At 43.1% G+C, this 72,089-nt stretch overlaps 2 protein-coding genes across 6 annotated transcripts; one reads left to right on the top strand and one right to left on the bottom strand.

Moving 5' to 3' along the window:
• Window positions 1–16,659: 16,659 nt before the first annotated feature.
• On the top strand, window positions 16,660–32,881 carry tshz3a (teashirt zinc finger homeobox 3a). Of its 5 annotated transcripts, none has more exons than XM_018664342.2 (3): window positions 16,660–17,070; window positions 24,416–24,467; window positions 29,440–32,881. In XM_018664342.2, the coding sequence occupies exons 2-3, from the start codon at window positions 24,416–24,418 to the stop codon at window positions 32,745–32,747; spliced, it is 3,360 nt and encodes a 1,119-aa protein (XP_018519858.1). In that variant the 5' UTR covers window positions 16,660–17,070; the 3' UTR covers window positions 32,748–32,881. The 5 variants fall into 5 exon arrangements, with proteins under 5 accessions (XP_018519858.1, XP_050929475.1, XP_018519859.1 ...); XM_051073518.1 differs by lacking the exon at window positions 24,416–24,467 and adding an exon at window positions 20,494–20,549 and having other exon boundaries at window positions 16,661–17,070; XM_018664343.2 differs by lacking the exon at window positions 24,416–24,467 and having other exon boundaries at window positions 16,661–17,070.
• A 23,629-nt stretch (window positions 32,882–56,510) lies between these two features.
• Window positions 56,511–71,291, bottom strand: LOC108875120 (uncharacterized). The gene is made up of 4 exons (XM_018663794.2): window positions 71,280–71,291; window positions 69,391–71,053; window positions 63,011–63,946; window positions 56,511–56,961 (listed from the first exon to the last, which is right to left on the bottom strand). The coding sequence occupies exons 1-4, from the start codon at window positions 71,289–71,291 to the stop codon at window positions 56,726–56,728; spliced, it is 2,847 nt and encodes a 948-aa protein (XP_018519310.1). The 3' UTR covers window positions 56,511–56,725.
• Between the last annotated feature and the right edge of the window lie 798 nt (window positions 71,292–72,089).

Here is a 72,089-nt window from a genome sequence, read left to right on the forward strand (position 1 = left end):
GGGGCCTCTCCTCCCTCCCTCCTCCCCCCTCAGCCCTGGTATTCACGTAGCACACAGCTCATCCAGGTACCCCAGAGAGGCAGAGCTAGCTGGCTATATATATATACAGTATGTAGCAAAAGCATCAACACAGCACTACTGTCTGACGTGTGGCCCATGGGAGCTGCAGAGAGGCTGATAGCTGCTGGGACAGAGGGAGAGCTGGTGGCAATGCTGCTGCTCCACACTGATCTGTAGTGTCTCAACTCCAACAGCCTACATGTTTATGTTTATGGACCAGAAGCCAGATGCACCAGCTCTTCATTACGTTCAACCTTAACCTGGTTATAATGAAACCGTTTAGTAAGGGGAGAATTTTACATCACTAAATTAAAGCTGGTTGCACCACACAAACTAATTCTGACATTAGTATTAGTAGATTAGTAACTAAATAAACAGCCAGGTGTAACTGGTAACTAAATAAAAATAAAATACTTATTATGTTAGCATGTGCATATACTTTTTACTCATCCTTAACTGCACATATTTCTCAATTTTTCCTACATTTAGAAAGGATTGGCTGCTTGGCTTCATTAAACTGTCATTTATGGCAGCTATGTTACAGCTTGTGATGCATAGTGACTTCCTGTTTGCATAGCTGATTGTTTTTGGGTGGACATTTCTACAAACGTTTCCTTGCAACCAAGTAATAAATCACTTAAGTTTTAACTAGCTATCCCATAAAACTTTACACTGAACCTTAGTTAGTTTCACAAAAGGCTGGTGTAACCCATTCCAACAGACGAGGATTCTCTTTTTTATGCTTTTTTATGTCATACCTGAGGTTAATTTTTCTTACATAACACCACAATTTAATGTTAAAGTCTGGGTTGGCCTCAAGAACAGGAAGGGAGTGGCAAACAGGATTTGATAGAATGATAGAAAGGGGGTGTGAGGAGGAGAAAGTAAACGAGAGTTTGGAAAAAGTGATGCAATTGTGAACGATAGAAGGATAGATGGATAGTTGGAGCGATGGAGGAGGGGTAGAAAGGTGGAGGGAGGAGAAATAGACAGTGAGAGAGGGAGGGAGGAGGCAGTAACATGTGATTAATGGATGGGTGGTAGTGGGGAGGTTGAGGCAGACTGGGAGAGAGCAGAGTGACAGTAATAAAGTGAACCTGCCTCCCATTCATCTCCCTCAACCCATCTCCCGTCTGACTGGTAGGGCTTTACACACTCTGACTAATGCCACGCTCCGCATGCGGGCACAGACAGGAGTGCCACACACCGCTTTTTGGCTGCTGTATGCCGCCACATAAATGAACACGCACCTTCTCATGGCCTCCCATCGTCAGCTTCAAGCCCATCCAGAGCTCAATCATTCATCAGCGGTGATAGCTATCTGAGAGATCAACACTACCTCATCGCTTTTTATGGCTTCTAAATCATATTGTGTATCAGACTCATCTGGCGTAAAACAATTGCTATCGTCACTTTAACAACAGGTCAAATATGGCGGTCACGTTCACGGTGGGAAATAACGCCCACGACCTCTCCCAAACACAATGTGAGCTTTTTGCATCCAAGTCATAACACAACAATGTGATGATCTGCTGGTGTTTTGGTACATTTTGCCCCTCTTTCCAAGGATGAGTCTGTTAAGCAGCGGGCTAAGGTAAACAGTGGTGTTTAGTGACCTTCCCTCTGGCTGCCATAATGAGATGCATATCCCAAATGTAGCCTCATTAACCTGTCCTGAGCTGTTTCAGGTCACGTGTTTTACATTGATTCCGCGCTGGGAAAACGTAACCCCTCTGTAATAGGGTTATGTTAGGGTTGTTACCTCTGCTCATAACACTCTGCCTTCACTCAGACTTTCTGTAATTATAATAAATTAAACATGGCTCACAGTGGAGAAGATGAACCTAAATATTCATCCTTCTGGGATTGCACCTTGCATTTAAAGTGAACCTTCCCTGACCTTGCTAGTGAGTCAAGAGCCTCACCCACATGCCCCTGGCCCCCTCCCCTCCCAAATGAATATATTATTATAGTCGCTCCTGCATATGTGCAGGTGAGTGTAATATTGAAATAACTTGTAGATGAGCAATCATTCATCTTTCAGTCAACTTCTACTACACACCAGTAAATCATAGTGTTTGAAACCCCTGAAGCCTCCAGCGAAAATAAAATGTATGACTAAATTGGCTTAAATTACTTTGGCACTGACTTGATAAAAGACCCTCCATGTTATTTCAATCATTAGTGGTTTTAATTGCTCCAAGGTATAATGAACACATTACTAATTGATAAGGAAACCAGTAACAGTAAAAATTTCTCTCCAATGGGCCCCACCTGCATGGGGTAAATCTGTCTTCATATCAGCCACATGACTTTTGCCCGGGCAGACAATAGATTAAACAATGAATGAATGATTTATTATCTGTCGTTGTCATGCTATTTAGATGGATGGGTGTACACGCGGCATGACCTCACTTCCTTGTTCTCTGCCTTGTATTCGAGGGTATGAAGAGAGGAGGGGGGTGGACGGGGAGATGTTGGCAGGGCGGGGCGGGTCAGGCACACCACTGGCCACTGACAGGACCCAGCCACTTGATCAATGATCCCTGGATTCGATATTGTGCCGGGGTGTGTGAGGCAGCTGCGACTGAACTTCAAATACATATGGAGGGACAAGGGTGTGTGCCTGTAAACTGTATCTGTCTTTTATATGTGTGTGCATGTGTGTATGTGTGCATGTGGGATGGAGTGCAAAGCCAGAAAAGTAACTACCTTTACTCTCTCCAACCTTACCTCCCCTCTCTTCCTCTTTCTTCCTCTCTCAAATGGGTTATTCTGGCGATGGCCCTGACAGGCCATGGTTTGGATTTTGATTTATGTTCCTGTGAAGCTCAAATCAAAGATTCCATCTACTGCTGCTTTATGGCAGCTGGGATGATGAATGGTGCAGTCTCTCGGTCAAACCAAGCCTCTGTGTCTTTGCCCCACATTTTAATTGCTAAAGTAGCCAGTCATCGCTCAGCCCTCCTACCCTCTCCCTGCCTCCTAACCTCATCCTTTCTCTGCTTTTCAGCCCATTGTCTCTCACCCTCTCTCTCATTCACGCTCAATAATGTACCTTTATCTCTTCAAAATGTCTGCACAGCCTAACTTTGCCTTGATAAAACTTCAAATTGGCACCTAAAGAGTAACCATGTGAAAAAAAAATATAATCACTCCCAGCTTATCCAGATATTTAACTGCTGAAGTCTAACAGATATACCTTAATATTTAGAAACAGTATCTGTCTTTTCATCTTGCCTACATTATTTTACACCTCCAGTGTTAGTACATGATATACAGCAAACAAGTTTGATGAGGGGGAAAATTCATTCCTGCATCAACATAAAAAGCCACTTTATTTGGAGGAAGAATGCGTAGATGTCAGGCTCTGATAGAGTTTATGTTTTCTCACTATTTTTCAAAAGTAAACACATTCTGCGGTACATGACATTACTAAGTAGGTTAAGTATAGCCCGGGGCCATCATCCATCAGTACAGAATGAAGCGAGCATATTCTGCTCGATGAGAGGTGAAAGTTTTCCACTGTGCCACGATGACATTTAATTTTTCACATCTCCTGCGTGTTCCTGGGATGAATTTTGGCAGACCTGGTGCAATTTAGCTGCTTGGCAGTTTGAAATTGGGCGATGAATCACAACGTGGATTCAATGGGAGCCAGTCAGTGTACAATATTTTCTCTGTGTCAGAATGGAAGGAGAGAGAGTGAGATACAGAGAAAAACAGGGAGAGAGAGGGAGGGAGAGAAAGAGAGGGAGAGAGAGAGAGAGAGAGCTGCTGAGGCTTTAGATTGTGTTCTCCAATCATCTTCCACTCACACAGCCTATCATCCCCCCCTCACCCACCCACCCACCTTCAAAAACAAAGTGCCGGAGTCGACCATTATAAGAGGAGCCGTGTGTGGCTGCAGATGTCGAGCAATGGTGGAGGTCTTTAAGGTCTGCAGTTGGATATTTTGACAAAGAGCAGTGAAGAAAGAAATCAATAAAGTCAGGACTTTGCCAGTCACTGAGCAGAGCGGTGGAGAATGCAAAGCTCCTCTCCAACCCCTAGACAAACTCAAAATGAGCAACCAATAGACTGACACTGCCTCTGACACAAGCCATTTATTAGCCTGGCAGCAGAATATGGTGGATTGCACAGCTGATGGTCTGTATCTGGGAGGACCACACCTGAGGAGGAGACGCGTTATAGAAGACAGCATGTGTGGTAGCACTGAACTGTGTGGTAATGACTAACAGTGTGCAGTACATGCTGTAGTAACTACACTGCACACAACGTCTGTCATGTGCAGGTTTTAGATCTACATCATCCATATTATCAGGCATTGAAATGCAGTATAGTCTGACATGCAAGACTGTGTTCAAGCCTCATGTTTGCATCATCTGCTCTGCTGAGCACTGAAAAATTATCACCTCCAGTGGTGCTGTTGTGTGTGTGACTCTGCACTTTGACCTCCCTGTGGAAAGAACAAGAAAAAAAAAGAAAAAGCAGGGACTTTTTTTTCCAGTGACCACACACATCTGAATGCTCCTCTGTCATCTGTGGAACATGTGGAGAGACAAATAAACTAAATACTGATGACTGATTTATAACAATGTTAGATCAGAATAAAAACTTTCATCATACACTGTAGAACATCCTGAGCACATGCCTGATCATTTTCTCTCTGAGTCAGGCTTCAATCAGCTCTTATAGGAAGAGAAAAACTGATAATGGTTATCAGAGTAGTGGTCCCTCCCTTTATATAATTTTTACTGAATGCAACAGAACATAAGACCATCTTTTTTATTTCATTTATTTACTCTCATAGTATAATAATAATCTTGGGCCTAAAATTATTGTGGTAAATGAAGAGATGGCACCTCAAATTTGTATTTAAAGTAACTAGACACTGTGTTTGAAATGGGTAGTATACTGTATTACCTCCTGTATCAAAATAAGTGTTATGATACAGGAAGTGCTGCTTTTTATGTGACAAACTAAACATTTTTTTAGAGAACATTAAATAATAGACAATGCTTTAGGGCCCTGAGATCCTATATCATCAATCTGCTTCTTCCTGAGTGTCGGTGTCCTGCATAAACACACTATTTTTTTCACGCAAATTCGAGCAGTTCTGGTTGTTTCACACAAAAGATTTCTGTTTCTGAGCTCTTTCCACTGGTCTAAAGTGGGCTACGTTTGAAACCGAACAAATTCCAATGTTGATGGGTGGTCATTTGGACATTGAGATTACTGTCAGTCAAATCTGATCAAACCATGCCTACACAGTCCTGATGAAGAAGATTAGCTGAGTTTGAGTGTTTAGCTATGATTATTAGTTCTGAATATTTGATTTAACAAAGAAATTGGAAATCAGGGGGTTTACAGCCCTCAATCAAAAAGCTGTAGCAGTGGCTGAAACCTTTGTAGAACTTAAAGCTAATTCTCATGTAAACCTTAAAGACTAGTCATCATCCTGAGTAAAACCGTTTCCTTTATAATGCAGTTGATATTTACTTCTTTTAGTCACTCAAATGGACTTGCAGTTTCTCAACAACTTCCTGGACTCCTCTCTAGACTAAATCAAACATTAGACTGGCTCAGTGAATTCTGTTCAAGGACCTCAGTGAGAACTGTAGCCTCCACTTTTTTTTACACCTCCCAAAGTGTTAGCCATAGCTATAGGCAGCAATGTAGCTAGAACTCTCTGTTGGAGCATGCTGACCCATGTGCTCAGCTCACTGATCCCCAGCTCCTGGATGTGCAAGAGCTTCCACTTCCACTGTGTAAAATCACATTACCCTAAAGGGGAAGACGAATGAAAGGATAGTGCTGTGGAATGGCCATAGACCAGTGAGTTGTCAAAGCCATTTAGGTTGGCGCGAGAAAGACAGAAAGGGTAAGCGAAGATGGAAAGAGGAGGGAGGAGAGCAGAGCTCTCTTCAAACAATGTAGTGTTTTTTCTGTGTTACAGATGTGACCATATTCCCAACACCTGTCTTTATTTCTCTCCTTTGAGTGTGCTTGTGTAGTGATTGACAAGCAAGGCATATCCCAGCCTTACAAAATGACCCTGTGTCTCCTCCCCACCTCTTGTGGTTGTGTACTTTATATGACATCAGTCTGGAAAATGTAAAGTGAAATCTCTTTGTGCGTGCATGTGTGTTTAGATGTGTTTGTGCGTGTCATTGTGCGTACGCGTCTGGGGCGTGAGGATGATTCAAAGTGCCATTTCGTTGTGTGAGGACAGCCTTCACAAACACACTCGTCATGCAGAAGATGTTGTCATCCTCCGCCTCATTGTTTGTGTAAGTGATGTCTCCAATCACCATCAAACACGTGGAGGTTTCACCCTCCCTCTGTCACTCTCCTTCTCTGCCTTCTCCTCTGATTGCACAAATTGTCCCATCGTCCTTCTGCCCCTGCAGTCTCCCATCTCCTCTATCTCTGCTCAAGAGGTTCAACTTAAAGGCGCACAGGCAGCAACAGATATGCAGAAACAGTGATGTATAGTATAATGAAGTGCTAAACTCAGATTTTTGCCTTTAGTCTTTTACTGATCAGTGTGCATCTAAAATGCCTGTAGAGGCCTGTAGGAAAGGGAAACTTGTGGATAGGTGATTAAATGAGTATTTGAGCCATGATGGCTGATAGGAATATGAACACTATGTACTATAACTGACAATCACATCCATATGTTGGAATCACTGCTATTCACTGAGCCACTGTGTCAGTATCACTGTCACACACCCTATGTATGTATGTACCCTATGTACTTACAAAACAATACAGAATATTATGATATTCTACAATATTAACTGTGTACATACAGTATGATACCACATATACAAAAAAAAAACACATAAACCAATTATGTGCATGAATTTATATATATTGGTATAAATGACAATATATGTTTTCCCAACATATCTGTGTTAATATAAACATATACATATACTTCTGTCTGGTTAATATATGCTGACATATATTCACTGACATTGCAGTAACTGCGTTGCAGTAACTGCATATGTGGGCAGGCACATATGTTAACATGAAGAGAAATTATACAGTATGTTTGTATACAAAGTATATTTTAGTTATACTAATCTAATCTATACTAATCTTTTTTTACTCCTTAAAATAAACAAAGCATGTCTAAGCCCAGTGGGTTGGCTGCAGTAGTGGAGTGTTACAAGGTACATTTCCTCAAGTACTCTAGTACAACAGAGGCACTAGTAGGTAATAGTGGCTTCACCTCTGATGAGGGGAAGCTTGGTAAAACAAGAGCAGATACAACATGAGAATGAAAAAAAAGGTGGGCTCAGAAAAGCATTGTCACATTGTCAGTGCTGTTTTTCTTAGCTCATGATGAGTTGACTTTAAGTCATGAGGCTACGCACTGTTTGCAATACACAATCACTATATGTACCCTCATGTTGACTTACACAGTTTGTATATTTTTATACATATGTGAGCAACTATAAGGTGTATAACAATGCAATGATAATAATAACATATATTATCCCACATATTATTTTGCTGTGTGTGTGGTTGTACTACTTTCTGTGCTACTGGAAAAAACATTTTCCTTTCAAAAACTGCCCCCTGTGGGTAACTTAAACTTATGCTATAGTGTGGATGGGGTAAACTGGTGTTTTCAAAAGACTTAGTTATCATGCGATCTCTGACATTCGATTGTCATATGAGCTGTTGTTGAAAATCTTGGTGGCACACCCTTCCTTGTGCTCATTATACAACAGTCTAGAAAAGGTGGAAAGCTGCTTGGTAGAACAAGCAGCCTGCATTTATCCAACAGAGGAGATTTGAATATGTGTCTGTAATATTGGCATTTTAACGTGAATAGCAAAATTGGAGTTCACAGTAAAACTTTTGACAAAAAATGTATCTGCATTAGTGGAGCCATGACCTTTGACACCTTTAAATAGCACTAAGCTTGATTGGCATCTCAAAAACATTTTCAGCAATAAAGGAGAAACATTCCAGTTGCATGCTGTTGATTTCACTGTAGCTGTTGTGTATCTCTGTATAGGTGAGTACTCCATTAGCGCTGTCTCTAGCCGTTATAATGGAGCCAGTGAAGGCTTTTGGCAGGCCCATTACAGCACCAGTACCCCACCCCCCACCCCCCACACACACACACCTACCCAAATATCTCTTCTCATTACCTGATCGACCTGTTAGCATTCGTTACCAAAAGCTGTAGCCGCTCCCCGCAGAGTACTTCAGATAGATTTCCCATTTTAGATCAGAGCAAAGTGGAGTCAGCTTCGATTGGAGCCGACATCGGAGGAGTTCTTCAAGGCAAACCAGCTGTGACTGGGCTGATGTGTAGCTGTCACTGTGTCGTGACATGATATAATATGAAATGATATTGAACAACGCCGGTTTGGCACTAAATTGTTAGCAGGGCTTCAGGTCTGACAGCAGCCAGTTTATGGCTTTAATCCCAAGGTCCTTTAAACCTTGTTTGACATAAATTGAGTTTGGCTTCTTGACGGAGGAAAAAAGAGCAATGACAGAGAAAACACTTTCCGTTATTCTGTCTTGTTTGGTTCAAATGGAAACTTTTTTCTGTCTGTGAAGTTTCATTTACTCTCGAGCCACAGTAAATGTAGATGTCAAAGTAGTGCAGCGGTGGATTGGGTATCCTTGCTATCCGTAAAACCCACAACATGTGATTTTGACATCCTTATTCTCTATGTACTTTACATTAAACTAGCACCGTCTCACAGATGACATACCTATATCCACATACTGCATCATCCAGACCTTAAATTACAATGCTGAAGCTAAACAGCTTTAGACGGTCATCTCATCTCATTGTTGAGACACTGACATCAGCGAGTGATCTGTGATAAATCTGCTATGTAAAGCTCAATGAAAACCCTGAACACAGGTCTGAGGGACCCGTTACCATGACTAATGCCCCGACTGACAGCGAAAGATAAGACTCATCCTTCACCTCAGCCGAGCCCATTTCTCAGCAATAATGTTCATAATGGAGTCCTCCGGTGTCGTTATTGTGTGAATAATTTAAATAGTGATTTAGGTTATTGGGCACTGAGGTCACAGCACCTACCTAGGCCAATCCAGCTGAGATACATCTTTACTGTACATTTCTGTGTGAGACTTTCTTATACAGAAGCAAAATGGCTGGAGATGGCCGAGAGGCAATGATTTGGTGTGTTGCTTAATTAGATGTTCCGGCGACATCTGTTTTTAAGAGGAAACTGCAACTCTGGCACATTAATTCACTTTGTAATGAATGACTGAATGTCAATGCAGGCCGTGAAATCACCAAGAGGGAAGTGCGTGTGTGTCTGTGTGTGTGCAACACAGTGATGCTTTTCCATCTGTTTGGCAAAAACATTCCCCCTCCAACACTGGCACCATCGCTGCGCAGTAGCCAGAACGAGGAGGGATTCAAGATGGCCTAATGCTGATTGGAATGCCTTTTGAATGGGAAAAAATGAAACAAAGATGGAGTGGACATTATGCTGCTGAATCTTAGTTAAGGACGCTTCACAAGTGTGTGACAGTGTCATTAATCTCATGAAATTACAGACAGAGAAACCAATACAACAGAATCACAGGCTGCTAACAGAAAATGTACATAGAAAGAACCATTTTTTGCTGCACCGAAATCCTGTGAAAATGTACAGTCACAAGGATGTTCATATACATCATATGAGTGGAGACATATTACCATAAAATAGTAATTTAACATTGCAGATTAAATGTTTTTTCTGCTCTAAAATCTCAACTAAAAATCCTTGTCTTTCTTCCAGATGGAACTAATGGAACTAACCATGTATTTTCTCTCCAGCAGGATAAAAATGGGATGCTGCTTCCTCCCTGCGAGTGACTGACTGCAGTCCAAAGAGACCACTTGGCACCTGGAGTGACAGGCTGCCATCAGCGTGTAAAGATGCTAATATGAATTCTGATCACTCACTCATATAGGCAAGGGAATTACTGCCCATCACCAGCGTCTAGTGATTCTCCCCACATGGCAAAGTCAAGGGGCATGCTGTAAAACCCAGGCAAATGGAGTTGGCACGACAGTCAAAGCCAGATTCTGCTTGACACTTCCCTCCTAAGTGATAGTGCTACAAGATGTGCTCTATAATATAATAAATTGGGAGCTCTGCCCTCAAGATTTCAGACTGATGAGAAATTTCTATGACAAATCCATCGCTTAAACTATCTCTGTCCTTCAATCTTCACGCCTGCGTGAGCCCAGGGGGGTCAAAGGCTAATTGCCAAACAGGATAAGAGGCAGAGGAGGAGAAAGACAGAACATTCACATTTTTAAAAGGTGTAAATTTATGCAGATTATTTCTAAGACTGGAATGTCTTTCAGCTGTAATTCAAGAGGAAGAGGCATCTCACAAGAATGTTCATAGACGCAAGCACGCAAAGTTTAACAATATTTCTGTTTTGGCACTTACCTTTGGTTTATCTCATGGAGGGAATGAATAAAACAGGGACAGACTGCATCTAAAGAGGTGCTGCTGTATCATACCACTTCATCTCTTGTTATTATTTTCTTGATGTCGTTGATTTTCAGGAAATAGGCTTATGCACTTTCTTGCCAAGAGTTAGAAGTCTCTAACTATACAGTGAGGAAAATCCAGGAGCTGGTTATCTTATCTTAGCATAAAGGGTAGACTTTCTTTTGTGTTGGACTATTTCTCAGCCAAGAGCTAGGGTAGCTGTTTCCACATGTTTCCAGTTTTTATGCTAAGCTATAAGCTAACAAGCTACTCACTGTAAAGTTATATTTAACATACAAACGCAGGAGTGGTATCAATCTTCTCATCTAACTCTCAGCAAGAAAGTGAATGAACATATTTCTCAAAATGTTTGATGTGGAGCTGCTATCACTAATGAACACTAATATTTACATGCACACACATAACTTTCCAGAACTATAAGTGTGCAAGTTGACAAAGAATAAGCAAGTGGTAAATAGATTAAAAAAAAAAAAAAAAAAAAAGCACAACCTGACACAAAAGTCAGGCCAATGTGGCTGAGACGACGCCCGCTCTGCACCACTGTCCCTCCACTTCTCTCCTCCCCTGCGAATTCCTGTTTCACTCGGGAGAGTGATGATACTGTCTACTCTGCTAAGTCTCCCCCTGCTTGACATCTCGACACGAGGAGAAGGATGTTCCTGTCTGTCTCGTCACATCACAGCCGTCCTGACTCGGATCCCTCCCATCCAACACCCTGTGATGCTTCTCTTTAAAAAGCTGCCCGTCCATCATAAACATCCTCCCTTTTATGTTCCCCGCCTGAGAAGGAAGGGGAAAGAGAGAAATCAGCCCTCTCTCAAACACAAGCTGACAGCACTAAGCAGACTGACGTGACATCAGAGGAGCGATGTGCCAGACGTAGCTTTGAATTTCCATAACAAGGTAACACCACAATTATTAGTCACTCAGTGAGACCATAGCTCCTAAAACTTATTGAAATATTCTTGAATCTGTTCAGAATTGCGTATGCCAGCAAAACCCAGCAAATCCATAACAGTTACAGCTGATCTTGTGTTAAACTTTTTTCTCTAAAAAGTGTTAATCATATAAATCATTGCGCCTTAATCAGTCTTTTTTTTTTTTTTAATATTCTGTACAGTTCTGCAAGAGTCTTAAATTAAATCCCTCACCTTGACTTCATATAAATGTAATACTGTCAATAAAGGAGATATAAATAGATAGGGGTGTAACCATTCATAATCTACCTGAATATTTTAAAAGGGTCTTTTGGGCAATGAGGCAGGGAAAGAGAAGAAGAGAGAGAGACTTGATCAATTGTCTGAGTTCTGCCTCTACAATCAGAAGTGCGCTAATTGAAACAGTGTAGAGTCATCTACCACCCCTAAAGGATGAGCCTTATCACATTTTTCATAATAATTTTCCACAAAATTACAAAATCTACTTTCGTCTCACATATGCCTCCCCTCTCCTGTCTGGACAATGATTGAGAAAGAGTTGCTTGTTGGCTGTCTGGGGAGAAGCACTGAGAAATGTTAAGGAGACCTTTTCAATGCTTGACCCATTCAGTTTGTGAATGTTAATGCTTTTTAATGAAGACATGAACTGAAAACTGAACTATATGGGTTGATAACAGAGGAAAGTGTGGAAAACCAAGTGGAGAGTGACAACATTATGGCTGGAAAGTCATTTCTTATTGTGAGTAGCTCACGCTTTAGGGTAGAAATGGTCCGGAAGACAAATACGTAACATGTCAAAGGTTTAAAGAAAGATCATGAGTGTTTAACGTGGATTGGTGGACATATTTTAAAGGTGCTTACTCTGAGCCTTCACTACATGTCCACCTTTCTCTGAGCTTTTCTATTTTCAGTGTGAGGCTAATGAATTGGGATCTGAGAAAGGTTTCTCTGCAGGCTTACAATGAGAAATGATAAGAGATTATTTTAGAATGAAGATCAATGACAAAGTCCAAACGGTATGAGGAGGAGCAGCAGGAGGAGGAGGAACAGGAGAAGCATGTGCTCTAATGTAAGATGAGTGTAATGTGCAACCCAAGGCCAAAGGCAAGAGCTTCATCTCACCAATTCGCTTTACAGGAGTGGAAATTACTCGGTGCCATACATAGCTGATTTATACAAATTAATGACCTGGGTTATTAATAGGCAGAGATGCATATATTAAACACTATGAGTAAAGGTAGCTTTAATTATGCATCCTTTATAAAACCTGTTTGACTTCAGCGCCTGGCGTGTATGTGCATTTTTAAAATTAATCAGATTCCTGAAAAATGGGAGTTAATATAGCAATTGTGCCTCTTTCTCCTTTTGAATCATCAGTTGCTTCTAATATATCTGTTCTACGCAATTTAAACAGTGACAATAAATTAAGAGAACGCGTATTCAAACAGATAATAGAAAAAGAGTCAGACATTATTTATTTTTATGGCTTGATTTAGCTGCATTGTCAGCCAAAGTACTTGTGATAGTCTTTTTCTTTCAAATTATTCATAGTGCATATATTCTTTTAGTTTTACCATGGATATTTACGCGAATGCTATTCACATTTCACCAGACACTTTGGGGCTACCATATGAGCTAGAGTTCCTGCCCTGCCCCTTCTGTTGTCCGAGGGGACTGCTGCACTGACAATGGTGTCACCTCTCCCCCAGGGGGACACCTCAGAGTGATTTGTGGTCGGGGAAGACTGATGAACTGCTATTGCCACCCTGTTTCTTTGCAAGATCAATTCTACATGTAGGAGTGTGCTTTATGAATGATGGAGACCTCCTCAAGCCATCCATACAGCTGCCCAAAGACACGGCCCCGGCCCCCATAGCACATACAAGGCAGGAATAAAGCAATCACTCTTCTCAACAGGGCCATGCATTACGCACCCACTCCCACACATGAGCATACCCACATGAATACCCAGATAAGCCAACAAAGCACACACACAGACAAACACGTTTCTGTTTGAAATAAATGGAGAACCCATTTGGCGTCATTACACTGCCGTTTAAGTTTCAGTCAGAAGCATTTTCAAGGAGATCAGTAAAACTTTGCCACGTAATGGAAGATTGGTCCTTAGTTTGAACAAAGCGCTGCTGAATGGGACTCCTCACCAGAACAGCACTGTCAGTTTGCACTCTGACACTGCGCTGCCTCTCTGGACAGGCCTGTAACTGGGCGCACACCAATAAGAGCGATCTGATGGTATTGAGGGATCACTTGCAGCACACATCTGAAGGCTGAATAGCATCGTGAATAGGAGCAGCATACATAGATGTCACGAGTCCTGCCTCCCGCAGAGAGGTTGAAAGCGAAAAGTAGAGTGCAATGAATACTTGAGTGTTCTGGAGGCTATGAAATTGAAAGGCCTCTCCCCTTTTTTTGCCAAAAGATTTCAATAGAAAAATAGAAGCAGCTCATGCTTTTTAATCACAACTTTGAGAATGATTGGGCGAACATGTGTGTAAATCAATGCAGGCTTGACAGACGTTCCTCTTTTATGATAATCCTGGTGTCAAGAGCAAGAAGATGGGAATAATGCAGCAGGGCTACCTGACATATGAGAGAATCACACACAGTCCTGTGTAAACAAAAACAAAACAAAAAGAATATATTTTTTTAATACATGCACACCTCCTTTATCAAATTGCATATCTTTAAACAATGGAATAATCCAGTCTAAGAACTGTGTGCTTTAATTTTTCCTTAATTAAAAACTTAACATTCTGTTTTGTACTTTCATCAGTACAATTATGTTAAAGCACTAAAAGCATCCAAGATACAATTTGCATTTCACTAATTATGTGCATAATGTCCTCACTTTCCTGACGTGCTAAACACCCGACCAGGTTCCAGTCTCTGGATATCAGGGTTTTAAAGCACACAGCAAAGCAAGACAGATGCAGAAGCTGAGATAACTTCCATTTACAGTGTAAGCCTGGGAGAGCCACAGTGTAGAGGCCATATACTATTTATGGGTTAATCGATACAGTAGCTGGATGACACCATGTCCCCGCTACTTTCTGTCATGATGATGGCTCACTAATTTTGGTACGGCTGCTTTCTCCTACTGCCTTCAGCAGGCTGCAAGATGGTTTAATTTGGCTGTAAAAACGCCAATCACCAGGTTACTTCTTGTTCCTGGGGGAGGTCATGATGGGGGCAAGTCCATAGGAGGAAATATATTCACATAGTTCTCTTAGAGACACTGCTAACCCCTGACATCCCATTTGGGTTGTAATTTCATGTTGTTAAAGTGACAGGGACCCAGCCTCTGTGTTCTTAGAGATGGGGAAGCAGGGGCGAGTCCTGATCAGAGAGGCCTTTAATTCTTGTTCCCTGAGTGAGGATGTTTGTGTGTGCACAAGTATGTGTGTGTGAAAGAGAGAGAATCAGAGAAAGAGTGTGTGTGTGGTGTTTATGTTGCCATTTGTTAGTATTTGAGATTTCTGAGAGTGAGCAGACCCTTGAGCCTGAGCACTCTCCACTACATTTTTTGTGTGTGCGAAATATGAAAATATGTGCGCGGCAGCATCAAGCTCCCACGCGCAGCATGTTTCGGTATTTGTATAAATCTTTTTCGCTGGCAGGGGTCAGCACACATCAGAGGCACAGGGGGAGACCCGGGACCATCCCACTCTGCAGAGATACTGCTGGCTCGAGAAAAAGGAGAGACAAGTGGTGAAAAAAAAAAAAAAAAAAACTCATTACCTTAGCACTAAGACTTAACGCTCCTTCCTTGAACTGGCTTTGATCTCTCCCTAATGTGTATATATGGGAGAACTGATGCTTTTACTGTGATGAAAGCTAACATTTAACTGCTCACATTAAATTAGCAAGGAAAAGGCATCAGGCGTGTTTGCATTTCAGGGCAGTGGAGTGAGGGGGTGTTGGGGTTGCTTAGCAAATTTTTGCACCAGTTATAAGATACATGCTGCAGACTACGTGAGGATATTTTCCTAATAAATACAATTATAAAAGTGACTTAAGCAACATGTAAGAAGAGCACCACTGGGATCATTGTCTTCTGTATTAGCACTTCCTGTTATTGACTATTTTTGACTGTTTGTATTTAAGTCAGCCATTTTTACACTGTATACTTAACAAACCCAATTGCTGTTGCTATTCTGCATATAAAACAATCAGATTAATTCTCCTACATATGCTATTAAATGGTTCCTGTCCATACTATTACATTACTTCGTACTATACATTTGAAATATTGTTTTGTTATTTGTTTACATGTTAAAATACATCTCTTTCTACTAACACCATCCCTGTGGTTTATTGTTCATTCTGTACATGTGTTTATCTTTAAATATGTAGAAATATGAATCTTTTTTCCTCCACTGTTGGTACTATATAGTTATTTGCTAAAATGCATTGTGTTGTACTGGAACTAGGTACAATGGCAATAAAGTTAAATTTAATGTAATCTAATAATATACAAATAGTCAATTATGTTATTTTATATATTCATATATATCATATATTTTAAACATTTGTAACACCATATTGTGTAAAAAAAACGAAACAAATGCTATAATGCAATACTAACAAATCCTGATTTACATTGCAATTTTAGTGACTTTCCTTGCACAAAACAAGTGAAATCTTATTATTATGAACCTGAACAAAAGCTTTGAAAATTTGTGAGATTTAATAAAGTGTTAATGTGTGTTTTTGCAAAGAAGACAAGAAGAAGACAAAGCCTGTATCAAAAATATTTTGTCACTAGTGTCAATTCTAATCACTTAAAACAACCATAATAGACCAGCAGTAATAATAAGATGTAAATGCAGCAAAGTCATACATTTCCATGGAAATGTGACCATGACAGATTAAAACTAAAATGTGATAAAGGTTAAATTCACTGACGATGAAGCCAAGTGACACATATCTGCTGACATAATTGGAATATTATTCAGATTGTCTGTGGTTTTGTGGCTGGGAATGATCATCCCACTCTGTGTAATAAGCAACTAATAGCTCATGAGCTGTGATTCATATGAAAAGGCAGAGGTAGGAGGACACTCGGTGTGTGGTGTCCGCCCCTCTCTGAGAAGTAAAGAGTTAACGGAGCGGTGGGTTTGCCCATTCTCCTGCTGTGAGTGACGCGATCGTCTCTCTTATCCCTCAACTTTGCCTGTTGCCAGACCAGGCAGCCGAGGTGGACGCTGGCTATCACCGCTGACATTCTCAACGCGACCACACCAGAGAAAAAAAAAAATCACCCCCACCTCGTTTATTTATTTTTCCGCTGACTTTTCACCGCAGGCTGCGATTCCGTAACGATGATTTTTAGTTTTTCTTTCCATCGGACTCCCCGATGTTGTGCAGTCTACTACACGAAGGCGTGAATCTTTTTTGAGTAGAGGTGGATCTTCCCGGATACAGCGAGGGGGTATATCAAATATATAAAAAGGAAGAAGAGTTTCACGGAAATCCCCACAAATAAAAAATGCCACGGAGGAAACAAGAAGCGCCGAAGCGCGCAGCAGGTACGTGTATCCAACTATAATGTGCGTAAAAAATAAGGCTTACTATCACAAAGCTGCGGATGTTACCTTTGTTTTGTAAAGCTCACTTTACAGTCACCGCATTTCCGTTTCCACTTTGTGTTTTCTAACGATGCGCTTTGTCACTCTTGGCTACTCTTGCGACACCTCGTAGAAACTGTTATCCTTTTTAAAGCGGATGTACAGTTTGTATACAACAATCTGCGTTTTCGCTCTGCACGTTGCGCAGCTACTGTAGTCCCATCGGATGAGTTGCCTGCTGTAAACTTTCGCTTCCTATTGTTCCCAACTTGAAATCCCTGATAGTTTACCGATCCTAACTGCCATGTACATTCGATCTGTAAGGACAATCCCTTTGGAAATAAGCAGTGTTTTCTTGATGGTGCGTGCCGTAAAAGGTGGTGGGGGGGGGGCATAAGGGCTTTGTGCGCATTTGATCCGAGCGCATAACTTCTTTGCACAAGCGAAAAAAAAGCTCTACCTCTGAGCTTTTTTTCTTTTCTTGGAATAAGATAAACAATTTGAGGGCAGACAATGGGGTTTCGTGGGCTGGAAGGAGCCGTAATCGACAGTTGCCATGTCTGATTTGACGGTTGATTGATTGGCTGTCATGCGGCTTTGATCTGATCCTTCCCGATTTGCATCAGAAAATCACTTCCCACCATGTGCTGCAGGCCCCTGACGTCACGTTTAAACCACTTTGAAAGGCCCTGTGTACTTTTTACTCTCTCTCCCTCTCTCTCTCGTTCTATCATACACACACACACACACACACACACTTCCTTTCTCTCACTCTAATGGTCAAGTGACTCACGAAAAAGTGAAAGAAGGGGGGACAAAGTGGTTTCACAGTGAGACATCACACACACAAACAGACACACACACTTCCAGCAGGGGAACATCACACTCCCATGTGCACATGCTCACTTGTTCACTTTGGACACACACACACACACACACACACACACACACTCAGTGGGTAGAGGAGGCGGGAGGAGTGGGTTAGGGGTTGTAAAAGGAGCCGTGTGCTATGTAATGGAGGGGAGGAATGGGTTTGCTCTGTCAGACCGGGCCGTCACAACGGCTTTGTTTCATGTTTGATTTAATTGTCTCTCCCCTGACAGGCCCATTCATCAATGGCTTTAATGGTCAATCAGAGACAGGCTGAGTGAGTGCTCCCATTCTGTTTAGCCATAAGCTGGCCTGGGCTTTTATTTCATCAAAATGCCCCAGCCTAATGTACATGCTCACTGGCTCAGAGTGGCCGCGGGGAGCACATAAAGAATGACTGAAAGCTTTCTGATTTCAGATCAGTGAGAAGGATGTTTTTTTTTTTTTTTCATCTCCTCCTCTCCTCTATACTCTCTCCTCCCTGCTACACTGCTGTTTCTCTGTTGACGAAAGGGAATAAAAGGCTGTAATATAGATCGTTTTGTGTTTTTAGAAAACAACTTTTTCTCCCTGAAACCATGCTTCTTTGTTCATTCATTCATCTATTCATTTCTTCATTTTTTCATGCTCCCCTTCCACCCCTGTCAGTCAGCCCGTGCAGCTGCAAGTTATAAAGTTGTCAACTGTTCAGTGGCACACAAAGGGTGATGATGAATTGATTGCAGCACAGAGCATGGTGATAGAGAGAGCAAAGAAAAGGATGACAGATGATGGGCCTTGATTAGGGACTTAGGGGGAGAGTCAGCCCACTGCAACCTTGAGACTTGCATGAAAAATCTACTCCCCCCCCCCACCCCACCTCCACATACACACACGCACCCACCCTGCTTTGCTCTCTCATTGTCTCTCAAACACACACTCCCTCAGTTTCTCCCTCTCTTTCTTTCCTTCCTCCGTCTGAGAGGGTTTCTCTCTCCACAGTAGAAAACTTGTTTTGCCTGCTTCATTAGCGTTGGTCCAATTAGCCGTGAGGCTGATGGAGTCCTGACAGGCCCTGTGATTGGAGATGACAAGCTCGGGGTGCCCAGCCCAATGAGGTTTGCCACCACTTTGATGTAATCAACTTGATATTACACAGAGCCGCTCGCCTTTGGTTGTGCTGTAACTCAATTTTCCGCTGCAGGTGACAAATGGGCCTGCGTACCTGGGTCAGGTCTGAGTGCTCTTAACAACCAAGGGCAGCTGGCCACATAAACAGCCGAGCAAACATGAGAAAGGCGCTCTCCCAGCTGTGGAAATACAGACCTCCTTCCTTTGCTGCGGTGCAAGCCCCAGGCCCAAAGCTGTTGAAATGACTGCAGAAAGTTGAAATAGTCCACCGACTTAACAGGAAGTCGACATTGGCTTTACGGCATGTGGGCAATGACACAGTGATTTCACTGGAATGTCTAACCTGTACAGTATGTCAGCAGAGAGGTGCCAGTGCATTTACAATATTCAGAGTGTTGTGTGTGTCAGTGCGCTATCAGACCATCGGAGAGAGAGAGAGAGAGAAAGAGCCACCCTCCCCTTTTCTCTGTCATAACCTGTACCCTGGTCATTTGTCTATGATTGTGTATAAAAGAGAGTCCGACGCAGAGGGAGAAGGGTGGGGGAAGTCTGATGTGGACCAGGCTCCACAGCAACAGTCTCTTCTTTCTGCAGGGTCAGGATTATAGCTGCCAGACTGGCAGCCATCACTCATGTCTGCCTGTGAGTGTGTGCGTGTGTGCACGATCACATTAGCGGGCATGCACTTTGTGATTTGCTGGGTTTGAATGTGTGTGAGTGTGTGTCGTTTGGCTTGTGATAGTGATGAAAGGAATTGTAAGCGTAGACCACCTGCTGGGGTAAGGCCATAATTCTCTTAACCCTGTAGGCCCTTTACACTGCACAGCTTCTTTTTCTCCTCTTTTCTGTCTTTCTTCACACATTACCTCTATAGCACATATGCCAGTGTAGAAACACATGATATAGCACACAAACATGCAGGGTTGCCGCTAGTAAAGATAGAAGCATTTACAGCGCACATTACAGACACATGCGCACATGTTGTGACTGGGTTGTAAAAGCAGCAAGTGAAATGAAGTAAGTTGTTTTTATATCTGTCTGCCTTCCTGTTGTTTATGTGTGAAAAGCATGCCCTTACGGAAGCAGCAGGGGAGCGCGAGTTGGGACTTAATTGTTCGGCCGACATACGGACTGACAGTGTTAGCAAGCTTTAACAACAACAACACGCCTCCGCTGGCGTTGTTTGCAGGTGTGAGCGCGGCGAATGTTTTGGCCTTGCAGGCCCCGTTGCTAATGAAAGTCCTGTGGCTGGATTCCGGTGAGGTTGAGTCACGTCTGTGATCTATGTGTCTGATAAGTGCATACCTAATGAGGCTGTGAGCACCAGTGGAAGGAGGAGGAGGAGGAGGGCTGACAGAGTGTTTCCCACAGGTATTGACAGATGCCTTTTTGTTTTTGCCATAGGCCCTGACTCCATAAATCCTGCCTGTGTAATGATAACAGTGCCACCCTGCCAGCAAGTGAGTGAAAGAGAGAGTGTAAGAGAGGAGAGAAAGAGGGCAGAGGGGGAGGAAGAGGAGGAGGTGCTGGTGGTGGGTACGAAAAGGAGAAGAGGAGCGGGGGCGGTGAAATGGGCCTTCTCTCCTTTTTAACACACACTTGGCAGATGTCAAGCCATAGGGTTGGACTCCAGGAGAGAAAGAGAAGTGTAAGTGCTGTAGTAGTGTCACAAATAGAAAACCGTTAGCCATCCACTCTTCCCTTTCAGCTTTCAGTGTGCTTTCAGCCGAGGTTTTCAGCCGGGACTGCTGTCTGGGCACTGAGTCGGAGGCTTTGTAAAAATAGTCCCACCGCTGTTGTGATAGATGCAGCTGCACTGTGGCGACAATTGGGACAGGCTGGATCCCTCCAACCCCACCTCCCACCCACCCTCTCCCTCTCCCTCAGTCTCCCACCCCTCCCAGAGGTAGAGAGCGTCAGAGCCTGGTGGGATGTGTGCTCTTTTCGGGGAAACTGAGCCGCTCCGGTCTTCAGGGGTCCTGAAACCCAATCCAGGAGGAGAATAGCCCGGCCAAGCCAGAGAGCCGATTTCCTTTTCAACAGAGTCATTTATCACTGACCCACCCTTCGCTTCTGACACGGTGACGTGTGTCATTTATCAAACAGGCTTTACCAGACACACAGAGAAGGGAGGCGGATAGAGGGCAGAGAGGAAGAGAAAGAGAGAGTGAAAGAGGGGAAAACAAGACAGAGTGGACGGAGAGAGACAAAGAGAAGGAGAGGAATGGAGAATGAGGTGCAGAGTCAGTGGAGAGAGACAGAGGAATGGAGAGCTAGGAAAGGAGAATGTTGTTTTGTGTATATGTGTGTGTGTGTGTGTGTGTGAGAGAGTTTTTCCAGGGAAGAGTGAGTTTTCCTGAAACCCTTGAGGAGACGTGTTTTGGGAGGGGAGATTTTTTCGAGATGACAGGGAGGATTGAGTTACACTGAGTTGTGTTTTGATGAGTGACAGAATGTTCTTCCATGACACATCTCTAGATGTCTGAATGAAGGGGAGAAATATCCTTTGTGAGTGTAAAGGTCTGACAAGCGTATTAGTGTTGTATACTCATAATATATGCACAGTGGACACGCACCGAGGCGCTGTAGAGGTGTGTGTGTGTCTGTGTGTATGCACACGTGTGGCCATATGGTGTCAATGTTTAATGTCGTATGAGTGTGTGTGTGCGCTGCTCCCTGATGAGCAGAGCTGACAGGTATCACTCATGCAGCAGCCTGGCCTTTAAATGAACCCGAGCTGCTCTGCTCTCCCGTGGCCCTAACAGGCTCTCTCCAAGATGGATGCTTCTTTAAAAATCAGATTAATGATGGATACCAGGCTTATAGTGCCATTTATCATGAAGAATATTATTTAGGCAGGCCGTGTATGGCTGTAACTGGAGAGCCAGGACGAGAAGAAGCAGGGTGGAAAGCCTTAGACAGACACTCACTGTGTGATGGATGGCTGAGCGCTCTCTCTGAGTGTTACTAGACACCAGTGCCGCAGCAGTAGGCCATAATCAGATAGCCCAGGGATGTTTATCCCACAACTACACTACCCAGATTGCCTTGCCTGGAGGGTTTCTTTATGAAAGGTATAGTCTGTCATTATTATCATCTTCAAAAAGTTAGTGGAATCATGAAAAAATTCTAGACACTAAAGGGCACACAGAAGACTCAATGGATTTTATTGCAATTATACATTATAAAATGATCCATTGGATCCAATATAACCGACTGTAATGATTACCTAGAAGTTTCCATTTAGCCTTGCCCAGAAGTGTCCCCAGCCCCGCGTCATTCCCCAACAATCATGAATAAAAGAGTACAGTAAGAGGTCAAGGCAAGGCCAGCACTGCTGCTGTTACAGGAAAGTGAAAAAAAAATGTTGTTTTGTTTTTTGGCCTCTTCTTGTTCCCTCTCTCTGTCTCCTACCTCCTCCTCCTCCTACACACTACTGTGATTTATGGTGGCCATCCATCTTCAGGCTGCGTCCATCACCTCCTCGTTGCTAGGCGATCATGGCAGCAGCTGTGCGTTGTGAGGGGGGTTAGGTTGTCTGACTCCCAAGCCCCAACTTTATTCCCCTCAGCCCCCCACCTCCGCTTTCCCCTTTACCATACGATTCAACTTTAGTCCCAACTACAAACTACATTAGGCCTGATTTCAGACCTGCCCTGAATGATTATGGTTGTAAACTACAACCATAATCTAAGATCTACAGTTATGCAGATCTGAGATTATATTGTTTTGGACATCTTTTCTTTCTGTTATCAGTCATGGTAACATTCTGAACCTGCTATTATAGACGCAAGGAGGCAACAACAAAAAGTCAGGTGCCTGTACTCCCTGCTATGACTCCAGCATGAAGTAAGTTCATGGAACAAAGAAAACATGAGTTAATCAGACAGAGAGTTCAAACAGGCCCAGTTTAATCACTTATAGAAACTCTCTACTGGAAACTGAAAAGAAATATGAACATTCAAATTATTAACTAAGCTGGCTCTTGCAAAGTGGTATGACTTTGATCTACTGTATTTACTGTACCTGTAGTGCATGCAGATTTTCTATGCACTGTCAAAATGTAACAGACACATTTCAGGTACACTGATCTACATTGCAAAATAGCTCAGTTTAGATTATTGGGTTAGGACTGACGTGCCGTTTTAAAATTTTTCAGATCACTGGTATTTGCAAGGCTTCAAGTAAATCTGTGTTTTGCAAAATCCCTGTCTCTACAAAAATGTTGGCAAAGGAAATGTTCTAACAGGTAGGAATTCTGGCATAAATTCAGATCAAATTTTTTTTTAAAGTCAGACATACAGTTCTTTCAGTATTGAACCCTAGAATATCCTTAGTTTGAGCCTCACCTTCATCCTCCTGTTTTACTGTCTGGCCTCATTCACACAACCCGGTGACCTTTTAACAGCATTGTTATATGAGACTTCAACAGTTGAGAGAATGGGGAAATAAACAGCAGCTCCGCTTCATGGTGTTTTGTTTTAGAGAGAATGATGGAAAGAAAGAGGCAGAGAAGTGAGTTGAAGGAAGTTTGACTGACTACGTATCATGAGACGAGACAGGCTCTGTGTGTATGTCGGACTGGAACATCGTCTTCCCGCAGTGCCTCGATCCTTATTACTGCCCTTGGACGTGCACCTGTGGAAGCTGTTTGCGTTGGGGTTTTTTTTCCATTTGTTTCCATTTTGTTTATCGCTTATTGTGTCTGCATCAAGTTTCAGACATCTGTCTCGTTCTCTTAGCTTTGTTAGCGTTAGTAACGGGAGGCCCTATGCGTTCATGACTCATCTCATGTCAGATAAACTAGATGAATTTTCAGGTCTTGAAGGTCTGTACGCGCAGCTGGCAGCTCTGAGGTCGTAACACAACAATCGGCCGAGGGTTGAATCTATTTGGTGCCTGTGTCTTTTTCTCTTTCTTTCTTTCTCTCTCTCTCTCTCTCTCTCAGCCTCACTTTCTTTTTGTCTCTCTGTCTGACTCTCTCTCTCTCTCCTCTTACTATGTGCATTGACAAGGTTCAGCCCTAAGCTTTGCCTGGGGCCAGAATGATCTCTCTGTTTTTCCCATCTCCCATATCACACATCCTGCACTACAATCGGCGGACACAGTGTATTCACAATGCCATCAGGGGGTAGAGAACACACACAAATAAAAACTGACACAGACATCCATGATCGCTTGCAACATGATAGCTTGTATGAGAATAATGTAGTAGCAGAGTCTTGCATTAAAAAAAACCACACACACACAATGTGAGCGGCACTTGATAACCCTCTCTGGTCATATCTGTAAAAGCGACTTATGTCAGGACTTGTTAATTTTTCAGATGGCCACAGATCACCTGTTACATATTTTCTCGTGGGACTTGGAGCCAGCCTGTAAGGATCAAAGGGAAAGGAGGCAGAGAGCTAAGTTTGATTGAGTGTGTTACTTTGACAAATGTGTACAACAGAGAGGCATTTTAGGTATGTTACTGATCTGCTGCTATTTTGACAGAATGGGGCTGTTTTTGGACTAAATTATTCTAATCTATTTAAAGAGTTTTAGGCTGCTGGGAAACTTGAGAGAGTGGGTGGAAGTCTGCGGTTTGTGGGTTGTTTTTTTTTTTTTTTTTTGATTGAGACTGAGGTGACTTCCTGTCCTGTAGTGTTCTGGAGCTGTTTCCTGTCAGTAAGAGCCCCCCGCTGAGGGGCTATGTTGGTTTAAGGGCATCAAGGTCCAGTTAAAATACTGTACACATGTCAAGAAACTCTTGTCATGTTGTGACACAGTTTAACTCTCTCCTCTCTGAGGCCTCCTGTGCTACCGACTGACTCCAGATGCCTCAGCCAACATGTGATCAAAGGTCTCGGCAACAATTTCTGACCCCCTTCCTCTGCTCTTCAACAGGATAGTAAAAATAGTCAACTTTATTTATTTTATGTCATCTTTTAGAGTAGAATTTCAGCTCAATGTGTATTACTTCTTCAATGTCTATAGAACACAATCCCATGATTGTGCATAGTTTTAAAATTGATTAAACCACTAACAATAGGCAGTGATCCCTGTGCTGTCTTTTTTCTGTTGTTTGATTTTTTTTGTCTCTGAAAACACACCATAAAACTTTTCCTGTAAATCTTTACTGTAAGCTATGAGGGACCACCCATGTAGACAATTTCCTCTCCCCTCCCTGGATCCCAGTAGTGTCTTTGTGCATGGTACAGTTCTCTCTGCGTACAGTAATAAAGTTATAAAGTTATAAATAATGAGGTAATCGAGCTGTGAAACCCCACAAACGTTTCTTTCCCTCTTAGGATGTTAATTAAATATTCTTATTTTTCTTTTGAATCTCCTTAAACACTACAATTTACACTCTTATTTTACATTACAAGTTTGTGAAAAGACTAAGAACTGATTACTGATTATTTGAAATAGAGGTAGGTTCTTGTGATTTTAAACGGATTTCCTTCCCCACATCTTTGCACAATAATTTCAGACAAAGAAACACATTTTTTCTACAGTATACAGACATCTGCTGTCCATGCAGCAGCTTTTTTAGCATTAAAAAAAAAAAAAAACACAGATGAAATATTGTACTCATGATGACCGCTCAAAGGACTCAGCTTTTTTATATCACGACGCCTGTGGCAAGGTTGTACCTGCTTTTTGTTTTTTTTTCAGAGACCAAGCAGGGTCAGACAAGCAGGTAGAGTTTTTAATGACACATCCTGTTTACCCCGCTGCTGTTGGGTGTGATCTGGCTCCCAGACTGTTTCTCCAGAAATGGAGTCCAGACAAGGAATTATGCACTTTGGTCATCGTGGGGGCTGATTTAAGAAAACAGACTGGTGTTAGTTGTAGCTTGAAGCTTGCATTTTCGCGAATTCACTAAGAGATTCTCAAATGTATGTGGAGATTAAATTGTGTGCTTGGTTGAGCTGTTACAGACATCCAAGAGGTGCAAAGATTCCTACTTGAGAGATGCATGATAGATCTTTTTAGGTCTACGTATTATCACTCTTGCATATGAGGCCTATTTAAAACACAGCATCAAAAACAGACAGTGCTTTCAGCAGCACTTGAGGAGAAACAACCCATGGGACAGAGGGAAGGAGACAGCGAGAGAGAGAGAGAGAGAGACAGAGACAGAGACACTGAACTGCTCTGCTATAGAGGCAGCACCTTCCTGCTTAATCACCCCCTGTCCCTGCCCTGTCTGTTGTTCCTGATCGTCAGAGCAGCACTGCAGTATTTCTATCAGATGATCTCTCCCTCCTCGTCTGCGGCCCTTATGTTTATGAAAATGATACTCCACAGGAATGCCTCCTGGAAGCCAAGATGTCACTATCTTTCCTCATCTCTTGCATCTACGTGCATGTATGAGTGTGTTTGTGTGTGTGTGTGTGTGTGTGGTGGTGGGGTGGGGTGGGGGGTCATAACTGACTGACTACCTTTATTTATAATTACGTGAGAGTGTATTTTAGGTTGTGTACCTTCTTCGCGTGAGCCGTATGTTTTCTGCAGCTTGTGTGTTTGAGTGAACGTGTTATTGTTATTTCTGTGCAAGCCGTGACTGAGATGTTGATTGTGTGAATGTGCACCTCCTACCCTTCTTACCCCCCCCCAAGGAATCATTCATGGAACCTAATGATTCTTGTCTTTTCCCCACATGGCATCAGCTCACTTTATCATTACAACAACACACACTCACTTTCTCTGTCTCTCTCTCACACACACACCCACACACACCAGGAAAACTCATACATTGGTCCTATACCATATGCTTAGATATTAGTTTAGACTGCATCCACGAGTATTGTTGTATTCATAATCCTCTTCTTTTTTTTTTTTTATTCTAAGGGAGGCCTCTATACTCCCATCACCTTTTATTAGCTTGATAAATCACCTCTGTTGTCAGTCAAGCCAGGGAGAATAATTGGATGTGGTTGTCGCCCTGTGTGATGGATTATCAGTCATTGGGGATTAAATTAACAGATAGTGCTCAGACATAATGGTTTTTGTTTTGCATTTTAAATTGCCTGGGAGCACAGGCTAGACTCTGTAGGTTTTATAGTTGGTCCTTTTGGACTTCTCTCCCTCTCTCTGCGCTATCAAGGCTTAATGACAAATGAACAATAACCTATAGGGCCGCAGCTCTATTAGTATGAAATGTAAAACATTTACTACAAAGTAGGCACAGAGAGAGGCCTGAGAAGGCTTACAGGTTTGATAGCATGACACAAAATTGTATGTAGCGGTAGTTTGATGAAATAGCTAGACAACGTGAAGAAATATGTGGAATATTTTCTCGCTGAGAAAGAGAAAGGTGACCTGACAACTTGGTCAAGCGATGTGCCAGCCTCGCCTGATGCAAGCTGACATCTGTGACCAGCTAGTCAGGACACAAACACATTAACTACCTCATCCTGGCTGGATTTCCTCTTTCAAATGAGAATCTGACATGAATACCTTACCAGAGAGGAAGTGGAAGAGAAAGTAAAGCGAAAGGAAAGAGGGTGTGGGCAGTCGCTTGAGCACTGGAAGCAGTGAGATATCTCCCTTGCATGTTTGCCTGAGCTTGAGCGATTTACCTCCTCGCCCCCTTCTCCATCCCTCCCAGGCCCCTCCCTCCCCTCCACGTCCACATTATCATAATTGTGTCCAGAACATGAGGGGCCGGGGAAGTGATCATGTCATTTTATTTACACCCTGCTTGGCCCTTTTTACAAACGACATGCCACTGACTGCCAAGCGGACTGGGGCCCGACGACATCTTTTGATCAGGGCTGTCGGGGCCTATCAGCGGAGAATGGCAGGTAATGGATACCCAGTGACAAACCAAATCTCCGGGAGGACGAAGAGTGGGCCGCACCTGCCAGGTCTCCATTAGGCTGGCCTCTCAGTGGGGCTGCCTGCTGACTGTGCCCCCAGGGCCCAAATCAGACCAGCGCCAGCCGCATGGCTGCCTAGAGATTGGCTGTTAGCACTGGAAATGAGAGTTATTTCAGCTATGACATTTTTGTTTAGACTGGACGTGTGTGTGTTGGGCGGTGGGGGGAATGAAGGATTTAGTCACAGCGTGTGTGTGTATCTGTGTGTGTTCACATGCACAGGCCCAACTGTGTGAGTGCCCAAACCATTAAAGCCTATACCTACAGCTTCTTTCTGTGGCATTTGTCTTAGTTTACAATATTGTCCAAATGGCCTCAGACCTGTCCACAGGCCGTCCACTGTTTTCAGAGATTATTTGTTTTTCCTTAAGTTGAGCGGTTTGGTGAGTGAGGTGGACAGGAAATGAGGGAGGGGGGCATGGTGACACTGCGGAAGAAGGGGGTGAGTGGTGGGTGAGCTGGCATTAGGTGGCTAGGCTCGCCACCGCAGGAGACACAGGAGTTTGTGTGTCTGTGCATACATGTAAACACACACACACACTTATCATTTCCCTCCATGTGAGTAGTGGGTGCCAGCATGCAGAGTGACTGGTCACTAATGTATAGCCATCATGTGATCCTTACTTTCCTCTCATCCTTTTTACCCCTCTTTTTAGTTTTTCAGTCTCATTTTATTCCTCCCTTTGTTCATTTCTTTTTTTATGATGTGTGAAATTTATTTGTATTATGTTTGCATGACATTTAACACCTGTTTGGACTCGTGAGGTTTGCTTTTTAGAATGCAGCGCAAGTGTTGGCTATCTTCTACATATTAAGAAACTAATGAACTCACTTCAGTCCAGATGACACTGTTGGAAGTTCCAACATGTCAAAATTTCACAACAAAATTCTGACATCTTTCTCCTGAAATTCTTCAAGATATGCTCTTTGTCTGCGTGCGTGTGTATGTGTGTGTGTCTGCATGTATGTGTGTGTAATCAGAGAAGAGGCAGATGAAGAGGCGTCAGACATATTAACTGACAGATGGAGGTTGATCCAACTCATTTATTACCCCAGAGGAGAATGCCACAGTGAGATTGGGCTTCATTAATTTCAGATTTAGTTTTCATTTCAAGCTGTTGCGCCCTGAGATAAATAAAATGGCGCATTATGTTTTTGCCAAGATATTTCTTTTTTGTTTTCCTCCAATAGAAGGAGTGAAAAGAGGGGAGGCATAAGTTCCGTGTGGCTGGGGTAGTATATAAATACAGGCTCGCCTAGAGGAAAATAACACCTCAACGGTTGATGAGGTGAAATGGGATGACTGTAATTTCTCAGCTCAGCTTTAAAGGCTCCCACACAGATGGCTCATTTATCCCTGGGAGTCCTCGGGCACACATAGCAGGGAAACTTTTTCTCCAGTTATTCTAACATAGCGTTTTCACTCCCTGCAATTTAACTCATCTCTTTCTTTCTCTCTTTGTTTCCATTCTCCTTGCAGCCTATTCTCCCGAGGAGCTGACAGAGCACACTGTGGAGGATGAGGAGGCGGAAGCAGACGACCTGCCCTCAGCCCCTCAGGATGACCTTCCTATGAAAGATGAGTTTGTGGAGCAAAGCGCAGGGCCTGTCAAGGAGCAGGCATGTGACCAGGAATCAGCTGGGGTCGCCGAGCTTTCGGGACACGAGATGGACAGTGAGTCACATGTCAGCGAGACCAGTGACCGGCTCTCAGACTTTGAGAGCCCCTCCAGAAAAGCTGAGGGCATCTTGGTCACAGCACCTCTGAATGGTGGCACTAAGACACCTCCCATAGGCATGGACACCTTAGAACAAATGAAGGCTATCTACTCGAGCTTCCTGACCAGCCCCTTGTGGCCACCGCTGAACTTTAATTCCACACCGCCACAGGCGCAGTCATTGGCTTCTACAGAGAAGCCAACTCGCAGCAATAGCACTAGTAGCAGTAGTAGCTCCAGCAGTGGTAGCTATGACTGGCACCAGTCTGCAGTGGCAAAGACACTGCAACAGCATCCTCCCCAGAGTCGTCACCCTGCTCAGTCTGAGCCCAGCCTCTTTAGTACAGTCCAGCTCCACAGGCAAAACCCAAAGCTTTTTGGCTCAATCTTCACTGGGGCCAGTAAATTCCGCTGTAAGGGCTGTAGCGCTGCTTATGACACCCTGGTGGAGCTGACAGTTCACATGAATGACACAGGCCACTACCGCGATGACAACCAGGATAGGGCAGGCAGTGGTGCAAAGCGCTGGTCTAAACCACGTAAGCGGTCCCTGCTGGAAATGGAGGGGAAGGAGGACGCCCAGAAAGTTTTGAAGTGCATGTATTGTGGGCACTCCTTTGAATCCCTCCAGGACCTCAGCGTCCACATGATCAAGACCAAACACTACCAGAAAGTGCCTCTGAAGGAGCCCATGGCCCCTGTGGCAGCCAAAATAATGTCTTCTAAGAAAAGGGGGCTTGTGGGATTGGACCTCACTGCCTCACCACGCTCTAGAGAAGGAACCCCTAAAGCTAAGCACCCACAGGCAGACCTGAGTGAACCCTCACAGAAACCCTCCTCAAGCCCTTACACCACCCCCAATAACCGCTATGGCCACCAGAACGGCGCTAGCTATGCTTGGCAGTTTGAGTCCAACAAATTCCAGATCCTCAAGTGTATGGAGTGTGGGAGTTCCCACAATACACTGCAAGAGCTGAGAACCCACATGATGGTGACAGGACACTTCCTGAGGGTGACCAGCTCTGTGGGAAAGAGAATCAAAACACTTCCTGAAGCCACTTCCCCCAATCCCGTGAGGGTTGCCACACCTACCGAACAGAGGGTCCAGTCCGTCCCACTCGCACCCTCCACCTTCTCCCCTCCACCTCTTCAAACTACCACAACTCCCCCCGCCACCTCCCCTCCTCTCAAAGAGATCAAGAAGGAGGAGGTCGAGGAGGAGTGCACTAAGCAAGAGGCTGTTGGAAACGAAAAGCAAGTTGCAGTTTCCATTGGGAAGGAGGAAGATGCTGAGAAGGAGGAAAAATATGACATCTCAAAGTATAACTATCTTACTGAAGAGGACCTGAAGGAGAGTCCTAAAGGGGGCTTGGATATTCTCAAATCACTAGAAAACACTGTGACCTCAGCCATTAACAAGGCCCAGAGTGGGAATCCAAGCTGGGGGGGCTACCCTAGTATCCATGCAGCCTACCAGTTCCCTAGTGCCCTCAAGCTCCAACAGGCCGGCATGGAAAAGAATTCCCCAATGAAGTTCTTATTCAATGGAGGGGATGGAGCATTGTCCAAGAACCATCCCCTCATTTCCCCACCGCTTAGTCAGTCCTCCCCCTTCCCCAGCAACAACTTCCAGGCAATGGAGGACTTAGTGAAAAAAGTGACTGAGAAAGTAGCAAAAGTAGAGCAAAGGGTGAAGCAGATGTCCCCTAAGAGGGAGAACCATCTCTCCCCGTGCAGTAGTGAAGCTGGAGAATCACATAAGGGAGGAGAGGCTGACTCACCTCGGGAATGGAGGGCAGTCACCCCAGCCAATAGTGACAGGGGAAGCCATAGCGACAGAGCATCCCCGGCAACAGAACCCAAGAGAGAGACAGCAGTCAAGTCCCCGCTCGCCTCGACGCTGAGATGCAGTACCGCCATTATTACTGGCCATACTCCTCCAGAGCAGCCCTTTGTCAACCCTCTAAGTGCTCTTCAGTCAGTAATGAACATTCATTTGGGGAAAGCAGCCAAGCCCTCCTTGCCAAACCAAGATCCCCTGAGCCTGCTCTCTAGGCTCAGCCAGAGCATGGCTGAGAGAGCTGCTGTGGCCGCTCCTCCCTCACAGACCAAAAAGACAGAAAGTGTAGTTGATAATAGTTTTTGCCAGCCCAGCGATGACCAGCCTATGGACCTGACAAAAGGGAAAAGTGAAAGAGGAGGCTCCATAGGCTCGGCTCCCCTAACTCCCTCATCCACAGCTTCCTCCATCTCCCCCTCCTCCCTTGTTACCCCTGCAAAGCTAACAGTGGTCTCTCCCTACACATCCAGCAGTCCTCTACATGAAAATGCATTGTCAGATATCTCAGACATGCTGAGGAACCTGACACAGTCCCACCATGTCCCAAAGCCTCCCTCACGGTCCCGGGTCACAGATAAAGCTGAGGTCGTGGGATCTACTCATGATGACGAGGACGCGTCCCTGCACGGGCACAAACGTAAGGGCCGTCACTCCAACTGGAACCCCCAGCACCTCCTTCTTCTGCAGGCCCAGTTCGCTTCAAGCCTGAGGCAGACATCTGAGGGGAAGTATATCATTAATGACCTCAGCCCGCAGGAAAGAATGCATGTATCTCGTTTCACAGGTCTCTCTATGACCACCATCAGCCACTGGCTGGCTAACGTCAAGTACCAGCTAAGAAGAACAGGCAGAACCAAGTTCCTAAAGAACCTGGACTCCGGTCAGCCTATATTCTTCTGTAGTGACTGTGCCTCGCAGATCCGAACCCCAGCAGCTTATGTGTGCCACCTGGAAGCCCACCTAGGGTTCAGGATTAGGGACCTGGCCAAGCTGTCCCCCAAACAGACTGTCAGGGACTCCCACTCTCTCACTGAGAAACTTGTGCCCCTGGAGTCCTTCCTCTCTCCACAATCACAAGATGACTGCAGTAGTAATGGGGCGGTGTACCGCTGCCAGCTCTGTGTCCGTAAATTTGCCACTAAGCACGCCATCAAGCTTCACCTCAGCAAGAGCCATGGGAAGTCTCCAGAGGACCATCTGCTATATGTGTGCGAACTAGAGAAACACTAAATTACTCTCAGCAGTAGACATACTGGAAAACATATGTAGAATGACTGTTAAAAACAAAAAAAATAAAATCAAAACAGAGAATATTTGCAAGGTGTGGTGATGCACAAAGATGCCACAAACTACTGTTGAAAACATCAGCACAAGATGTTTACATCTATTTGGCCTATAAACATTTCTGATTTCTCTGTGTTTTCAAAAGACATTTATTTTACATCAAAATATACTGTAGGTCAGAGATATTCAGTCCAATTTGTTGTCTCCCTCACTCTATGTATACCTTTGCTAATGTGAGACAACAGTGGACAAATTCAAATTCAATGGGGAATCTCTTGACTAGAAGGTCAGCTAATAACTTGAAATGTATTGACTATTGTATTTATTTTGTATTTTTGTGAGTTTGGTTTTGATTTGCTGGTAGACTGCATGTTCAACAAGTTTTAATGTTACGTTTGTACAGTCATGTCCTGTCCTGTCCAGATTTTTAAATGCCCACTGGTCATTTTTCCAACACTTTAAAACAGCCAAATGCCTGGGAACGCTCCTTTAAAAGAATCTGCCAAACAGCAAAAGTTCATTGCTTGTTTTTATAGTTTTCTCTGTACAGCCTATTGATTTTCTTGCTGATTGTAAAAGCTGCCTTGTTCTTTATCATTGAGTAAGGGGCACTTAAAATCCAGGTCTGTGTAAAAATGTACATATAGTGTATAAGCTTACAACTTGCTGTTTAAATTATGCATACTTGTTATATTTCCTAATTTAAGAGGACTATGACTATCCACTGGTGCAGAGCCTTTGAAGAAGATTAAAAGGACATTGTTTTGCACAATAGTTTTATAAATGTTATTTGATAAAAAAAAAATACAAATATGTTAATGCCTTGTGCTTCTATGATTAAATTGAATTAACTGCTGCATAAAACATTTGTTTTCTCTCATATTTGCCAATCAGAGAAATTTGTAGATAAAGGTGGATCATGAAACTTAAATTTAAAAAGCAATATTTCAACAAGCGACATTTCTTGGCAGTTTGGTAATGAGGTGAGGTAAGTGACACATCTCAGTACTGTCCAAAATGTAGTTTCCAAGCTGTTATCTAATTTTTCACCTGGCTTCCTGGAACATCATGCATCTTAGAAAAAAGAAAAAAAAAACCACACCCCTCCCAATTGTTGTCCCACATTGTAATGACTAAGCATTTACAAGTCATCTGACAGATTGCTCACAAGCAGACATCTGCAGAAACCCTGAACAGAACTTAAAAACCCTCAGCATTTATCTCCACAGTTGTCTTTGCAACCACAATTTGTCTAGATATTCCTGGTGATTTCTGTGTCGTCGCGTTGTTGTCGGGCGGACTCGGGAGGTGCTAGCGGTGCCACTGCCTGCAAGGCGTCTGGCAGGTGGTGTGTGCTGCATGTAAACCACCAGATGTTTCTGAAACGAGCCACTGGAGGAGGAGGAGGCAGGCGGGCTGCAACAGCAGGCAGAGTGGGCTGATTACCACGGGGGCTTGGATGCCATCAGGAGCCCTGGGCACAGACAGCAGATCTGGCACACACCTGGACTCCAAGACTGTCCCTTGGAAAAAATAAAGCAGATCCTATATACGCGCGCTGAGACAAGCTGACAGTGGTGCAGAATGCACAGACAGGTGCTATTCCCTCAAAGCAGGATTTTGGATCTAACAATATTACTGGCAGGTGTTGATGCTATCAGAGTAGTCACAATTCAGGCTCAGTGCCATGTAATGAGAAAGTTTTTTTTTTTTTTTCCTTTTTTTAATGTTTTTCTGTATGCATGATAAAGGCTCACACACACACATACAGACATACACACACACATTTACTCCACAGATTCTCTACCATCTACCTTTGTCTTATTTTAAGAAGCCTGGGGACACCATGTTCTTTGTGTTTGATGTTCCCAGGCTTTGCTTGTCATGACTGACTGACTGAGTGACTTGGGGCCGGGGGAAGTTATCTGGTTACTATGGTGACGGCCATTTGCCCAGCCTCTAACCCTGCTCGCTCACTCAACAGAGGACAGCTCGAGTGCAGCACACCCATTTACTCTCTTAAATCTCATCATCTCGCTTCAGTTCCTCCCACCCGGGAACAGATTAATTAACACACACACACTGTGTCCTGACCCCGTCTTCTCACACAAACTCATTACCGCCTCAGACTTGCTCCCGGCCCTCCAACGTTTAGGATACATTGGTCTAACGTTGTGGGAGAACCCAGTGATGACTCACATCTGACAAGCAGAATAAAGCCCTTAACAAAGGATGATAATTGAAAGATGGGATTCAGACCGGTAGCCATTGATAATGCAAATGAAAAAGGCTGAGCTGCCTTATTGAATATCTTGTGAGTTTTCCAAGCTTACCAAGTCTGTGCAGATATAAAACTCAAATCTCTCAGACATGATCAGTTTTTTTTTTTTTCAACACTGTAAGTGTTGATGAATGCTTTAGGCTTAGTGATGGACTCGGGGTGAGGATGGTTGGGGGCGTTAATGAGATAGTTGACACTTTGGGGGTTAATGAGGGGCTGGAGGGAGAGGGCTAAATGATTGGACTTCTGCTTGGATGAGCATTATAGTGGCTGTTAGAGCAGAGCAATGTAGAAACTGTGTATCTGCTGTAGCCAATTATTTAGCATGAAAAACACAAAACTCCTCTCAATTGTATTTTTCTGTGATAATAAAGAGGAGATTAGATGTGTTATCCATTGTTCTTTTGTCTCGACTATCCTTGAGGGCTGGGTAGTTATAGACGCCGATGCGCCTCAATGCTCCTAAAACAAAGTCAGCAGTGAAGGGGGAAGAAAGGAGGCGGACAGGACAGGGATAGGATAGGAGGAGAATGAGTCCCCCCACTCCTCCACTCCACAGATCTCCCATCAGCTCTTGTCATCCCTCTAATGAATATCAGTTAAATTGCTCTGTGGATCTGAGGAGTTTGGATGTCAATGTGATTTGTGTGAGTGTGGCGGATGGAGGGGCCCAGACTAATGAAAGGCGAGCAGAGCCTGACAGAGTGATGAGCATCAAGCCCATCAGACCAATCACACAAGAGTGGCTGACAGCACCGACAGACAGACAGCTGAGGAGGAGAGGCTATGTATTTAGGAAAACAAAATGGCTGCCAAAATAGTGGCAGATGTCTTCAGAGCACATTGATATATATTGCTCCTGTCTTAGTGTGCTTGTACAGTTGTGTAAACTGATCCACAATGTCACAAGTATGCGGCTCTGGAAAACCATAAATTGTGATTTCAGTATGATTTATAGAAGCCAGCTCTCTCTTGTGTTTTAATGCTCCACGTTAATCAGAGTCAAGTCTTAAAAATATCAACAGGTTAAGAGGATAAAATGGGTTAACTGCTATTAAAAAGGAACAACAAATCAAAATTTCCTCTGAGTGTCTCTGGCCTGACATCATAATTTGATGAACAACCATGTCGCTGGCTACAAATAAGCTCTGAGACTCCCGAAATCCTCGCGTGCCAAGATGGAAGACGATGTAAGTGTTGTCCATTCATGCAGCCTCCATACCAAAAATGACATGATGTGCTCTGACAGCAGTACAGGAGTCATGGGTAGAGGTGAAGTTAGCTTCACCTCAGACCTCTGACCCCTGTCTCTAATGTATGGGAGGAGTCACGCGCATCTGTGACAACCAATATAAAGGTCAGTGGCCTGTCTCCATTTGTGCCAGAAAGGAAACATTGTGTTTAATTTCTATAGTATCAACAACAGTATGATATTATTTACATAGATGGCACAAACAAATTAACAATAACACGCTAAGCTTTGTGAGAGGAAGAGATGGAGACAGAGACACCAAGAGAAAGAGACGGAGAGGTGAGTTTAAGGTGGTCTGATTTCCAAATGTGCCTTCAAATAGTGGGTGCAGGTTTTCATGCTGCTGTGTTGCAGTGCTCTGCTGCTGCCTGAGATAGCTGTCAGAGGCATTTTGGTGTGATATCTGACAGATTTGCTAAAGATACTCGTCTCAGGGCACTGCTCTATATATCGTTAGTTTAATGCACAATGACATGACCAATTATAGCGAGCTCCATGCTCAAATAGCATGTCAAAACCTGTGTATCAATCCATTAGATCCTGTCTCCCATCACATTAAGTGGTACCTTTAGCTATCTGTTCGGCACGTAAAGAAAAATGCTGACGGAATGGAAAATCTGCCTGTGCTGTTCACAGAGATGATGTCTTTTGGAGAAGGAGGCTGTCTCTCTCCCTCTCCCCCTCTCTCTTCTCTCTCCTTCTTTGTCTTTCTGTCTCTCTTTGCTGCTCTCTCACTCACTTGCTCAGCCGCGGAGCGCAAAATGCATAAACAATACATCTAGATAATGGCCTGCATTGTTTACTTAGCTCAGAAAATGTATTTGTGCAAAACTCTAAAATGCATTTAGGAGGAATCATTCACTCTGTGTAAAGCCTTGTTGACATTGGGGTGCTCTCAAAAGCAGGGGAAGTGTCATAACAACATCATATATCACTGTATCAATTGGAATAAAAGGATGTGATGTATATTACTCGGAGCAAACCAGTCGATTTGACCAGTAGTTGCTCTCCCAGTTATTTCTGCACCAACCTGCTTTGTCGGCCATGACAGTGGGTGGGAGGAGGTATGTGATTTAGTGCAGTTGGTCCTAACGACCTCTCTGTCCTTGTGACGAGGACACACAGCCTCAGGGCGCTGGCATGGAGGATGTGCCTTGGACCGCCTGGCACCTCGCCTGGCACCACGCGTGGCAACACGTCCACACTCTGCCGCCCTTCTGATGGATTGGCCTGTCTCTGGTGCCACCTTCATGAAATCACTTTTTGATTTGTTGTCATGTTTTCCTCCTTTTTTTTCCTGCTACTTGGGTTTTTCACGGGTAAGAACACCCTCTGGTCAGGTATTACAAGAGTGATTAAATTAACCTTCAATAAATCAGCATAATAGAGCATTACCTGTGAGTGTGTGTGCGTGCCTGCCCGACAGTATGAAGGTGTGCGATCAGGAGGTCAACATCAAATGTCCATCCAAGACTACTATATGAAACACAGTTGCCCCGTGGCTGAAGCTGCTCTTTCCAATGTGCCATTTCACAGGAAACACATCAATAAGGCGCGATTACAAGGCTGACAAAATTAATCTCAACTGTCATTTCACAGAGCTCGGATTTGAGAGTGCTCTGATCAAGTTACATTAGTGGGAAGCTACTGAATGATTTGGAGTGGAATCAAAATCCATTTGACTCCCCTTCTGTTTGGCAAAGGCTTATTATCATCAGAACCATTCCTTATCAGATACAAATGACATTTATGAGTGCATTTTAATCTAGGTTCCCGAATTTAATATATATAATGTTATAACTGCCGAGCTTTGTTTTATCAGCAGCTAGTGTAGGAACTGACATCTGAAGAAAAGAACCACTAGTATGACTTTCAGTGTGAGTGGGCCGAGGCCTGCAATGCAAAAAGTACATAGTGCTTTGAGTGGAGGTGGAGGAAATACTTAGATCTAAATAAAAGTAGCAATACCTTACTCTAAAAGTGGATTTTTGTTTATTATCATTAAGTAAAATTCCTGGATTCAAAATGTTACTTAAAGTTAGAATCGCTAAGATTTTCTTATCCTGTTTGTGATACTATTTATGGTCAGCATTTTTAATCAACTCAATGCATTACATTTTGTAATATCACATCTATATAGTTGGTTTCATAGTTAGTGGCGGAGTCCGCCATTTCCACTCTGGATTTAATTGTTTTTCATGTCTGTAATCCAGTAATACTTCTGACAAAGTGGCTACTCAAGGACTATTTCTGGTTGTATTAAACCCCAAAGTATTCTGGGTGAAATATTATTTCTGATGAATGATGCACTGATGGGTAGATTAAACTATAACTATGTATCATATTTAATGCAGTGATCTTATGGTTTATACATGAAATCTCAGTTAGAAAAGTAACTAGTATCTATAGCTGTGAAATAAACATAGTGGGGTAAAAAGTACAAGTGAATGAATACAGTTACCACTGCATTTTGGCGTCATTTTCATGTTGTATATTCAATAGCACATTTTCTTTTTTTTAAACACTATTAGCATTTCAGGATTTTTCTAGGAATAAATGTCATTGTTTTGAATAACAGATTTAGGTAAATAACATTACTAAGAAAGTGATGCTTAACACAAAACTGCTCTCAAAACAAGCTGAATTGGCAGACTTAGTTTCACGCAAAAGGAACTATTTAAGACTTAACACTCAGCTGTGTGAGCTGTTAAGATGAATAACTTCTTTAACAGAAAGTCCAACAAATTTTTTTTTAACACAGAGCTTACTGTTTCTCATCATAAGCCTCATTCCTGACAGAGAAACAAGCTAAACCTCAGACAACTCATTCTTTCCATCTGGGCTGTCTTCAGTGTCCTTCACGAGCAAATCTTGACAGCTCTGTCCAGAGGAGGAAGGCGAACTCAGGACATCTGCTTCTCTGCTTCACGGAGACATGGCAGGGATTTTGACACAGGGTGTCAGGGTAATCTGACAAGACAAGCCTCATGTTTTATCGGACCGTTCAAAAAATGTGCCGCCGTCGCTCTGGCTCGTGTCTTCCGTACATCATTCTGTCTTCTCCTTGACTGTTATGCATTGCGTAGGTGGCATTGAAATGGAATGTCCTGTAAAACAGACGAAAGAGGGGAGAGAAGGAAAGGAAGAGATGGAGAGAGAGAGAAAAAGAGGAGTCAGACCCGTGACCTCTTCGGCCGTGCGATGTGTCTGGAGCTGGCAGGGGACGCAATTGAGAGTGACACTCCTGGTTGGAGCTGCCAAACTGCCACTTCCTGTCCTCTTTATTCACACATAGCAGGAGTTTAAGCTGGACATCTGAAGAGCAGAGAACAGACATGTGTCTCCTTGTACAGCCATCGCTTCTGACTGTCATTATTGTGGTTCACAACCACGACTGTCAAAATCACAGTCCAACACCCATCTGCCAAACGAGGACAGAAAAATAGGGAAAATCAGGGGAAAGCAGTAAGATGGGATCAAGATATGAGATTCTCTATTTCTTTTTCTTGTAATTGACTGAAATATGAAACTTTCTTTGTCATCATTGTCCCCTTTGTTCAACTCTTCATGCCTCCTCTGGTGTATCATTGGATTTGGGAGTCCTCAGTGGCTCAGCGTGATCAAATTGCTGTAGAATTGGAGAAATTTGACTCATAATTTTGATGTTTTGTGCTGAATAACCCTTTAACTTTGTTAGGATCAAGTTTGTCACTCCTCCTCCTCTGCTCTCTCCTTTAATGGCTTTGTTTTTCTCCTTCCCAGCATCCCTAATAATGCTTGCGCCTGAGATAGGTCACTTTCACCAATACAAATAAGATTCAAAGTCATGTGTCCAGCTCCAGGTTTTCATTGAATTCTGTCCCCTTAGGTCAAGTTTGTTTTATTTCTCTGATATTCCTGTCTTTCCTGCCTTTGTCTTACCACTATATTCATCTCTGTTTCTGCTCTTTTCTCTTTTTTTCCTCCCTCTCTCTCTCTCTCTGCACAGACACACTCTCTCTCACTCGCACACACGCACACATTATCCTTGGGCTATTACCAGGATAAGTCAATTTGATCCATCCAAGGCAGTGGATGTCATTTTATTCATATATTTTCAAGCCTAGTGACTTTATTAAAGGCTACTGCTTCAATCTATCCTGAATGGATGAATGCACCCACTGATGAAACACAGGAAAAAATGAGGCCCACACAGCCTGAAATGACCACAGCCAATCAGCCTGTCATTTTCAAACATGTTCTCAAATTCAGTATTTTATATGCAATCGAAAACAGCTTGGTGACTCTGAAGCTTTTGGCACAATGTTTTCTATTCATCTGTGAGTGAAGAGACAGAGAGCTGCCTGCCCGCCTTCCAATGACAAGAGAATGGCTGTTGAGACTTCCAGCTTGGGGGAAAAAATGAGATGTTACAGTCAGTGGAGGCACGGAGCAGAGAAAGTTGGAGACGAGACAAAAATGTGTCTATTCATGCCAACTGGTGTCCTGACCCTCCTCCAGGCTGCCATTGCCTTCTGTCAGGAGAGGGAATTAAAGGGCCATTCACCAGGACATGAAGACTTTCACTTCTTTCCGACCAGGCCTCATCCATTCTCTCTCTCCCCCTGCTCTTACCGCTCTCTGGTCAGTTCTGATACCTAATAGGTGCTGAAAGAGGAAACTTCCCACCGAGGTTCATTCAGAAATAAAGTGGGTCCTGTCCCTTTAAGGTGAATATGGAAATGCCAGAGTGCACATAGCCAACTAGTCTTCCAGAGCAGAGGGGAAGGTCATATAGAGTTCAGAGTGAGAGCGATGACTGATGGCTGTAGAGGGACTCTGGTGTCTGCTACTGCACCTCAAAGACCAGGCTCCACTGGCTGTGAACAGGTCAGGCCAAACTGGGACCAGACCAAGGACAACCATGGCTGAACTTAAGTCATAGTGCATTGAGTTTGCCATTAACTGGATCAACAACTCGTGAAAAGCCTGTTATTTCCCTGCTGAGATGTCAACCTGTAAAGCTCAGATGATATTATAACTGTCAGTTAGCTTGTCAGATGTAAAGTTGACCAAAACTGAACTTGAACTTTCATAAGATTGCTGAACACCAAAAGCCAATCAACCTTCTTGTCCTGTTATGTCCAGCTGAAGGATGACAAGTTTTGGTATTTTTTAAAAGGAAATTCCCGTATTTGTCAGCTTACGTCCTCTTCTCACATTCTCATGTATGACAGAATTACCGGAGGCAATGACTCAGACAAGAACACAAGGGGTGTAATCTCCCCACAGTTTTCCAAAAAACTTAAATTCACAGAAATCTTTCATCCAGCTGAAAGTAAACACATGAAGTATGCCCCTAGAACCAGAGAAATCCCTGCACCTGTTGTACTGAGAGGCATAGCATAGCAAATCCACTTTATGCTCGAGGAATTGACCATTTATGACACAGTTACATTTGGCAGCAGGGGCTCTGCTATTTGAGGGAGAGAGAATTCAAGCAGCAACAAGGATTCTGCTGGGACAACTACACCCCTTATCACATCATGGTATACAACCGTAGATGCAAACATACATCTACATTAGACCTTGGTGGAGAAAGTTGGGAGTTGCAGCAGCAGCAAGCAGTGCTCCATGAGGAAATCAGCAGAGGAATAGTCGTCAAACAGATGCATGATACCGAGCATGAGTGAAGAAGCTGGCACCAATCAGCTGATGTAATATTGAATAATTTGAGTATTACATCAGCTGTAACACTGTGCTTTGTGTGAACTAACTTCAGGCTGCATTTTATGATCAATTCCCCAACTAACTTTCCCTCTATATTCATGGGCATGACATTTTGTTGACATTAGTGTGAGGCAGTGGCTTGCTTTTTATTTTGCTTGTGTGCATGCTAGATAAGAAGTAGTTAACACAAGAAGATTGTATATGTCTGGAAAAAAACGACAGATGAGGCATGTACACACCATCACAGCTTTGATCCACTGAAAATATTTGCTGAAGATGGACTCTAGTCGTGGCTAATGGCCCCCCAAATATGAATATGGTGGACTAATGTGTGTGTGTGTGTGTGTGTGTGTGTGTGTGTGTGTGTAGTAAAAAAGGTGATGATTATCTACATCACCTCAGATCAAAAATATTTAAATCTGAAAATCTACAGCTGTTCCCAGAGTCAGTGCTGCACTATGTTTGCTGCAGCAGCTACAAGAATTTTGCCTTCAGTTGGACTCAAAGACACAGATTGGGTTGAATCTATTCTATTAAGTTTACTAAGTTTTTCCGAAAGCTGTGAGTGGCTTGCACACCCAAAAGAGTTGTATTTCACAAATCTTTACAACGGAGGTGGTGACATGATAAAATATGTGGAGGGAAATATTTGGAAAAAAAAATATGAAAAAATCTTGGAATTTTCCTTTTAAAAAGGACAGGAATAAATGATGATGTGTAAAGCTCAGGTAGTTGCTGTTTTATTGAGCCTATTTACTATGCTGTTTGTAAGTCGAGACTTTGTGAGAGTAAATTGAGAGGCTTAGCACCACCTACAAAATGTACTTAAAGTGAACACACAGACAAGAAATGGAAGTGGGGTAACATCACAAAGAGACTTTGCATCCACAAGGTGACCGAAATCAACATCCTGTGGTTTTCTCAGTGCTGTATGTTTGACTTAACCACACCATACGATAAACCAGAGGCTCCCACAGCTGTAGAGAAAAGAGATATGTGCCAGCACGTGTGCGTGACAGTTACAGAATCTAAATTCATCTCCTCTAGCCTCCGAAAAGCCTCCTACAGCCCTCCACCGCCTCTTCCACCCTCCTCAACTATCAGAGCTGTATCGTTTTGCAAACCTCTGCGGTGATGTTGTCAGGCTTCTTTCTGTGAAGTGGCCCCAGCCATAAAACAACAGTGACGTGAGTGATTGATCCAGCAATGAGGATGGCAATACTCCTCTGCATCAATATGAAGGCAGCCTGCGGGACTGGAGCCCTTTCAGACAGCTCTCTGTTTCTCCTCAGAGGAAAAATCCATACACAATTGATGGCAGTTCAAAGAGAGGCTTTATTGTGGGATATCAAATAAAACATCAGAGAACACAGAGAACGGGTGAGAGAGATAGAATGAAAGAGTGCACGTGAGCAAGTGAGTGAGTGAGAGAGTAAGGGTGTGAAAGAGGGGGAGACAGAAAGAGCGATCTGCATTTCGCTTTATCTCCTTTTTGCACCTGAATGGTAATGAACTGGCTTAGATGAAATGGAGAGACTTCATCGTTGGCAGAGGACTTGCAAACAGCATGTGGATGTCAACAGTATCTATGGCACAATTACACTATATGATCCGACACAAAAACGGTATGCAGATACAGGGACCAGGTGATTGTGTTCGAATGAAGACAACCCAGATAGGTGGGTAAAGGTGTTAAGTATTTATAGGGTTATTTCAGGGTATAAGAGAGAAGTGCAAGCAAGAGGGAGAGATATCAGTCGTTTCCTGTCTGTTCTCTGCAGCCTGGCCTTCGGCAAACCCCGTTATGATTTCATCAGCACTGCTTCTAATCCACTTACTTAATGAAATACATAATTAACACAGCTTAATTGTGGTAGGGACAGTTTTGACTGAAATCATTTCCTGTGGCCACTCTTGCTGTAATTGAATGTGTTCTTCACACCCGATCGAGACATTTGAGTTGAAGCAGAGATTTGTTGGTTTTCCCTTAATTTGTTTTCCTTTTTGGTTAAATAAGAGAACTTTTGGTTTCATTTTTATTGTTTGTGTTTTATTGTTTTGTCCATTTGTTGCACAAACACACACCAATCACACTTCAGTGGCCAGATTTCGATTGGTATTTGGGTTATATGACCTACAATTACAGCGATTAATAAAGAATTGAACATTTTTCCTAAACATTTTCCAAGTTGTTTTGCCAATTTTGATTTCTATTTGGACCTAATTTAAAAGATTATGCAGTTCACTGCTGCAGATATAACCTTTTAATAATGCAAACTAGTCCTGATGAGATGCCATAATTACAAGTCATACAAGGTAATATATTCAGTCATAACTGGCTGGTTTCATTCATAGGACATACAGTGTTTAATGTCACTTTGATTTCTATTTCATTTCTTTCTGACTTCTCTAGCTCTCTGTTCCTCTCTCTCCCTCTCTCTGTCTTGCTCTTTGGTCGTGATTGATCGATGTGTCAGGTATGATGGGGCATCATGGCGTTAGAGCGGGCTTGCATCTCGGTCATGTGACTGCAGCAGATGGCACAGCTGAGTATTAGAGTGGGTTCACCTGCTGTTTGCTCTCCTGCTTCCTGCTTTACTGCTATCAAATACCACCAAGGGAGAGCGAAGGAGTGAGAAGGAAGGAGCGAGCGAGGGAGGAGGGAGGTGAAGGAAAAGTTGCGGGGCGGGCAGGCAGGCAGGGGAGAGCAGGTTTTTCAGGGAGGAAGAACGAAAGGGGAGACAAATGGGAGGGAGGGATGAAGGAAAATATGAGCAGAGGGAGATGAGATGGGGACATGATGAGTTGGGATGAGGGAGGTATGGGTGATTGTGCACACAGAGGTGATGCAAAAAGGAGGGTGCATGAATGAACACTGCAAAAATGAATGTGCTGTATTCTTTCAATGATTTCTCGCTCTTAATTTCCTTCTGCGTTGTTCTCCCTCTCTGTCTCTCATAGTCTCAGTCATAAGGCTCAGATCATAAGCTCATAATGACAGGATGTGGTCGAGGATCCATTTAACACCCGTTCCAGACCAGTGGATGAGTACAGATAGAGGGGCTTAAGAGACACACAAAGTAACTATGACTGATCGCTGAGCCTGGTGACTCCAAGGGACATCCTCTGCGTAATTCTCTTAGTGTAGCATAATATCATTTATCCCACAAATAGACATATGACCCTGCAGTACCCGTGTCACTCAGAGTTCAAGACTCAGGGAGAGCACTGGAAGGACAGGACACACACTCATAATTACACACAATCTGGTTAGTGTGCACGCATAAACATATATTTTACGCACACATGCCTGTGCTCTTCACTAATGGTGCTGCATGAACACAAGCGCACACAGACACGGATAAGAAACGTTATTCACACATAAACACACATGCTCCTTACATATGCATAACTGGCATACAGCGTCGAGGGCATTGCTGACTAATAGAAGCACTCTATGCGGCCTGCAAACATAAGCGCGTTATCAGTGATGAATTCCACCACACCTACCCACCTTGACAGCAGTCCAACCGACAGCCTCCTCGTCTGCTATCTGCCCTCTACAGCCCCGCTCCTGGGCTGTTTGGGAATGAGTGGCAGGTGTGTGTAAATGCTGGAGCCGATATGTCACAGGCACCAATCTGCAGTCCCCAGGGATTCTACTGGGAGTTCAGCCTGAGTATCACACCGCGGAGAAAACAATTTCTGCTGCCAATACTCCCGCGCAGATGAGAAATGTTTTAATATTTGCTGCTGCTTTATGGCCGCGGCTGTGACAGTGATGGAGAAAATGTCAGCTTTTTCCACCCTTAAATGCCACTCTTTGTCTCAGTCTGTTTCTTTTCATTGATCTCTGCCTCTGCCTCAGAATCAATAAGGTCCACCAAACAGTCGCTTGTCTGAGAATGCATGACTGTTTCCCCCTCTCAAACCTTTCAGCGATACAGGATTTCGCACTTTACTTTCTTTGCCTAATTAGTTATCCAATATGGGCCCAGCTTGTGTAAGGAAACATGTACAAAGGGAGAAATAGCGTTGTAATTCCACAGCTGATTTAGTTGTCAGTCACTGGAAAGAATGTGTGCCCCACCATCTCCACCGGAGAATAGGCTAATGCAGACATTGTGTTGGGAAAATTTGTATGCTCACTTTACTTTCTTTGGCTCTGAGTTGTAGTTCTGTGTGTTTTGTCTAACTGCAGCAACATTTAGGCCAATAATAGGAGCAGAAAAAAAGGACAACAATACCTCCCTTCTTCCCTCAAGCTACTCCAGGGCTCGGCAGAGGATTGTCGATAGTAAGTGACCCAAACTTGCACCCTCACAGGGTGAAGGGTAATTCAGTCAGTGTTGTCACTCAGCTGCAGTCCCTCTTCAGCTCTCCCCTCTGGTGCTGCCAAAGAGGGAGGAACAAAAGAGATAGCGCAGTAACAGTTTAAGGCTCGACCGGAATGGTGGATGTTCTCCATCGACCGTAGCCGTTAGGAGTAGGCTGTAACTGGAGCCTGTGTCAATCCTGATCAGATATCTGTGATGTCAGTTAAATAGACACAGGAAGTGACTTTTTTTAAAGTCACATAGATATTTCATCAGATGACTGAAAGGTTAAGATTAAATTGTGAGCAACAATAGGTCCATTTAGCTAAATCGTTGATTCTGGGGTCATTCAGGGGACGTCAAGGAGAGTGATGATATAATATAACGCATCACTTCCCTTACATGTCGACAGGGCAGACAATTAAAGGTTTGTTCTCACAAGAAATGTCTTCCATTCCTGAGGGTTGGAGGAGGAGGAAGAGGAGGGGACATGAAAATGATCCCTCCTGAGACTGGACAATGTATTGTGTTTATAGAGACATGTCGATATAAGCACACACATACACACTCACAGTGTTCACATTGTACTATGGCACACAAAACACACACAATTCATAAGCTCGTAAAATATAACAATAGATATACAGTAAATCTTGTAATTCATCTTTCGTAAAGAAAGGAAACAGATGTACAATACCCGGAAGCACCAAACCCCATGCATGCTGCAGGCAGTTACAGGTTAATGTTTAAAGCAAACACACCACTTAAAGGGGTTTACAGCTCACTTTAACAATTCACATGTTTTCCCCATGGTCCACTACAGTTCAGTCAATATTTACAACACGAACAGCTGTCTTCCAAATCCTGTTTCTGACCTTTCATGTTATCCTGAGTCACTGTACAAGCAAACAAGTTGTTCACCTACAATGAAGAACAGAGAGCTTTTGAACAAGCAATGGCTGGCTGGTTTCAGGGGATGTTTCAACTTTTTAAAGGAATAGTTTCACATTTTGAGAACTACGCTTTTGTTCCTTGGTGAAAGTTAGATGAGAAAATCGAGACCACCTTCATATCTGTCCTTGATTTAGTTTTTAGTTGAGCAAATGTGTCTTTCTGGTCTTGTTAACTACAGGAAAACAGTGCGCAGTTTCCTTCTATGAAAATCCACAACATTTTGACACTTAAGTTTTCTGAGAATGAAAGATTTTTAAATTTGTGCACTTTAGAGGTACCAGAAAGTGTTTACTCTTGCTTCCAGTCTTAATGCTAAACTAAGCTAAGCTAAACTAATCAACTATTGACATCAACTTCTTATTTTAATGGACCAATATGAGATTGGCATCAACCTTCTCATCTGAAGATGTTAGTTATGTTCTCTGCTGTGCATTGTATTTGGATTCATTTTTGGCAGCATGTTCTTTTTCTAAAATGGCCACAATAACAGAGAAGATAAGAGTCTAATAAAACTGTATTACACATTTACATAGTGGCAGAAGGTTAAGGTGCTGCAGATAAATTTAAAACAGAAAATGGAGCTTTATCTTTAAGAGCATCACAGCAACGTGGAGGTGGACAAATTACAATAGCAACTGACAGAATGGCTCAAACTAATAGAACACCATCGCAGATTACTGGTTTAATCATCACCACAAAGTTGAGGCAGAACCTCTTTGAACTTTCTAAAGTTAGTATTTATTTTACTGTATAATATTAATCAGGTGTTTCTGTGGTTTTGAAAAAAAAAACTCTTGTTTTTAATAAAATTAAGATTCACACACGTGATCATCACAATAAAAATGTGTCTAATGTTTTTATGATTGCGATAAAAGTAATTGCTATTCTCTTTTAAGAAAGTGTAATTTTGCATGACACACACACATACACACTCTACATGAGGCAAGTCCTCGAGAAAACATGAGTAAGAGAAACTGATGGTGTGTGTACACGAGGTCTTCAGAGCACTTCAGCTAAGGTGCTGCAGCTTGTCAAAGCAGCCCAGTGTCAGGTGACAAGGCATCACGGCGCCTCAGACAGAAATGGCCCAGTAATGTCTCAGCCGATGAACCACGGGCCGCAGCTTTGTCCCTCCATCACAGCTGAGTCTAAACAGCAGCCTGCCGCTGTCACTGTCTGTTAATGTGTCTCCACATAAACACCTGCCTTAACCGCATCAATGCCTCACTTTCACGTGACCCCTTATCGTTATTGCTCTGTATCAGCTCACTTTGGTTTCTGATTTTGGATGCGTGCCAGTCAGTGTTAATAAGATCGCCTGAGACTGATATAAAGGAGAATTCTGATTTAATACAACTTAGGTCTTATTTTTGAAGCTCAGCCCATCATTTCTCTCAGTAATAATAATATTTCACTCACCATGTCCATTGCTGAGATCTGGGAATGGGACAACATCGCTAAAAACATGCCAGGTAGGGTGTGAAGGCCCAACCCAAGCCCAAACCAGCAGAATAAAACATTTAGTCCAACTTCATGTCCACTCAATCTCTCTTTACTTTAACTTGTTTGTCCAACTAGTGTATTGTCCCATGGTTTGTCCTGTAGTTTGGTGTTTGTTGCTCAGTTCACTTTTTTAAATATTCCAAGTTAATGGCCAAAACTATGAAAGTAAAACTCAAGAGGTAATGAACCAGAATTATACAGTGAGGGTGGTCCTATAAATCATGAACTTGTTTTATTGTGTTTGCTTGACCACTCAAACACCCACCATCCCTTGTGTCACAGTATGACCAAATATAGTCCTGATCTATGCCTCGTGTCAGTCTCACTGGCGTTTATTTAACTGTGAACAATAATATTTTCCTTTGATTTTTGCTGTAAGAAAAGAAAACACCAGCTAAGTATATTTAAATCTGACTGAGCAAACAAATGATCTTTTACCGAAAAGATCAGTTGAATAGCATTTGAATGCTCGTATTGTATATGTTTTCCTCTGCCACCCATCTTCATAGTATTCTGCCTAATCCTCTTTTCCACAGTCTAGTCTGAAAAAGGCCTTTCACTCTGTGGCCTAAGGGACATGAATAATTGTTGATACAGAGGCTGTTTCATAAACTCCTAACACTGTAATCACTCTCTGACAGATGTAGGCCTACTACATATAATCGCACACACACGCATGTGCACACGCACACACACACACACTCAAAGATTTAACCCCCTCTTTCTTTTCCCAGTGACTCACTGCTCATATCAGCATAATGACCGCAGACTGATCCAGCCCACAGGGGCTGAGAGTTGGAGCAACACTGTATTCTGAATAAACAATGAATGACGTACGACAAGGGGCTGGATGTGGTCGCAACCTAGTGTGTGTCACAATGTAAAGAGATACTCATGGTCTTCAGACACTGACTGTAGCTGAACTGATGTGAAAACAAGCCTGCCTTTGATTAGGAAATTGATCTGATTTGACAAATTCCAGAGAATCGTTCAGTTTTTCACATGAAGTTCAGGACACTCAGCGGAATTTTTTTACACCTCTCAAAACTTGAAAATGTCTGTTATTGCAGGAGATTATGAAATGAATGACATCTGACCAAATGCAGAACAATAGCTCGCAATCTAACCTTTTGTCCCATGCTAAGTGGCGGCATCCTGGTATAGATTCTGCAACGATGGAGCATGAATAGTAATTGTTTACCTGCAGTTGGTACAATGTCAACAGACTAATCCATCACATGGACCCTGTCCACTCATTTATAGACAAGGGGAATAAATCAGGCAAGTGGATGAAAGTTGAAAAGACAAACACAAGGACACAAATAGGAGCCCCATACATAATCCTTTAAATATTTTTAATCAAGATGTCAGCAACAGGAAAGATGAATGAAGCATTCATCTATCTGTAATTAAACTTGTGCATCATCATAATGTAGATATAATGTGATAAACAGCCCAACAGTGATATACTGATACTAATAGCACGGTGAATGATTTGAGCTTCATCACCGCTTGAAGTTTGTATTGTAATAGTGAAGGTAAATGATTTGAGCTATATTGTCGTTATGGGTTTACATTGTAAAACTTCGTTCTGAGTGATATGAACTACTGTATATCTTCACTTAGACATCATTCAATGTTGTGGAGTGAATGATTTTAATTATCATTAGAAAATGAAGTTTCTGATAAAGCCCAAGGTAAGTGCTTCTATAAATAGGACAGACAGTTAAGGGATGCCAAATGCATCCCTAAATCTTTGGAAGGATATTAGTAAGGATATAAAATCTGAAATACTAAAGTATCTGGTCATTTTCTAGTATTTCTTTTGAAGTAGATAGCTATCATACTGTATCGTATGACCAGTGGGAATCAACACTTCACTGGCAGACAATGTCATAAGAACCTTCCCAGGATAAGGAAGAAATGACTATCCTTTGGAAAATCTGTTTGCAATATGTTTATCTTGTGATCCCTCGGACGCCTTTAACAGTATTGCTTTCGCTGCTCACAAAACCAGACGGCTCTCCATCACTTACTGGGAAAATTCCCCCTCATTTGTTTAGACACGAGAGATAAGGAAACACTGTCAGTACTTACAAGGAAATTGAGCATGCATCAATATTTTCCACATGAGGCCGATTTAAAAAAAAAAAAAAATTCACAGAAATGCTCTGTGTCACTCATTGTGATTCTCCCACACACTTTGGGCTGTGCTGTCAGGAGGTGTTCTCTCCAATGTCTTTTTCATCAAACTCAGGGAACAGGGAGATGGCGCAACACCTTCAGACAGTCAGGCATACAGTATGATGGCTGGAGGAGAAATGCAAAGAGACAGGAAAACAAAAACGAAAAAAGAAAAAAAAACCCACTGTTAATCTCTGCCAAGTGTGTTTCCTTCACTGTGAGATATTGCAGATTTGAGCTGATGGGCCTGATTCTATCTGCTCCAAAAACTCCTGGTATAATACTAACTTTCAATGTCATTGGATTTGTCTGTGTGTTAGGAGAAGGGCGGGGTAGGGGTGGTGGTGTGGGTGGAGACTGAGATTACAGTGAATGTCACCCTACCTCCTCTCTCAATCATCCACTTTCAATCCATCGCCGTCCCGTGGTTTGCGAGACAGCTTGGCGATGATGCCAGTAAAATGGGATCAATAGCATAGGGAAAAACGGACCAGACAATCTCTTACCCCCTTGAACTTCTGTACCCGTGATTGATTTGTCCCCTGCCACAGCAGAGGAGACATTAGAGACAAGAAACATGTGTGTGGCTGCACATATGTTTGTGTGTGTGCACCTGCCTACGTGTGTTGAAAGCATGTTTTTTCAAAAGTGTGGTGTCTGCGTGTGTGTGTGTGTGTGTGTGTGTGTGCTTCCGCTCCGTGATTGATGATCTGAAGCGCACACACATCATCAGCAAGGCATTTGCGAGGTGTGTGAGTCAGGAGCTGTCATCCCCCTCAGTCTCCCCAAGCAGAGGCCTCGGCTGCTGATTTATAGTAAATCATTAAAATCTGCTTATTATTGCAGCAGCTCATCACCCTCCCCCTCCCTCAGTCCCCATAACCAGCCCCTCCCCCACACCAAAACTTGCCACACCACTGCAGACACACACACACACAGTGGATATCCTCTGACCAACCCAGCGACACTAACTTATACACACAAAGTGATGGTCAGCAGGTTCTGGCACATTAAATCCATTTCTGACGCGTGTTTGAAAATAAATACCCCAGATGTCTTGTTTCATAAACACTGGCTGAAGGAGCCAATGAAAGAATCTGGCCGTGTTCCTGAACAACAGCTGGAGCAGAGTGGACCTATCCACACACACACACACACACACACACACGAGGGGAGGGAAAGAAACTTTCTTATGGGCACTCATGCTCACATGTGCATAAACACACAAACCCACACACACACATATCTGCACACCTCTACTGTCTTCTATCTATGAAACTGAAAATGTGATGTGACTTGAACAATGACAGGTGTGTTTGTCAAGGATGTGGCTGTCACTTCAAATCAATGGACGGGAGCATCTTCCCAGAGAGACTTTCCACTTCTGAGGGTTTGACTGGTTACACTGCGCTTCAGTGCAGGCTGGAGAACAGTAAGTTGTCAAAGTGGCATTCAGGTAGCCCTGTTTGGGTGTCATCAAAAAAAAAAAATAATTCAAAAGACGTTCATTTCTGCTTTTCTATCATGAGAAAATTGTGTATAGGTTCCAGCGGCTATTATATACTGTAGTGAAAAAGAAAATCATTATCTGGGCGTCTATCCATCTGAAGATCGTTAGCATGAACAAACCCGAGAACCACTGTTTTAGAGACGTACTATTCAGGCAAGTTGTGTAGGTCACAGAATAAAATGATGATAATCATTTCCACTGAATAACTCAAGTGAGAATCACAGCTTGTCTATTGTCGCTTTGCGGTGCGTGGTTTGTCAAATGCTTTTCAATTACAGCCTTTAACTTGAGGCACTATCACATCCCCATGAAGTGATTTTAATGGAGTTTGGTGCAATTGTTTGTTATGCGAGACAGGTCTTTTCAGTGGAAAGCGAGGAGGGAGAGGGAGAAAGAGAGAGAAGGCTTGAAACTCAAATGAACTTTGGGTGATAACACGACACGAGCGGCTGAGCAGGGGAGTAGCTGTGGGCTTAAATCTAGTCACTTCCTGTCACTGGTATTTAACTGAACATGTGTATTGTACGATATGAGGGAGGGTTGCTCTGCTACATGTATGCCTAGAACTCAAAACATGGGCGCTGGCATCTGATTTGGCAGGTACAGCATTCTGGGGCCTGATTGCTGTCTCCCCCACCCCACCCCAATCGGTCGGTCCTGTCCCACTTTCCTCCTCTAACTCTCCCTCCCTTATTCTCGCTTTTTCTCTCCCTCCCTGACACATACAGTATAACAACCTCCTCTCCATTCTGTCTCTAAAGCTCCTGGATCCTCGGAGCACAGGTGCAGGACTGCAGGGCTACAGCCCACAGGCCCTGGATGCTGAAACAGGAGAGGCAAGCCGGCACACATGCAGAATTACAACGCCTCCATTTCTCACACTGACATAATCCCCATGTTTTATTTGTCCCCTTGTAATTCTTTTTATATCTTGGGCTTATGTTCTTTGGCATCCGTTCAATCCCAGCCTCGGGACACAGGGCTCTACCAGGCCCATATGTGTGCCTTGCTCCAGTTAACGCATATTAGTTCCTTTGTAACTGTGACTAAACTGGCACGTCTCAGCTGGGAGATGTGCCGGCTTTGACTGACAGCCCATGTCTGGATCCTGTACTTTGAGTCTCACGCAGACTTGTCAAACACAGGCTCTGTCAAAGCATCCCTCACTCTGCTGTCAAGCACAGGAACCAGGGAGGGAGCTGCAGAGGGTTCACAGCTCTGACCACACGTCTCTGAATTACCTTACACTCTATATGTGTGTATGTGAAGCAGAGACTGAATATTATCTCACACTCCACTGTTCCACAGTGTTACTTTTACCAAAACTAAATCTCAAAAGCATGTTCCTGGCATGTTCCTTCTTTTACTCAGTAGAGAAAATCCTAGGGGAAAAACTAAGTGAAACATTTTTCATGCTTGCATCTTGGCAAGATTGCCTGTGAGAGAGAAAAAAAAGGAAAAAAAAAAGTTGAGTTGTATACCCTGATCAGATCAGTCACTAAAATTACATCGAGAAAGCTTTTCCAATAACAGCTTGATATTAGGACTTCAGCGCAGTGTTGATGTATGTTGTCGGCGGAGAAAATCTGTTAAGTCTGTGCCATGTGATGCCAACAGTCTTAAATATTGTTTTCACAACTGTGCAAGCTAATTACCTTTAATTTTTCATCTGTGCTCCAAGGGTTGTAAGAGACTGTGATTAGTGATTCATTACTTCTCATTACCTGGCCTGTCAAACTGTTTCCTTTACTTATTCAGGCTGATTAGCTGTACATGGCCCGCCTCTCTCAATGAGGCTGAGAAAGAGACCTCAGACATGGTCTGCAGATAAGCAACTGTAAATAGTAATAATGATTAGAAGCATAATGACGAGGGGATGAAAACAGGAAAACAAAAGGAAAAAGAAGATGGTGTTGATATATATACATTTTTTTTATCAGTGTGTGAAATGCATATGTTCATGTTAACGTTTCCCCCAAGCTCAATTAAAAAATGACACGGTTCTGATCTGAGGTCACTGGATAAACCCCCATGCTGGCAGTCTGTGAGACGACATGTCTGCCTTTTCTCCAGAGAAGGGTTATTTATAGGTGTCAGAGAATGAGGATTGATTTACTGCAGGTAAACAGGATGCCACTCACTGGCAAAAAGGTCAAGGTGAGCCAAAGCTTAGGTGGATAAAATACAAGAATATGGCACCTCTGTATTTCCCCTGTCCGTCAAGCCAATCAAGCTGTGAAAGGCATGACAGAACTTTATAATATAGAAACTGCCCTTTTAGAAAAAAAAGATGAACAACACCGGGAGCGCTTAAAAAAAAATTTAAAATGGTTTTGTGCAATAAAAAAGATAAGCCCTAACAAAGCTGCAAAAAGCCAGGAGTATGACATTGACTATGGTAGTGAGACGTTAACTAAAACATTCATCACCATTAGGAGTAATTAACAAACTTCCCCAGCATTAATTAAAGGGCCCTGCTTTAAGGGAAAGTGCGCTTAATTAGGAGGTTTGACAGGATGAGGCCTCAGGGATGATCCATATCCAGAGGGCTGTTGGAATTTCTACAAAGCTGTGACCTTTTGGAGCATTTCCTCCTTTCACCCAAAAACTCTGTGCCCTTGGTCAACTCACAAGATGGTCTGGTCTGGCCTGATCTGGCTTGGCATGGCTCTGAAAAAGTATCGACAGGTATGACAGGCCTCCGATTAGCCAGTCAGCTGGAGGCCCAGACCTTGTCACCTGTCAGGTAGAGAGATGAAGGGTGAGTGAGCAGAGGAGGGGGGGGAGGAGGAGGAGGAGGAGGAAGAGGGCAGAGGGAGAAACTTGAGGGAAAAAGAGAGGAGAGAAAGGATTGGTGACATTGGCATTCAGCACTGACGGGGTACACACAAATACAAGAGGCAGCGATAAAAACCACATGTATATCGAGCCTGAGTCACCTGCAGAAGTGTTTGTGAAGCACTCCATTACAAAAACCAGAGGGTTTGAGGATGACAAATGTGTACCCAAAGAATCTGTGATTGGATCGGGGATTAAGGGGCTGCCGTGTCTCTGATGGGAAACAGGCAGGAGACAGACAGACAGAGAGCGGAAGAAAGAGGTGGAAGAGAAGGAAGGGTGGAAGGAGGACAGTAAACGAATGTCAGACTGCCCAGGCAGGGAGACAGAGTGGCAGAGTGGGTGGGCTTTGACAGACACATCTCACACAGGCTGACAGCTCCGTCAATAGCCCCAGGATGGCCGCCCTGATTGACAGCTAGCAGGTGGCGCATGAATGGAGTTGTCAGGCCTGACTGTCAGTCAAAGTCACATCGCTGTGGCTACATGGCCCCGGCTGAACAGGCACACAGCTGCCCAGGGTGATCTCTGGGTGTACAGGCAGACTATTGGCACAGGAGGCTGAGGAAGCTCAGATCATGCTAAAATTACCATACATGGCAGTCGCAGCATACAATAGCGGTGTTGATTGGGCCTATTTTACACTAGTGGGCAGATCTGGTATATACACACATGGGTGGTTCCACTCAATTTCAAAAAAAGTAGAAAAAAGGAATTTGAATGTACTATCAATGAATCTCTGCAGTTTTTCCATTTCCTTGGTTCCCCTTAATTGAGCATTGTTCCAGCACGAGGGCATGAAGCATAGGAGTTAATGGGCAATAATTATATGTGAGAGAGGCTTTCTCCCTGGAGTGGAATCTAGAACAAATGGAAGCTCCGATGTGCAACATTCTACTTCATTACATCTGCTGCGATTAAAGCCTGAACATCTGGCACCATATCCTGACAGATAGACAAGACTTCTGGACTGGAAGGGAAATCGAGCGATATTTACAAAAATGTAACACAGGGTATTTACTGGATGAAAGAACAAGTGCTTTGGGCGAGCACGGTACATTCTCCCTATCAGACAAGTGTTGAACTGATAGATGCATGTAAACACAAGTAATCGTTTGGACTCTTTTGACAAAATGAACGGCACTAAATACTCCTGCTACACTTTCACATCACAATGGACTTTATTATTATAGGCAGCTTCTTTTGCTACAGATAAATACGTACTGTGGCTCTTCAAGTAAACACTGGAATGTACATCAAGGTTGGTTAACTTCTTTTTTTTTGTTTGTTTTTAACAATCTCAATCATCCTAACCCCTTCGAGGTGAAGCTAAAACAATAATCATAACTGTCTGTATCTGCTGTTGCCATGACAACATCAAGTCCCACAGAGTGATGTCATGCCAATCTGGTCTCTCCCTGACGCACGGTCGTCTCCCGTGATGCCCGGAGGCAATCTGGAGGGCCTCTGGGGCGTGTGTGACCGTCGGAGGCGGCGGTCAGGGTAGAGGCTGTTGTCAAAGGGCTTGCGGTGGACGCAGAGGACGTGGGTCTTCAGGTTGCCCTTCTGGGAGGCGCTGTAGGGGCAGTATCGGCACTGGAACGGCTTCCGAGCTGGAAAAACATAGAAGGCAGATTGAGAAAACAGACTTAAAACAGGTACAGTTTATCCCTCATCAGGGTCTGAAATGACCACCTGATGAATGCCAAATGTGTTAATATCAATAAGAATCAACTTCCATTGGTTGATTTTTAAGATGGTAACATTTCATACTATGCTGTGTACCTGCTCTCAAACTTTGTCCCAGCTGACCGCAGCAAGCCAAACCAATCAAAACCAATACCTCTGGCTCTAGACAAATCTTCACAGAATGTTTCACACAGAAGGGGTTTCTGTTCAGGAAACAGTTTTGTGAAAATGAGCTGAATGAGATTGATTTCTGTGAAAAATGCATGTTTATAATTCTGGATATTAAATAAAATTCTTGGCAGGTCGTTTTCCCAGTATTTTAGACCAGATGTTGGCAGGTGAGAAGTTACATTTAGACACAGAGCTTTTGAAATGCCAGAGAACAAAAAAAATCACACTCATACATTTACAGTTTACAAGTTTCAGTGGGGTTCAAAGCTTTCAAAAAGCTTTCCATCAGTTATAATGTATTAAAGTCAATGTGGTTTAGTAGAAAAACGTAAATAAATAAATAAAAGAAATAGTCTAAACTGTCACAATGATTTGGTCACATAACAATTTGCACTTTCTAACACCCCAACTTTACCAAAACACTGTGACACTTCACGGGCTGACAAGTTTTTATAAAAAGGGCAGCAAGTTCTAATTCATTGTAACACATTTCCTGCTCGCAACACAAACACAGACACACACACACACACATATAAACACACACACAAGTGTTGAGTTGAGGAATGACAGACGTCTGCAGCTGGGAGGCAAGGCATGCCAAAACTTCCTGTCTGTCCCCCTCTTTAGCGCCCGCAACATAACTCCACTACAAATAATGTGAACCTACGTGGCACGGTACTCGGTGTACCTTTGAGATACAAACAACAAAGCATTGCGCTAATAGCTTCCAGAAGTTTATCTGACCTCAATAAAAATCATTATGACACCAAAGCCTGAAGGTGTTGCTAAGATCAAAACAAAAACGGTGCTGGATGACTCATTTACCTTTCTACCTAGACAGCCATGTGTCCTTGTTCACTGTTGTGCTATTTTTGAGATGTTACCTCATATAATGACTTTCTCTTTTCCCCCCTGTCTAACACTTCAATGTGTTTTTCTGTGATTCATGGTTACAGTAAACCATTATGTGCTGATGTCATTTGACATCACTTCCCAAAAACTGAGGGCTGTCTCAGCCTTTTCACCCCACCCTCGCCTCTTCCTCTCTATCATGCTCCTCATCAGAGCCGAGACAGCTGCACGCAGCTGAACACTCGCTTTCACATCTACATAAAAAAGGTGTTTTTTGGGGGAAAAGTGGGAAAACTCACAGAAGGTGTGAGCAATAAAAGGTAATGCTCCATCTGTTGGTGTATAATAACCTGATGGCCGTAAAGGACACACACACATACACACACACACGCACATTCACACACTAGTCAGAGAGAGGATAAGGCCTGACACAGCTGAATATCATCAGGATGGCAAAGAGGGGTTTGTACGTGTGTCTGTGAGTGAGCGTGTGTGTATGAGAGAGAGAGAGTTGGAGAGAGTAGTATATTGAGAGAGGGAGGGAGGGGGAGCTGTCTGGGAGGAACAATAGTAAAAGAAAAGCTTTGTCAAAATTCAGGTACAGAACAGTTTGTGGCGCGTGTTAAACTCCACCTGTCTCACCTCAACGTCCCCCAGCCTCAATCAATAGAAGTGGAAAAACAGGAAATGGGGCTGGGCAGCAAAAAATAAATGTCTCTGATTCTGTGCATTTCTTAAGCTCACTTGTTGAAAGTTTTAAGCTGCTTTTTTGCCCATTAAGAACTAGAACTGTCATCCCACTACCACACATTTCACACATCCACTTGATAAACCAAACAGATTTCCCTCAGTCTTGTTAAAATCTTGTAAATGCTTTCAAATGACATGAGCAATGCCGTGGCCTATTACACTTTCATGAAATCAGTTAATAATAAGCCAAAAGGTCTCGTGTCTACATCAGTCGCTTGTTGCCCTGCTTGACTCCCCCTCTCTGACGCTATCGCCTTCCTTTTGCTCCCTCCTCCTCATCTTCCTGGGTCTGCTGTTCTTTCTTCCCTCCCACCAGAGGAGAGGGGAGGTCCAAGAGAGGGCAACCTCCAAATAAGTTCCATTAATCACAGACAAGAGTCTAATGTAACTAATATTTTACAATTAGAGGAGACAGCAGTGGGCTCAGAGCCATCCATCTCTTCGCCACATGATCCTCCATTCATAGGCTGCTCTAGCCACAGCCTCAGACCAGCAACACACACTCACACAAACACACACACATGCATATACATACATGCACTCTTATACATATATACATGCACGGACACGCAAAGGATGGACAGGAAATGAGAGGGGCTGCACTGTGTGGAGCTGAGAGAAAGGGTGAATATGTGCCAATAGTAAAAGAAAAACAACATTTTCTTAGTTTGTACATCATTTCCTTTGGTTGTGATAACATTGTGCTCATCAAAGTAATTGCTGAGGTCTGGGAACACGGCAACATCAGTGCAACCAAACCAAACAGGATGTAAATGAGCTAACGGTTTAGCCAGGCAATCTAAACCTCTTTATCTAGAAGTAAAACTGAAAGTGAGCACACCTGAAATAATCATAATAATCTCACATTACACAGAGAAATTGTGTGCACACAACTATAGCGAGTATGCTAGGTCAAAGATGAACCAGGATCTCTGTCTACAGTTTAAACTGTGATGAATGCATACAGTGGACAGTCTGGGGTGTAACTGTACTATTCACCTTCAGCACTGTCTTTCAAACAACTTTGGCCAACCTTGGATTTTGTTTAAAAGCTGTATGATCATTTGAGCCCTTGCCTCTTTTTTTAGAAAAGTCAATGCACCTACCAAGAAATAGTTGAGCACATGACACCCTGAAAAACTACAACTTACTGCTCTTACATTTTGGTGTTTGTACAAAATAAAATAAAAAAAAAACAAGGTATAACATGTTAATTTGTGAGCTTCAGAGGTGCTGGTAAATGGATTTTATTGCCTTTGGACAGAGCCAGGGTAGTTGTTTCCTGCCGCTTCCTGTATTTGTGCTAAGCTAAGCTAACCATCTCCTAGCTATAGCTTCATATTTTATGAACAGGTATGTGTGTGGTATCAATCTTCTCACCTAATTCTCAGAAAGACCAATAATCTTTTTCAAAATGTCAAAGAGTTCCTTGAAGGACAAGGTTGTGGTAGGGCTGGAATCTTGGCATTTGTAGTCTTTTTGAAAATTATTTTACATATTCTCCAGTCAGATATTTATTGATTGAAATAATAACAATGCCATTTCTAGATTGTATTTCATCAATACAAAGTTGTACAGCTTGTGTTTAGACAACTTTTAACATTTGAGAGCTTTAGCTTCTTTTGTTTGATGGAAAAGTATTTTCAATCATAAAACCTGCTTATACTTCTCAAAGTAAGGCAAGAAAAACATATTGTGTTGGTACTGAAACTCAATTATCATCAGCGTTAGTATCAAAACATTTCAAAGGATACCTTGTCCTAATACTAGGTGATCATTTGTGTGAGGCTGGACACATATATGTTTGCATGTGCATGCGTGTATTCCCATGTGTGTGTGTGCTGTGAGAATGTGCTGTGTGTCAAAGGCTGACATAATGACCATGATGACAGTGGCGGGGCCGACGGGGGCCAGAGGAGCTGAATGGTGACGGATGACACAGGCCTGAGCTCTGATGGCACACAGACAGTGAGTGATGACTGCACATCCTTCCCAGTGCTCCACCCTTCATTATCTCTATGGGGAGAAGCACGGCACAAAGGCAGGCCGCGCTGCCCTCTCGCTGCCCTCAAACGACATCTGCTCATGGAGACAGCCGCACTACCGCTCCTCTTTCACCTCGCTGTCGCTCCATCTATCTCCATCTATGGTGATCTTTCTCGCTCCTTTTCTCTCTCCTTTTCTCTGGCTCTCTGTCACCCTCTCCGCGGAGGGTATACAGAGGTCAGACAATGAGATAATGACTCACCCCTTTCAACCTTTCAAATCAGGGCCTTTTCTTTCTCTCTGTCCTCCATGTTCTTTCATTCTTAATCCTTTCTTTATCGATCTTCTCATATTCACTTGTTCTCATGCATCTGAGTGGCCTGATCTGATGCCACAGTAGAGACAGCTAGTTTAGTTTACTGGTAAACTGCTTAGATAGTAAGTTACAATACTCAAAACCTCAAGGCCTTCGCGGTACTACATGACCGTAATCTCAAAAATAGTTGTCCTAATTGTGCCTGTGAAATATGAACGCATGCCATAATACCTGGTGAGGAAATATTTTCAAGCCTGCAGCATCTTAACTGTTAGAGTGGTGAATGTTGCCATCTAGTGGTTGAGTCCAAGCAGTGCAGAGACAAGAGTTTCTGTTTAAAACACAAGGGAGGGCTCAGTGAGACTAATGAGCATGCAGACAGGTTCAACCAGAGGTCACCATCTGGCCAATTACCACTGCTGGCACATTGGAGCCGACCTGAACTGTCATCACAAACACATCACTCCATGTCCAAACTGCCCAGCAATATGTCACCATGCCACTCGACGTGCCATACAGTATGGAGAGGATGGGGGCAACAGGAGACAGCCCCATGACAAAGCCACCTGGTCAGCACTGCAGACAGGACAGGCTGCCGGGCCACCTGCTTAGCTCAGTTTTAGAGGACACTCAGTGGACTCTCAATGTCAGTTACCCATCTCAATGTCCAGCTTGACTGACAGGTGTTTATTGTGTCTTTGACATCTACTTCCTCAGGGAGAGAAAAAAAATACTGCGGATCAATCTGCAGCAAACAAAAGGCAAGAGATGCTTGAAATAGCTCAACAACACACTGGTCAGATTGCTGAAATACACAAGCAATAGTTACAGTAAAGTACGCTGTATTATAAAACATGAGGTTTACTAAAAAGGCAGCTCAAAACTGCCAGCTTTTCCAAATCCTATCTAATTTTTCAATCCAAACAGAATTATATGCAATGAAAGCAAGAAAGAAACATGAACAGTGTGACTGCTATGACAGAAGTTGAAGGGGAGGGGTGCTTTTCGGCATATTATAATAACCATCTGTACAATCAAATACAAAACTACATCTTGCTGTTAGAATCATAAAGAAAGGGAACAGATGTTAATCCCTAATGGAGTTGACAGGCACTTTCCTGTCTTTCACATGAACATATTGAGTTTCTGAATAAGAGGGGGATCAGAGGGAAGGTGTATCATGTTGCACTCATAATACATGCATATCAAAGACCCCAGCTGTTGGATTCCCTCTCCTGAGAGACAGCATTATTAAATCTGCACTCAGCAAGCATATCACACCAGCACAAGAGCTTAAGCCTCTCCATCAGTGGGCTCCACTGGCTTGGGCGATTTGTAACCTATCACACAAGGAGATTATAACATCCTTTAAAGTGTAGGGGTAATCAGTGCCACACACCTGTGTCTTCTTTAACCCTTATTTGAGATCAGAGATAAGGTCTGGCAAGGGAAAAAAAACACTAAAGTGCTGCAAGAATAAGGGAAGTGTGTTGTTCGTAATTGGCATGATTCATTCTCACACTCACACTCACTCCTCACACTTCCACTGTCAGGTGATGAGGGCTGAGATACTGCAAAAGAACTTTTTTTGGATTTCTATAGCAGCCTCCTTGTTGCTGACAATGTCAAGCATTGGTACAAACAAGTCAGTCAGTTATATATAGGTTTAAATGAACTAATTGTAATAGTGTTATATTCCCATCTGCAGAGGTCTGTCACATTCATATGGAGGAGGTACAAAGCATCTTTAAGGAGCTAACAAGGTGGAAAAACAGGAAGGATCAGCCTTTGTCCACTAGGTGGCAATAGATACTTTCAAATCTGGAGACAGCACTGGCTACATCTTGATAACTGTGACAGCTGCATTTAACATATATGACATATAAACTGATGCTCACCTGATGCAACATCTTTCTCGTTATTCCCCCCACCATTCAGACTGGCTTTGTGTGCGCTGGCAGGTGCACTGCTCAGGCTCCCCTGGGATCTAAGGAAGGAGAGCAGGCCGCCCTGGTGCTGGAGTGGATCAGCCTGTCCTGGAGTCAAGTTCTCCAGAGAGGAGATGGGAGATTCAGCCACAGCTCTGCCCCACTGCCCCAGCTTGTCTTGCTTCTTCTCGCCGACACCCTGGAAATCGGCGCTGGCCTGCCCTGGCTCCTCTGGCTCCAGGACATTATTTTTCACCATCTGCCACTTGGCAGCATCGTCATTTTCGTCCTCCATCCCTTGCTCGGATTTCTCAAATTCACCTTCACCATCATGACGAGCAGAGCCTCCTTTCTGTGCATTCATATCTTCTTTTGTTCCCTGCACCAAAAGGTCACACTGATATGCAGGTTTCACATCGAGTTCAGCTGCGGCATTAGAGTAACTTTGTAGCCGGCGGGTAATGGAGGAGGAGAGTCCATTACTAAAAACGCCAGACATCTGTACCAGTGCAGCAGGAGAGATGGCTGAATGAGATGTGACAGACTCTGGCCTGACAGACAAATCTAAGGGCTCATACTGGGACTTCCTGGTTTGAGCAGATAAAGAGCCGTCTACACCTGCGTCTTTGTCAGTGAGGTCGGACTGCTTGTTGACGAGCAGGGGATTTTCACTGTGGTTCTCCAGACCAAGGTAGTGGCCGGCAGCTGGGCTCCAGTCTTCCCTGGATCTGGGTCTGAGCTTAGGGTTGGGGCTGGAGCTGCTGCTGCTGGTGGGCTGCAGTGGAGAAGAAAGATCCCTGCTGTTCTGCCAGTGGGGGAAGTGGTAGCGTTCCAGATGGAAGCCAAGGGAGGCTGTCTGTGCAGTGGTGTAGTCACTGGAGAGTGGACACCTGTAGACTTTCTCACCTAACACAGACAATAACAGCAAAAACATAATACAATTCAAATCAAATTAGGAAACTATGTGTATGTGAGGCACACAGAGTGTTCTGTTCTACAAAAAGTATGTACCAACAACCGTTGTCTAAACATGAAAAATGTTGCAATCCCACACCAGGCTGAGTTGAATGATTTAAGCACTGCCCTGCAGTAAATCAAGCTTGTAATCAGCTTTCAGCTCCAGTGATCCATCATTTTACAGTATGGACGCCACCACCATGTGCAATAAATACACCCAAAGATGTTAACACCAAACAAGATTCTTCCAGAAATAATAAACAGTGAAATTGTAAAGCAACCAGAACAAGGCAGATGTTGCAGACAAAAACCTCATTCCATCAAAACCAGTAAGTGGGTTTCCTAGTCAAAAATAACAAAGTCCAACATGTGAGCAGTTCTGATTAACTGCACCATGTACTGTAGTTGAGTTTATTTTTGCTTCATACTTGAAAAATGGTGTGATAGGAACATAATTCAAAAAGTACAAAGTGTATTATTGTGGAGAATGACAAAGGGTAATTTTTCTCCTATTAGCCAGTGAGTAATATCCATCTGGATACAAGATTTGATCCTGCACGCCATAACTTTTAATTAAAGGTAATTTAAATGTCTTTTTTCCTTCTGTTTACCTACAGTTTAATCCTTATAGCTATCACAGAAACACCCTCCAGGGTTAAACACACTCCCTGTGACCATTTTGAGTTAGTGATTGTCTGAGACCTCAGCCTTGCACTGTCTTTAAACAGCCCAGCTGTTTCGCTGCCATTCCAATTACAGTAAAAGTCATCCGACGCCATTAAGCCACAAATATTGGCAGTTTATTGCCCAACACTCTCCTGGCATTTGAAGGTCAGGTCATACATTATACTGTGTCTTTTAGGGATGCGTCTGGGATAGGGAGATAAACCCACCACCATTAATTTAATTCTATGCATATTGATGCCTTATTGTTCTTCTTTAATGGACTAATATCTGAGTTACAACAGTGATTCATCCCCGCCAGAGAAATATCAATTTCATACACCTCAAGATCTGACCCTGAGGTAATTCACTGAGGTAAATCTAAATCTAATGATCTGTAGTTGTTACTTTACTTTGTTTCCAACTTTAATAGAAAAGCTGCCATTGTGAGCTGAATGGTAGTAAAATGGAGGGCTGTTTTTTACTATTTCAAACGTACAAAATCGTAAAATAACACCCACGTATTAATTAAATAGAGCTGAACCTAATGAAACTGAAAAATCACAGCTGAAATGGCAAATTCATGTCCTTGAAGTAAAGACAGACTGTACTATTTCAGTGTGTGTGTGTGTGTGTATGTGTGTCTACAGTGTGTACAGTATGTTTGATTTAATGTCTGCGTACATTACATGTGCGTGTCGACGTGCGCGGTTGAGCGGGAAAGAGACTTCAACAGTGCCACACCCTTGTCTCCAGTAACAGACAAAAAAATTCAAACAGCTTAATGGAACTCTTTCAGACACGCTATATATCTCAATTATTGTGGGGCTTAAATTACGATGACATTACCGGTCAGCTCCAAATGCAGAAAACACATATATCTGACCTCATCTTTCGGCATTGGACCTTCCTAAACCCATTTGCCAGCCTACATGAGAGCGGTAAAAACAACACAAAGACTGAAGACTCTGCCTTTTTTCTCTTCCTTTGGATGGGTGCCATCTTTGTGATTGCCTGGTTCATGCTAACTTAATCAGTTTAAGATTTACTTACACTGCCGAGGCTCACATTATGTGAGGGGAGTAATTTTAGAGCTTAGATTTATCAAGCAAAACTCCAATTACTGCATCATTACAAACCCCAGCCTCTCTCACCTAACACAGAGCATCTAATGAAGTGATGCGTATGAGTTATCCACCCTTACTAGATGTGCAAGGCGGAGGAAAACGGTAAATAAATAAATAAATGCCTCAAGTGAGCCGTGTCTATGGAAAAAGCATGCAGCTGGGCTTGGACAAGTGATTCATTTCATATGGAAATAGGCTTTAAGATTTACAACCATACATCACCGTCAATGCAATCACGGCCTCACATACTATATGCTTACATAGGCATTTGGCAGTTATATTGTAGATATCAAACTCTATATACAGTGGAGCTTTGGCTCTTTCTATATTTGCAATCAGGCACCTGAAATGCAAAACAGAGATACATGGTGGCTGGTTTGGTTTAAAATGAAACAGAGTGAGAGCGAGAGTCACACACAAGACTGGTGAGAAAAACAGGGGCACCAGATGTTCTTTGATGTTTATAATAGCATATATTATTAATATTAATTAGACCACATAGTCAATGACGCATTTGGGACGTTTCCAAGTCAATTAAGCCAAATGGCATTCAGGAGACGGTGGAACAATATTTCAAGGCAGGTGTTCAGAACTCCCTGGGTAAATCTTTTTATCTGCATGCTAGGAAAACAAGCATTTTGAGCTTAATTTGAGCCTCATATCTGCAATAATAATTAAAAAGAGGATTAAAAGACAGAAGTGAGAGGGAGACGGAAAAGCCAACAGGTAATCAGTTTAGACAAACCAGTCAGACTGACTCTGATCTCTGAACAAGAGCCGAATTTGTGAAGCCCGACACAGGACAGAGTTAGATAAGGACCCCGTTTAGTTAAAAGATGCTTTTACTGTCAGCAATCACAAAGAATAGGCTGATGTAACTGGAACAGCCAAATGAAAGTGATATTCTGAACAGCAGCCTGCTTTATGCATGTATCTGGGTAAACCACTGCTCATATTACCATTCACAGTTGTACAGACGCTTATCATTTCAGGCTCTCTTGGCTTTAATGCTTACAGTAAAAGTAGCGTAAAAAGCAGGGAATAAGGGACAAAACACATGTGGGGACAACATCATTACATGGTGTCTGCTCATTGACCTTGAGGTTAAGAGTATTGAATGGGACTAATTAATAACTGTCAGAGCATTTTATGTTTGGGCATGTTTTTTATTCGGAGCTGGGATCTAACTGGTCCAATGTAGGTCAGAGGCCTGAAGCATGCACCCTTCATTAGTTTATCATTTTAAGAAGAGTCGTTATTCTTAATCTCAGATTATAATTAAAGTCAAAGTGCATTTTCAAATCTGTCCTGATTAGATATTGAGAGAAGTAATTCGTAACACACGCCCTCCATTGAAATCAAAGCGGGATTTCTAATTTAAGATGCTGGGTATTTGTAGTTAAAAATCTAAATCCAGCACTGTATCTAGATGTATCAAGCAAAGAAGCCGTCTCTCACCCTGACAGCCATGACTGTACTATATTTGCTATCCATATTGAGGACATCAATAACTTCATGACCACCATAGGCTGACTATGAATAATGCAGCCAGTAATTCTGGACTAATCAATGTTCCTCAAGCTGAACATCTGGCAGTGGTAATTCTTCCTCAGCATCTCCGCTCTCCTGAATTAGAAAACACTCGCTCTCTCCCTCTCTTTTCTTCCACATCCAACCATCGAGACAGACAGACTTGATCAGTTACAACCCCCCACCTCCGAAAAAACTTATCCCTGTTATTAAACCCTCATCAAGTGGTGCGTGTTCTCCATATGTGTAGGATTTACCTATCTGTCCCGCAGCAGACCTGTGTGTTGAGCCAGGGCCAGCAGCGTGTGATTGTGTTAATTAATCTGTCATTGTGAGCGCAGGGAGCAGCTGCAGAGGTCTCTGGGATATATTGTCAGAGCTAAACAATGCGGTGCTAAGCCCCCAGAGTGAGTCTACCATTACACAGGACTAAGAACAGAGAGGAGAGGAGGAGAGAGGGAGAGAGAGCCTGCCGGATCCATCATTGACTAAAGCAATGACGCCTGACCTTTACAATGAATTAGTTTCCATGCTTAATATTGACTGAAATTAGAGTCTGATACAGAATGTGCCATCCCAGAACTGTGCACACTCAAATCCTCAGCTAGCCAGCTATCATAAATGTTTCTGGAAGTGACACCGTATGGTCTTGAAGATAGGGGAGAAGAGGGAAAGTAAAAACAACAGAGCTTGAATATGTTTCTTAAAGAGCATCCAGAGAGGGATTTGGCCATAAACTGTGAGCATTTACATGTAAATATGCAGATACCAGTATGTGTGTACAATATGGAAACAAAGCATCTAATGAGATTAGACCTGATCCATTTATCTCTGCTATACGGCCATCATTTAAGAGGATGCTGGATCAAATCCCACAAGAGCGCATCGGACTTGATGTACATAACAGCAGTACTTCAACACTGGAAGAAAAATAACCATAGTCGTAATCTATGAAAAAACAGAACAAAAGTTTGGATTTATTTTTCTTCTCTTCTCTTAACAGCACTGTTACAGCAGTAATTTAGGCTCATGATAACATGTTAGCAGGATGCCATGACAAGAAAGGCATTTACCCAGAGAGCCAAATCATCCAAATCACCAGGTGGAACAGAAGACTATCAATAAAAATACCAGGTGGTAGATCAAATCATAAAAATCACTGGGTGGTATATATCAAATCATTAAAAACACCAGATGGCATGCATTAACATCTTGTGCCCCCGTAGGCAAGGGGTGGGGATGTGACGGATATAAAATAGAGGGTACTAATTATCCCTACAATTCAACATGATGCCATTATCTTTAAAAGGAAGACAAAGTCCTCGTGGATGACAGTAATGTCTGTGGTGGTGTTGCTGACCCTGCGCTCCATGCCCACCTACAGTAAGTGGGAAGAAAGATAAGGCCACAGCTGTCACTTAGATTTTTTTTAACAAAAAAAAAAAGAAAACATATAAAAGATAACGATATGCATTAATTTGATCTTTTGTTGTGATATTCTCAGCTGATCTTTAATGCACCAATGACATCTCTTTGTTTCTGTATTTTAGCTAGAGGTTTTTTTGATTCTTATGGTAGAAATAATACGGCAAAAATACAGACAAAAGAGACTCTCCAGAAATTCATTATGTCAGTACCATGAAGTTCAGAGACTTGTGATGGTCACGGCCGCCTATGGGTAAGGACGTGTGCGTAAATGACATGGTTGGAGACTGGCTGGGATCTTTGTTGCATCCCACCTCATGTCCTGTCCTTCTACTTTATACAGTCAAACAAAAGCAAAATGTTTTTGTTTTCTTCAAAATTAAAACTGCAGAGGTTGAGATATCCTGACTTTAGTTCCTAGTGTGAAAAAAATAACTTCATCATCGTCATCAGGGTCTATTACCTGATGACATCATCAGGGTTATTGTAAACTTTGGACCCCCCCATATCTAGACATTATCCAGATGTTTTCACAGGCTGAGTAATACTTCTAGTAAACTAAATTTAATATGTAAAATAATCAGAGTGTGTCTTTAACAAGATCTTAAAATAGCCTTCTAAAAAATGTGCTTTCCATGACTGTATTACCTGTGGCTGGAGAAGAAGATTGTGGTCGATGGTCCAGGGCACTACCGGAGTGGGAGCTTCCCGTCTCTGCAATGATCTCCGTTGGCCCATGATGACTCACGCTGCCTGGGCTACTGGGTCTGCTGATGGCCTTGGTGTCTGGGTCACTGGCACCTGCTTTCCCATCATCTGCAGGGAGACATCTCTCAGGCAGGTAGGAGGAGCATTGCTGTTGGTCTTTAGGGCTGAACATTTGCTGTTGTTCAACAGGCAGCCCTGGTGTCATGATCTGCCAGCCTGGGTAACTACTGTTGCTGTTGAGTGTATCTCTATTGGACATGATTTTCTGCAGATATTCCATGCTAGTGGAGCTCAGCGGTGGGTGGAGATGATTTAAACCCAACAATGAGGAGCTCTCTGCATCTGTCAGAGGGCTTGGGCCAGAGGAAATCATCCTCCCTAACATCTCCCTAACCTTCATGTCAACGCCTGCTGTGGTGAGTATCTGGTTATAATCTGGATGGTCAGCTCTCTCAGCCGTGAGGAACCTGTTGTGAATGCGAGAGATGTACTGCGAGTAGAGGCTGCTGTGATGGTCTTGCGTTAGGTTACTTAGGGAAACAGAGGCTTCATGCTCAGCAGGGAGATTACTCTTAGCAGCGAGCTTATTGAGATGGACCTTCATGTGGTTCTTGAGAAACCAGGGTTCTTTGAAACGACGGCCACAGATTTGACAGCAGTGCTCAAAAGAGTCCTTGTGTTTCCTCATGTGACCCTTCAGAAACCAGGCCTGGCTGAAGGTCTGGCCACACACCTCACAGGGGAATTCACCAGCGGGCTTCCCCTTCTCACCAGGCCCTGTGGCAGGCTTCTGTCCCAAGCCTGTATCTGCTGTAATATGCGTCGTCTCAACGTGACCAATGAGCTCCTCCTCATGTGAGGCAGCAAACTCGCACAGGGTGCATTTATAGGGTTTGTGTAAGATCCTGATGTGCCGCTCAAGCTCCTGCTGCTTCCTGAACTTTCCCTTACAGAACGAACAGCGGAAGCCAGTGGGTTGGGCCTGGAGGGGCTCATCTTGGACGGTAGTCACTTTAGGGGAGGTGGATGCGTGTGGCTGGCTCTCTGCTGCACCAGAGTTAGTTAGGAACTGGTTTTGCGTTGGGACAGTTTGTGACAGCTGGGGATTTTGAAGCTGCGGTAAAGTAGATGTTTGCGGTTGACTGACGTGACCGGCTCGCATCTGCCTGTCTCTTAGTATCGCCCTTTCCTCAAGCTCATGGAGCAACCTGTTTTCCTCTCTAATCCTCCCACGGCCTTTGCCCAGAATGCCTTGCTTGTGAGTACGGAGATGTATCTTCAGATTGCCCTTCTGTGCAGCCCTGTGGTCGCAGTATGGGCACTTGAAGGGCTTCTCGCCAGTGTGAGTGCGCATATGAAGGGAGAGGATGCTGTTAAAGCGGAAACGCTTTCCACACAGTGGGCAGGGATACTTCCTGTTCTTGCGGTTGTCTTCCTGAGCAGAATTTACCTGGGAGACAATGCTTTGATTGGTGACTCTCAGGAACTGGGAAAGCTCTACTCTCCCATTCATACTGCTGAGAATCCTTGCATCCATGATTTGATTGGCCAGAAGCGCCATCTGGCTTCTAATTGGATGGGTGGATGGGGTAATGAAGCTGTCCTTTCAGGGACTGGCTGATGTTACAGTATGGTGGTCAGGAGTGTGTATGTGGGACAGTCTGAAGGTTAGCAGTGAACTGTATGCTGACTGTCTGCACTTATTCAGTTGAAACAGGATGTGGATTCATGCTGAAATGTCTGTTTGTTGTAGCTCAGACCTAAAGAGAAAATAAAAGAAACATTAAGTGAATTCAGGTTTTGCCATAACAAAGAAAGGATTCAAATACATTCATTGCCATCTTGGAAAGCTCAATAAGAGGTGTGTAAAATGTAAAAGTACAGTTAGGTGCTGTCAATTAAGTGTGTAAATCTGTACTTTTGCAACTGCTGTATAATGCCAGTGATGCACCACAAATAGGTCAGGAAATAGAGCAAAGTAGGTTCTGACTCTCCTCATCCTGTGTTAAGTATACCTGTGGTTTTAGATTATTGTTGGAGACTGTGAAAATGCTGATTAAGTCAAACCACATAGGCTTCCTCAACAAATATCTCATCTTTACTAAAGGTGAAAATCTTTGTCTAGATCTCATTTTGTTCTGACACACAATACTAAGGCAGCACAAACATCAAAGACTGTCTGCTGCTATGCACACCCTTCCTTTGCATCTCACAAATAAGGGAAACGCTTTCAAAAAAAGATTAAAGTGAAAGAGTTAAGCTTTTTCAGCAGGTCTATTGCATATTTGAATAAAACCTTTACCAGGATAATTATGTCACAGGAGTACTAAGGAAAATAAACAACTTAATGATGCAAAAATGCAAACTAAAGTTAAAGGAAGAATATCCAAATGGAAAGCTAAACTATGCTTCACTTTTCCCCTGCCCAGCTCCCTTGTTTTCCTTTTTTTCTTCTTTTCTTTCTTTTTTTTTTTTTTTTTTTTTTTTTTTGATTCAGCTGTAGCAGCAAAACAAAGCTTCAAATTCACATCGTGCTACAATGGTAGAGGTCACATAAGCGCGCCCTGCACAGCTCTAGTGCAGCACCAAAGGGCACAGAACAAAGCCTGCACTGTCCACACTGAATTAACACAGGCTTA

The sequence above is a fragment of the Lates calcarifer genome, linkage group LG10 (genome assembly GCF_001640805.2).
Source record: "Lates calcarifer isolate ASB-BC8 linkage group LG10, TLL_Latcal_v3, whole genome shotgun sequence".
NCBI lineage: Eukaryota > Metazoa > Chordata > Actinopteri > Centropomidae > Lates > Lates calcarifer.

What these genes read in the sequence shown, in the direction of transcription:
- tshz3a (XM_018664342.2), top strand. Translation starts at nt 24,416, where the DNA reads ATGGCCACAGATCACCTGTTACATATTTTCTCGTGGGACTTGGAGCCA. An exon ending in GTGGGACTTGGAGCCAGCCT is followed by an intron (nt 24,468 to 29,439) that starts GTAAGGATCAAA and finishes TTCTCCTTGCAG; the next exon opens with CCTATTCTCCCGAGGAGCTG.
- LOC108875120 (XM_018663794.2), bottom strand. An exon ending in ATCTTCTTCTCCAGCCACAG is followed by an intron (nt 63,947 to 69,390) that starts GTAATACAGTCA and finishes TGTCTGTGTTAG; the next exon opens with GTGAGAAAGTCTACAGGTGT. An exon ending in CGAGAAAGATGTTGCATCAG is followed by an intron (nt 56,962 to 63,010) that starts GTGAGCATCAGT and finishes ATGTTTTTCCAG; the next exon opens with CTCGGAAGCCGTTCCAGTGC.